The sequence below is a fragment of the Microchirus variegatus genome (assembly GCF_963457635.1).
Source record: "Microchirus variegatus genome assembly, chromosome: 4".
Classification (NCBI taxonomy): Eukaryota; Metazoa; Chordata; class Actinopteri; order Pleuronectiformes; family Soleidae; genus Microchirus; species Microchirus variegatus.
Genome location: NC_139805.1, coordinates 5,180,977 through 5,253,065, shown reverse-complemented (window position 1 = coordinate 5,253,065; position 72,089 = coordinate 5,180,977). Strand labels below are relative to the sequence as shown.

Sequence of the window (72,089 nt, the reverse complement as noted above, 5' to 3'; positions counted from 1 at the left end):
TTTACAAAAACGTCATACTCATACTATACTATGTCATCCAAAACTTGAAAAAATCTTTGACAAAAATGTTTTGGGCCAAAATTTGACAAAAAACTCATACTATACTATGTCATCCAAAATTTGACAAAACCATCATACTATACTATGTCGTTCAAAATTGACCCTAAATTTTTGGTCCAAAATTTTACAAAAACGTCATAATATACTATGTCATCCAAAATTTTAAAAAATCTTTTTAAAACACAACGCACACACACACACACACACACACACACACACACACACACACAGTTTCTGTTATAGTACAGTACAACAATCTTGATATTCTCAGATTGCACGGTGCACTGTCTGCAACGAATGAAATACTAATTTAGTGTGTGTACGTCTTGGTCTGTGACTGCCCACCTACCCTAACCCTAGTGCTCACCACACTATCTATGGGGAAATCTGAATCACCTTCGCTTCACCTTATCTTCCCTAAAAGGGAGACCGTGTGTCACCTTTGTCAGTTTTCTGCCACTAAGTACGGTTTGAGTTCAAATAAATGAAAATTCTCTGCATCACCCGTTTGTTGTCTTTACAGGTCCAGTCTGTAACATTTAGCAGTAGTTTCCTGGTTTGAGAACCTTACTCGCTGCTCGCGTTCTTGAGAAATGGAACAGAACTTGGACTGAGGCTGATGACGTTTTCACAAGTACGGGATTACGGGAGTACGCGAGTACGCACAAGTATGGATATTGAGAAACGGCCAATGACTGATCAGGTGACAGGTAGCCATTTTGCTGCTGCTGGTGAACTCTGGGAAGTCTTAGAGACCCATTCTGATTCAGCTCAACAGTTAGGCATATATGAGTTACATACTTGGAAAATGGATTTATAGCCACACATATAGCGTGCATATAGCATATATAGCGTGTGTGGCTTTTGGATCCACCGCCTGTAAGAATAATGACTGGGTTAAGACCCTTTTTCTCAGATCCATAGATATCTAGACACCCTGCATCTCCTTTTTTTTCATATACAGTTCATCCCTCTTCTTCCCCCGCTGGAGATGGCAGGATGATTTTCCTCTACCCAGGGTAATAATCCCTGCCCGGAGAAGACAAATAAGTCGGCTTTTCTGTTTGAGCATGACTTTGTTCTTTGTGTGCATTTGCACCAACGACAGTCGTGGCCACGGGCGTTGTTTTGGGGTCGTCTGTCCATCTCATTCTGATGAATGTGTAAAGGGAATTTTCCCCACAATCGCTACAAACATTTCACTTGGACTTGAAGATTAAGTGAATTTTCAAAGTTACAATAACCTCACAAAACATTTTTCATTAAAGCTCTATACAATGCTATTGTGTTGTCTGTCTGTCTGTCTGTATGTTTCATCTCAGGAACACCTGGCGAAAATGTCAATACAACTTGCACATATTCTCACTTGTATATGAGAGTAAACAGTAAAAAGTTGATGGTCAAAGTTTAAGGTCACTGTGAACACTGTGAAAAACTTGTTTTTGTACAGGTCTCATCTCAAAAGCCTTGATGAGTGAATAGATTTGGAGGTTAAAGATCAAAAGTTAATACTATATTCTGTGTTAAATCCCATTATTAAATGTGTGTTTTCTGTCAAATTCTGGAGAAAAGAAAGTCTAATTTACGATGAGGGATCCATGAAAACTTACAAATGAAACATGTTTCCTTCATTTCTGGTGGCACATTGTGATAATTATATGAGTTGATACAACACGTCTCTTATTTACAGCTCCTTAAAATCAGCACCTGCTTCAGAGTCACAAGATTGATGCTCGCCAGCAAAGGGAGTCCCAGTCGAGCCGAGATTGGAAACTAAACCTGGCACTGCGGCTTTGGCGGCATGTGGCACACGGCACACGGCAGAAACTCAGCTTCCTCCTCGGTGGCTGCTTTAATGACGACAGGAAACTCAATCTGGAGCATGAGCTAAAACACTGGGACGGACCCCAGCAGGTGTCCACTGGCAGCACATTCCCTATTGAGATATAACTCAGCTCCTCAATTGAGAAAAGTGCTGGAGCGCGTAGGTGAACAATGATCAAAACAGTGTTCCTGGTGTGCAGCACAGCTTTTCTTTGAAATTCTGTTAGAGACTCTGATCTAGAATATTATGACTAATTAAGTTCTGCTTTGATGTATATTTTTCTTCTAGGTTAGCGATAATTAATTCATTCTACCAATGCAGGTCAGTTGTGTACTTAGAAAAAGTGGTAAAGTTGTAGCAGCTATGTCACTTTTTCCGTATGTACGTTGTAATTTCACCTGTATGAAGCAGAACATCATTATAAAAATTAATTATCTCTGTCTTCCAGGCCAAATAAACTACTTTCATGAATAAAGAGGTGTTTTGTTTAGGTTGTCTATTGCTCAAAGTGAAATCTGTGCTTTGTAAAGTAAAACTCTGAATAACATTGTCGCATATTAATAGTATTTAAAATGTGCAAGGGATCCCACATTTTTAGAAATGACTATTGTGTATAGTGCTTTTATATTTATCCCTTTGTGTGGAAGTCCACATGTGGAACAGCAATTTATTTCATGATATTTTCACAGGGTTTGGGAGTTGTTTTTTTTTCTTGAACATGTGAGTTGACAATCCTTGCTCACCTTTTCCTCCTACCAGCGACATTAGACCCTTAAGTGATCACGAGCTGACAGTTTATGACCCGCTCAGCAGTGCAGACAAACCCTCTGCAGCGCCGCAGCAGGGCCAGAGGTGGTCTGCTGATTGATGGGTCTGGAGGGCATCGGAGCATCGCAGCTAAATATGATTAATGCCTCTTGTGTCTGCTGGATCACAAACTGCAGATGCGTGAAATTAACTTTAATTACTCCGTTTGTACAGTTCAGTTGTTTTTGTTTTGTTCTGCTCGGCTGGAACAGTGACTGAGCTGCTGCGTCGATGAGCTAAACTCACCGACTGTTGCAAAATGGCTCAAGGTGTATGTTTGAAACCTCATTTCTTCTTTTTTCAATTAATTATTTGACGTAACCTGCATGCTAAATGACACATTCATTGGTGTACACCTCTGATTATGTGTTTATGTCTTACAGTCAGATACAGAGATGTAATGTGGGGGGCGCTGTTGCGCAAGCTAGAATGTAGACGCGTCTCCTGCAAGCTCCGACAAGGCTGCTTTTTGAAACTAAACATAACTGTCAAAATAAGTAATTCCTATGTCTTAAAGTCACATATGCGTCCAACAACAAGTAGAAACAGTTATAAATACACAAAACCAGTCGGCGAAACAACAACGTAACACCACTCAACCAGACACGATGACGACCACTGAGGGTAGCTCGGCTCCCCCCGAGGCCTCGACTAGCAGCAATACGCTCACATCGAAGATGTTCTCTGACTCGCTCAACTAACCCAGGATTCAGTCTGGGGTAAGATCGGGGCGGCCATTCAGTCACTGCGGGAGGATATTAAGCTGGATATAGGGCCAATTCCAATTCCTATCTTAACCCTCAATCTTAACCCTCAAGCTCAACCCTTAATCTTAACTGGCCCTCAAAACCAAGTGTTGAGGGTTATTTTGTCACTTAGAAATGGGACACCCCTTAAATGCAGATACGTCTTCAGGCTGTAGGGGGCAGAATAACGCGAAAGCTGCGTCCAGTCTGTCAACTCCAAAAAAGAAGAAGAAGAAGAACACATTTACGTCACGATTATTTATTATGATCCGTTTTTCAGTCAAGTTATTAGGTTGTCAGTTAGTTATAAGATGATACTCATACAAATACCACAACCACGGACATATTCAGCTGACAGTTACCACACACCACGGCTTATTGAAATGAAAACCATAGCAAACGATCGCTTGTCCGCACCGGCCGGCTATTGACAAAAGATCGTAAAATAAAAATAAATGTTACGCAACAATGACGTCAGTAATCCATAATATGGGCCTAAATTAATTTTTATATCTCTATTAACAAAGGAAATACTTAATTTGTATCTTATGTGAAAACACGCAATGCATTCTGGGTAGCCCTTGCTCCCAAGGGTGGTCTCGGAAAATCCCAATATTGAGGGCCATTCCTTAAACTTGCCCCTCAACTTAATTTTTCTGAGAATCGGGACAGCACTTGCACTAGAGGGAGTGCGCATTTTTGAGATTGGGGGTTAAGATCGAGGGTTAAGCGAGGAATTGGAATTCATCCATAGCACTCGGTGAGGAGCGAGCTGTCGGCAGCGGTCAATAACCTGCAGGCCTCGTTAGCATCACATGATAACCGACTGAAGGAGCTGGAGAGTGCTGCCGACTACACTGGTGTACTCACTATAGAGCTCCACACTACTGTGTCCCAACTTCAAGTTGATGTGGGGGAGCTGTGGGCAAAATGTGAAGACTTGGAAGGCCATTCCAGGCAGAATAATTTGCAACTTATTGGTGTTGAGGGCTTGAGAATGGCCAGCCTACGGATCACTACGAGCAAAACCAAAACCCGGGGACCCCCTGCGTGTGTTTACCATGCACGCGTGCACTACACACAAATGCGGGATGAGATTCTGCATAAATCCGCTCGGGGCCCCATTATGTACAAAGGAAAGATGGTCCATATTTTTCCTGACTACACTACCACGGTTATGAAGGAAAGGGCAGCGTTTGGAGACGTGAAAAAGAGGCTGAGATCCACAGAGGGAGTCAAGTACTATAAATAGTTTGATTATTTTCCCGCAGCAGATGCTAAGTTCCTGTGATTTCCTGATGTGGAAGAAATTATTTATAAATAATCAAACTATTTATTATTTTTATTATTTTTTATTTAGGAAAGCAGTGGACTTGGACATTTATCTTTTTTCAAGTTATTGTTGCAATCCATGCACAACAATACTTTTCTCTGGTGTGTTCAAAATAACCCAAAACTAGGAGAAAACTCGATCACACAGCTTTGTCTTTCTGTAGTTTTACCAAACATGTCAGTTAAAAGTTCAAACCTGTCACATTTGTCACATTATATTGTATTGACTGCTGCATTATGTTTTTTGTTTTTTTACGTTAAATCTAAGGTAAACTTTGCAGACATATCGAGTGTTATCCATATTTTCCAAAAAGTAAGACTAACTTTTCTATATTCACACGCTAAAAAAATAATGAGTGAATAAGGAATATCTCACTGTTACAGTGTGCATACAATCTAAAACTAGGAATAGTGATACAGGATAGACCTGTAACAGTGCATGACTTCACACAGCTTAACTACCTTCAGTCTCCCTCTGCTCTGTGACAGTGTGGTGTGTGACGTGGGCTGGAGTTGTCTTTATATTGTATATATATCGATACGAATAACACAGGACTCATTTAAATTATACCTCTGTCTTGTTGTTGCTTTTCCCACTAACCACTGGCTGGTCAATTGCACGAACCAGAGAACACTTGCTTACAGCAGCTGCAGTCAGCAGCTTGTATATTTGAAAGATGGTGTTTTGCATCAGATCCATGTCCCAAATAGCTGACACTCACTTCACCTGATGTTGCACCACAAAGTCCCTTTAAAGCGGAACTAGACCGGAAGTTCCTATTATCGCTGTTTTTTTGGTGTGTATCTGCGTCATTACCTTGTTTAAGCAGCCCTGACGGTTCGAAACAAACAGTTCAGCCATTGTTGAGAACGTTGTGTTTTATTGTAATCTCGGGGCTCAACGAGATCACTGAAAATCCCGTAATAGTTACGTAAGCAGCGGTTCTCCTGAATAACCGATCGTCCTGCTCCGGGCGGTAGTCCGGGCACATCCGGTTTCGTACATTGAACCGCAGAAGAAGAATAACGTCCGTTGTGGAGGTGTTTCACGAGCTAAACAGTGTCTTCTGACTCTGGGTCTGACTCCGGGTCAAAGTCATAAAAGGGACTGCGGCGGGGAGTCGTGAAGAAGCTATTTTTAAACACTGTTAAAACAATGTTTTGATAATGAGGAGCAGTGCATCCGCCATTCCAGAGGGGGGAGCTGCGCTTCTGAGAACGGATGTGCTGGATAGTACTGGCCAATCACAAGACTCTGTCTTCTGGGGGTGAAAGTTCACTCTGAAATCTCGCAGCAGAAAAACACTGTCAGAAAAGAGGATTTCTATCGGCTAGTTTGCAGCAACTAGGAGGTTTTTGACCATAAAAACAAGTTAATATATGTAAGTAGACCTCCATAACTAACATATATGTGCAACAGGACCACTCTATGTGACCTGTAAGAGAGAGTCCTAGATTTCAGTAACAGTCCACAAATCCACAGATTAACCTTAATGGTTGACACTGCTGTCCTGAAACATGCACAAACATTAACAGAAATAGCTTCTTCTTCTTTTTTTCTCACTGGAAATAAGTTTTGTGGCTGCTGCCTTTTTTGTTGCATGGATCACTGTTTCTAGCATATCAAACTAGTAGTAAACAATGTTCACATCTGCCCACGATGCCCCTCTCCTGTCATTAATGGCCCATCGTGACATCCTGAATTATGTTTATGTAAAGTAAAGCAGTGGAGAGAGCATGAATCCTGGAGGATGACATTTATCACGGTGGCAAATTTGTGAGAATGCAGGGCTACGCAAAACCCCCGCAGGAAATGATTCTTACAGCGGTGATAAATAGTGACCAGTGTCAGCTTTATAGTCAGGTGTACTGGACAGGAAAGAAACTCCATTTTATGCCTGACATAACATGCATCATGGACATTAGATTTGACAACAGGACCAGCAATGCTCACAACTATAGTGATTTAGTATTATTACTCATCATCTAGAGACGATAGACTGTAAATTTAACGAGCGTATATATCTGAGGACCCCACGACGTCGACTGTGTAACCCCCTCAAGTCATTTTGAACCAACCCAAATTAATTTAAAGTGAGCACGCTGTGATGTCCTGGCAGTGATCCTGCTTTTGCAGTGTCCTCCGTAGTGGCTCGTCCTATACTGCCTAAATACTCCCTGCTATCCTGTTCTAAAGTTATTCATCCGAGGTCTCTCTTTTTTGTTCTCCTGCCCAGATTTCACCTTCCTCCTCTACACCCGCAAAAAATCTTCAAATTGCTCCCCTGCTGTCTGCCCACCAGAACAAATTAGAATTGTGTAAACTTCTTAACTGAAGTGATGAAGTTTTTTTGGGGTTTTTTTTCCAGAATGTGTCAGGAAAATATCTCCTCTCATCTACGCTTACCTTAAATTAATTTTCACTCAAACTGAGGTGGGGGGAAGATGGCAGGTGTTTAAAAAGTTGTCAGCGTTTTGTTTGCACCTCCTGAGTGTGTGACTATGAGCAAACGATGCCTCCATTAAGTTTGATATATGCAAGTCTGGGGCAGCCAGCATGAAACTAAGCAGTTTAATGTGGATTTAAAAGAGCATTTATCATGTTCACATCAGAGAGGCAATAATATATAAGGTGCAGGGCTTTTTACCATAACATCAAGACAAGATCACAGAGCAAAGAATGTGTTTTATATTACACAGAGATTTAGCCAGTTAAACACATAAGGCACAACAAGACATTAAGAAGTTGGCCTTTAGGTAAGGTTTTATATATTTACATTACATCTCTCTCTCTCTCTTTTTTTTTTTTTTTACTTTGTTTATTAAGCTTTTTTCACAATTAACAAAGACATACAGGAACACTCAGACCAGAATCCCCACCCCATGAAGTAGACGAATATCTCTCTCTATAGATAGATAGATAGATAGATAGATAGATAGATAGATAGATAGATAGATAGATAGATAGATAGATAGATAGATAGATAGATAGATAGATAGATAGATAGATAGATAGATAGATAGATAGATAGATAGATAGATAGATAGATAGATAGATAGATAATAATTAATACATGAATAAATCTAAGACAATGTATGTTAACCCTGTAAGACCCAAATTAAGAACAACCTAAATATATATATATATATATATATTTGACCTTTCAGATGTTATTGTATGAGGCCTTTGATGCAGAAATCAAAGAGTTTTTGGAAAAAAATGTTTATGTAAGTTTTTAGAGGAATATTGTATTTTTGCAACTTTGGGCTTAGGTGGGTAGCATAATTTCTGTCTTTGTACTCACTTTGTCTGAACAACAATTCACAACAATTCATTTGCAGGGATTGATTGGTTACTTAGGCCCATAAATTTATATAACATCACTGTCTGTGTTGTTGGGCCCTCGTTATGTCATCTTCAGATAAGCAGGTAAAAGTTCTGGAGTCGATTCCAGGAGTGACATTTGCATTTGCAGTGTGTAACTTTTGTGGATTGTTTTGTTGTAGTTCTGCTTGGTTCTTATGAGCAGAGATGATGCAATATTATTTGTTTACTGCATCATTCATCTAGAAATGGGCTCTGTCAGGCAAGCATTTGTGTGTTGTTGCAACACAGCAGCAGTGTTGGAACAGGAACCCTTTTGTCCTGTCCTGCTGCTGAATGACCAGGTTGTTTGAGCAGCAGAATTCAATTCTGAACATTTTCATGGGCACTTTTTTGCGCTTATAGTCCTATTCCAACGTGTTTGCAGCGCTGTCATTTTGCAAACACAATGTTGTTGTTGTCTGCCGTCTGTCTCGTCATAAAATGAATAATTTCCTGCGTGAAGTGCAGGAATCTCATCGCTCGAGAAACACAGAGCGAGTCGTGTGTAGCTGATGGCGTTGTATGAATTTAGAATGGTTTAATGTGACAGAAAATTAAAAATTACACTGAAGTTTTAATCATTAATCTAATATTTGTTGATATTAATTACTGAATTGTTAACCTTTTCTTTCATACAGTGTTTCCACACTAAGCAAATCTGTTGCGCTAAAGATTAATTATTCATTGTCTCCTTTCTATTTGCATCATTTTCAGTTAGCGATTATATTTAAGTTCGCCGTTCAACACTTGCTGGGCTCTTGAATTTATTGTTACAGTTTTCAAACGTTGTGCCCGGCTGTGAGAGAGAACGATGTCTCCACAGTAGGACAGTAGCTCGCTTTGGAAGAGAGAGAAAACCTTAAAGTGTTGAGGGAGAAAGAGAACATCTGGTTCCTTACTCTCCAGGCTCTCAATTAATCCAGAACACCCACATACACACAGAGAGATGCACACGCACAAAGGAGTTTGGGTTTTACCTACTAGGGAGTAATTAGAAGTTGGCCTGGTCCAGCTGGGAGCCTCTGCACCGCTCCACATCATATACACCCACTCGGCAGCAACACACAGCACAACAATGGTTGCTGAATGAGTCACCGAAAATTATTTAAAGGGGACTCAGTGGCATCCAAACTGTGGAAGCTGGGCATAAAAGGTCAGCTCATGATCCAAGACATTTTTTCCCCAGTCCTCAAATAAAAAAATGTCAAGCTCTCTCCTGGCCCCACTCATACCGAGCCAGACAGAGCTCAGGAGTGGAAACTGTGAAGACGGTGGACAGTGAGGAGAACTCTTTAGACGAGAGCTTTGTTTTTGGATGTCATTAAAGCGGAACTAGACCGGAAGTTCCTATTATCGCTGTTTTTTTGGGTGTGTATCTGCGTCATTACCTTGTTTATGAAGCCCTGACGGTTCGAAACAAACAGTTCAGCCATTGCTGAGAACGTTGTGTTTTATTGTAATCTCGGGGCTCAACGAGATCACTGAAAATCCCGTAATAGTTACGTAAGCAGCGGTTCTCCTGAACAACCGATCGTCCTGCTCCGGGCGGTAGTCCGGGCACATCCGGTTGCGTACATTGAACCGCAGAAGTAGAATAACGTCCGTTGTGGAGGTGTTTCACGAGCAACAGTGTCTTCTGACTCTGGGTCTGACTCCGGTTTAAAGTCATAAAGGGACTGCGGCGGGGAGTCGTGAAGAAGCTATTTTTAAACACTGTTAAAACAATGTTTTGATAATGAGTAGCAGTGCACCCACCGCTCCAGAGGGGGGAGCTGCGCTTCTGAGAGCTGACGTGATAGATTACGTCACTTCCAGATACCTGGCCAATCACAACACAGGTGGGAAGCTCTTGTTGGCTGGCCAATCACAACACAGTCTGTCTTCTCGGGGCGAGATTTATGGCTGAAATAGCTCGACTGACAAGCGCTTCGAAAAGGACAGATTTCAATCGGCTCGTTTACATCAACTAGGAGGATTTTGACCATAAAAACAACTTAATATATGTAAGTAGACCTCCATAACTCACATATATGTGCAACAGGACCACTCTATGTGACCTTTAATTGAATTGAATTGGATGACTTTATTCCTCACCCGGGGGGAAAACACACATTCACAGCTCAGTTAACAACTCAGTTAAGGTGACAAGAGGTGCAGAAATGTGCAAGGGCATAATAAGTAAAAAGAAAAAAAAACCGTAAAGATAAGAATAAAAATAGGATAAAATAAAATACAATATGGTAAAAATTACACTCTAAGTATAAGTAAAAAGAAATAAAAACGTAATATAAGAGAAAAAATAGAATAAAATAAAATCCATGAGATTAGCAACTCGCCATTGAAGAGATATAACGTGAATGTGTATCTGTTTATGTTTACACCTAATGAACTTACTGGAGATGTTTAATACAATTTTCATCTTAAATAAAGTTTCTGAAGCTGCATTTTTTTACAAATACAGTATACATAGTGTACTACACTTATATATGTGTAGTGTATACATAACCACAGGGATTTTCTACACATTTCTATATACTATTTGGGCTGAAAAAATTGATCGATTATTAATCGAGTTTTTTTTTTCCCATTACTTATACAAGTTTTCAGATTTTTCAGCTTACGAAAACGGAAACATTTTAGACCTTTGAGAATTTATATGTATGCTATATACTTTATACACATCTAGTAAAGTGAATTATAATTTAAATGATACCTACAAAGTACACATATACTTTTTTTAAACTTCAACAAAAGTTGCTGTCAGACAGAATCACTGTAAATCACACCTAAATATGCAGACAAAAGTATGTTAATTCATTATACCGTAAAATATAAATACTACCTCATATAATGATAACAATGAACAGTGAGCCAATTAAAGTGTGCCAATAAAATACATGAGACCTGCTTTTTTAATGATACATGGTCAAAGTTAAACCTGACTCACATCCTCCTCTTTACATAATTCATATTGCGTATTCCAGAATCAGCCTTTTGACTTTTATATATATATATATACGTATATATATATATATATATATATACGATTTATTTCATCACATTTCAAGCCAGAGGAAGCACTGAGTTCCAGACAACCCGGGCAATTAGGATGTCTTGGGTATAGCTCCATCGCATGGAAGAGTACATTCAGCTGAGGAAATTTTAGAGAAGTGTTCCTGCAGACATTGGATCAGCAGCTGACACATGCACCGGAGATCAAGGTAAAGGGGGGGGGGGGGTGCAAGCAGACGCTGTTTTAAAACATCAATATTCCTCAAACCAACTTAAAGTAACAGCTCAACAAAGTCTCGACAGCATATCCCACTGACAAAAACAAATCAGGGTTTAAGTCTTTTGCTAAATGTGTTGCTGTAAATCCCACAGCAAAAGTTTTCCACCTCAAACATATATATACGGTGAATGTGAATGAGAAAGTGCCAGGAAAAGGAACCTGCCAGTAAAATATCATTTAACACCAAAGAATGACTAATCCAGCATGAAATTCTCTGCGCTTCAACGTTCAAACGTTCATTTTCATGCATCATGTGGTCAACGATACCTTCTGAACTGGAACACAACTAAAATAAGGATTTTGCATGACATGTTATTTCTGCTGTTTTGTGTCATCAAGTGTCGTTCTAATGAGGGAGAGAGATGAGCAGCAGTGAGCCAGAGGTGCCAGCCAGATAGACAGGTTTACATTGGATTGTTTGGAAAGGGGTTTGTAATTAAAGGGGAAATAAGTAGTTTATAGTGCCATCTAGAGGAGAGGCTGAAATTTACAACAAAGACCTGCTGCTCTGCTCACCCTCTCCCTTCCCTGAGCGCTACGGTGTCCTCAGCTGGTCAAATGTCGTCCTCGTCGTCTTTCTCCGTGTCAGCAGATGAGGTTCGTGAGGTGAGGGAGAGGGCGAGCTACCGCGGCCGTAGCAGATGAAGCGGAGAGAGAGGAGGCGGGACTTCTGCTACAAGTAAAGAGACGCTTGATTTGTTCTCTCGTGTTTGTCCTTACAGGCTCCGGTAGAAACATGGCGTCTCGCTGCTAACAGTGGCTATGCAACCGCCGCCCGCGGTCATGTTATTTTACATGACTTTTTTAAACACTACGAAAATGAAACAAAAACTATTATACAGCGACTAGACAATGCAGGAGCACATAATATGTATAAAAAAGTGGATTTTGGGTTATATAAACCCATAAATACTACACATTGTACCTTTAAGTCTTCTGAGACTAACATTGACTTCGCTCCTGACCAATGGAGACATGAATTAGTATAAGGACTGAATGCAGATACTACACACGTTTTTGCCCTCTCTTCCACCGAGAGATGATGTGATGCTCTGAGAAATGCATTGTTCTTCAGAAAGAATGTTTCCTGCATTTTGAAGTACTGAAAGAAACGTGAAAGTTCAGAGATGGTGAGGAGAACAAGATGTACGCACATTACCTATAATCCTGCCATATTCACACCTGCTTCAATGGCTTCTCAATGTTCACAACTGAAAGATTCTTGCTGGCTATAAACAGGGACAGCAATGCAAAATAGATTTAGATCTACCATCCATTTAAGTAATCTTAAGAATACATATTTGTCTCGCTGTTTAACACCTTTTTCCAAGGACATGGCAGGTGTTGGTCTACTTTTGCATTCTTTGGCTAGTTTGTGTAGGTCATGTAAATCCAAACACCAACACATTAACAGTGGATCAAACTACTTCTGTGTAGCATGATGTAAAATCATTGATTTTATCTGTGGACTTTGGAGTGGGAGAGTAAGTCAAAGCAACAATCGTCTCCAGCTGATTTTATAATAACCTTATAATATAAGGTTTAAAGGAACTATATTATATTTCCTTTAAAGGGGAAGTAAGTAGTTTATAGTGACATCTAGAGGAGAGGCTGAAATTTACAACAAAGACCTGCTGCTCTGCTCACCCCCTCCCTTCCCTGAGCGCTACGGTGTCCTCAGTTGGTCAAATGTCGTCCTCGTCGTCTTTCTCCGTGTCAGCAGATGAGGTTCGTGAGGCGAGGGAGAGGGCGAGCTACCGCGGCCGTAGCAGACGAAGCGGAGAGAGAGGAGGCGGGACTTCTGCTACAAGTAAAGAGACGCTTGATTTGTTCTCTCGCGTTTGTCCTTACAGGCTCCGGTAGAAACATGGCGTCTCGCTGCTAACAGTGGCTATGCAACCGCGGCCCGCGACCAGGTTATTTTACATGACTTTTTGAAACACTACGAAAATGAAACAAAAACTATTATACAGCGACTAGACAATGCAGGAGCACATAATATGTATAAAAAAGTGGATTTTGGGTTATATAAACCCATAAATACTACACAGTGTCCCTTTAAAATCTACTCTAAATTTACATGCTTTGACACATAAATGTGAAATAATGTTCAGGCAGTTTTTAGATCTTTGTCAGAAACCTCATGACTTGTATTTGGATAGTGCACTAATGATCCGGCGACACCATGACAGCCTGGTAAACCTTTAATATTTTAGTCTAATACTTTTCAAGAATAATATTTGTATCCACTATTTTAACTTGTGTGTTGATGTAAGTCCAGTTGGCTGAGTGCAAAAATAAACTCAAAATAAATTGTATTAACACAGTTAGCAGGAGTCTGCTTGTGTGACCTTAAAAGTGGGGAAGGCATGATATCACAACCCTCGAGTATCTACCAATTATGTCACGCTGATACGTCATTTTAGACCTTTCAACCTACGTAGCTATGAACAAAACATTTGTGCTAGACATTTCAAAGACATTTGAAAATGCTCAACATACAACTCAGCTAAAATGCTAAATTTTTTCCTTATCCAATATCCAAGCCAGTGATTTTGACCAGTATCGGACAAACACTCAGTATTGAATCAGCTCATTCCTAAGTAAAAGTATCTGTCAAAATCAAGATTTCTTCAGTTCAAGACTCCCTGGAGCCGTATCTGCTCACATTACAGATTAGCAGGAAAAAAAAATCAAGACATTTACAGACACTCCCTAATATCGACTTTATCCTTTTGAGGTTTGTCTCTGTCATAATCTCAGCAGCAGCTGTACATTGTGCTGAGGGAACAGAGGCAGTGAAACTGTCTTTGTCTCCAGTCTTTGTATGTCCTCTGTCTCCTCCTCTTCCTGACACAAGACCAAAAAGAGGATGTTGGGTAAATAAATGCTTATGTGACACAAAAGATTTGCTGATACTGTAAATATGAAAGGTCAGCTGTGAGGGAGAAAGAAGAGATGGGGGATTGTTAGGAGGATTTCAGAGGCACCTGCCTGTCAAAGTGATTTCCCCTGACAGTGAATGTGATTCTTTTGGGGGACATCGAGAAAGACGCAGGAGAGACAGTGAGACAGTTCAGAGACATGTATGCCTGTAAACATACGAACAAACAGAAGCAAAAAACTGAAACTGATACACAAGTGTCAAACATCAAATGGGCTCATTCATCAAAAATACAGTGAAAGTGGACACTTGGACAAGTCGACAATATTCCCTCCTGCTTGTGTCTTTGTGAAGAAAGCAACAGATTATGATGAATGAAACATCAGTTCGAGGGAAGACAAGCCACAGAGAAATGAGCTTACAAACAGGTATTTTATATTGTTTTGATGGCCTGTCTATTAAAGCGGAACTAGACCGGAAGTTCCTATTAACGCTGTTTTTTAGTGTGTATCTGCGTCATTACCTTGTTTATGAAGCCCTGGCGGTTCGAAACAAACAGTTCAGCCATTGCTGAGAACGTTGTGTTTTATTGTAATCTCGGGGCTCAACGAGATCACTGAAAATCCCGTAATAGTTACGTAAACAGCGGTTCTCCTGAACAACCGATCGTCCTGCTCCGGGCACTAGTCCGGGCACATCCGGTTGCGTACATTGAACCGCAGAAGAAGAATAACGTCCGTTGTGGAGGTGTTTCACGAGCGACAGTGTCTTCTGACTCTGGGTCTGACTCCGGGTCAAAGTCATAAAAGGGACTGCGGCGGAGAGTCGTGACGAAGCTATTTTTACGAACATTTCACTGATGTGTTAGACGCCGCGAGCTTCTTCCATTATGGCCACATTTAATTGACTTGTGTACAATATTGGTAACTGACATAGTTCATCAAGTATTTGACACAAAAATATGTTTTTTTGACGGACAAAACGAGTGCACCCCTGGTGGACATCAACAACTCTTACTATGTAGTTGGCCAGGACAGACACTCCTAAGCTCCAATAGCCACCAAGCATCAGGCCTGGACCAACAGACTGAACAAATGATTTATACGTTAAATGCTCATTATGCCCATTGAACGCTAAACGCTTCCATGAAATGGGTGACCATTAACACGCAACAGTTTAGTCTCAGACCGAGCTTAACAAACTGGTAGCCAGGTATGTTTGACTCACTTCCTCCCACAGCAACATTAGAATAATTTAGATTTGTGTACATTGTTTCTGCGAGTAGTAGTTTTAAGTGTCCACTTCATTACAATGTTCACATTTATCATAAATAATTGAACATTAATTTTGAGTTCTGTTAAAAAGGGGGTGGAGGTGATGTCCAAAATCTTGGAGCATTTAAAATATACTTCAAAGTAACGCAATAGTTACTTTCCCAAGTAACTAGTTAGTTTCATAATTTGTAACCAGACATAGCTGAAGAATGTTGCAGCACTGAAGCAACGATAAAATAAAATGGCTGTGACTCATGAGCAAGTTTTACTGCTCTCACGACTTTTGACAGAAATCTGATGCCATGTAAAGGGGATATTTCCTTAACTTCAGCATACAGCCTCTGATTCTTTAGAGTTTCTGTTCGGATTTCTGTCTAAACCCATCCATTAGATGTTATCAACTATGGATCACTTAGGAAAAATCATTGACAAGGTGACCTTTTATGACCTTCAAGTGAAGAATAACTAACTTCTTAATGTTCTTTATGATTGCCTTTCTTGTGAATGTCCTGCGTCAGTATTCAAAATATTATACGAGTTGCTCCATGAATGTGCTCACTTCACTTCCTCACTAAAAGGACCAAAGTCAGTAATAGCTCTGTGCCTCTGGTTATCACTAGACTAACAATCAGATAGAAGATTCCTTTGCTTTATTCACGCAAAGGAAACTGGAACCCAAGGCCACAGGGACATTGTTATTCTGAAAATAAAAACCATTGAAGGTAAGGCTCTGAGTAATATAGTAGCTGTTTTATCATTATAACTTCTATGGAATGGAGGCTGAAGAATGGGTAAAATAATATGAAGGACAGAATCACAGCTGCCTGGTACGTTGCTGTAATTACACTGATCTTTGGATTCCCGGCTTATCTGACTGTCTGAAATATGGCAAATCCTAAAAGAGTCTCCATTAGAGCCTTTATATTATAGGAGGAAAATTAATGATTCACGATTCAATATCTTTGGCGCTAAAGAGGCTTTTGGAGATGTGTGACAGATATTATATTAGCGCTGAGTTATTACCACCCATTCAACGGCAGCGCTCGGGCCCTCAAACCATCAGGATTCACTGTCGGAGATAAAGTCAGAGAGGCATGTTATTGTCATTCCAAAAGCATCCATTTATGTTTCATTTAACATCTTCATAATATACAGTGCAGCCCAGTGATGGATGGAGAGATATGAAGAGCATAAATAATAAAAGGGAAACTCATCTCACACTCACACACACACACACACACACACACATTCTTGTACTTGCTGCATACTGAGGACCAGCATTTCCACTTTATAAATCAACACAATTACAAATATCTACTTCATGAATGACATCCATAAAGAACTACTGGTTGCAGCACCATAAAATGTCTGCAGGTGGAGCCCACTATACTACGTCGTCCAAAATTTGAAAAAAAATTTGACCCAACATTTTTGGTCCAAAATATGACTTAAACGTCATGTAGTCCAAAATTTGAAAAAAAAAATTGACCCAAAATGTTTGGTCCAAAATTTTACAAAAATGTCATACTATACTGTCGTCCAAAATTAGAAAAAAAAATTTGACCCAAAATTTTTGGTCCAAAATTTTACAAAAACGTCATATTATACTATGTCGTCCAAAATTTGAAAGAAAAATGTGACCCAAAATTTTTTGTCCAAAATTTGACAAAAACGTCAAACTATACTGTCATCCAAAATTTGAAGAAAAAAATTTGACCCAAATTTTTTTGTCCAAAATTTGACAAAAACGTCATACTATACTTTGTCGTCCAAAATTAGAAAAAAAAATTTCATCCAAAATTTTTGTCCAAAATTTGAGAAAAACATCATACTATACTATGTCGTCCAAAATTAGAAAAAAAAAATTGACCCAAAATTTTTTTGTCCAAAATTTGACAAAAACGTCAAACTAAACTATGTCGTCCAAAATTTGAAGAAAAAAATTTGACCCAAAATTTTTGTCCAAAATTTGACAAAAACATCATACTATACTATGTCGTCCAAAATTAGAAAAAAAAATTGACACAAAATTTTTTTGTCCAAAATTTGACAAAAGCGTCAAACTATACTATGTCGTCCAAAATTTGAAGAAAAAAATTTGACCCAAAATTTTTGGTCCAAAATTTGACAAAAACGTCATACTATACTATGTCGTCCAAAATTAGAAAAAAAAATTTGACCCAAAATTTTTGGTCCAAAATATGACTTAAACGTCATGTAGTCCAAAATTTGAAAAAAAAATTGACCCAAAATGTTTGGTCCAAAATTTGACAAAAATGTCATACTATACTGTCGTCCAAAATTAGAAAAAAAATTTGACCCAAAATTTTTGGTCAAATTTTACAAAAACGTCATATTATACTATGTCGTCCAAAATTTGAAAGAAAAATGTGACCCAAAATTTTTTGTCCAAAATTTGACAAAAACGTCAAACTATACTGTCGTCCAAAATTTGAAGAAAAAAATTTGACCCAAAATTTTTGTCCAAAATTTGACAAAAACGTCATACTATACTTTGTCGTCCAAAATTAGAAAAAAAAATTTCACCCAAAATTTTTGTCCAAAATTTGACAAAAACATCATACTATACTGTCGTCCAAAATTAGAAAAAAAAAATTGACCCAAAATTTTTTTGTCCAAAATTTGACAAAAACGTCAAACTAAACTATGTCGTCCAAAATTTGAAGAAAAAAATTTGACCCAAAATTTTTGTCCAAAATTTGACAAAAACATCATACTATACTATGTCGTCCAAAATTAGAAAAAAAAAATTGACCCAAAATTTTTTGTCCAAAATTTGACAAAAACGTCAAACTATACTATGTCGTCCAAAATTTGAAAAAAAAAATTGACCCAAAATTTTTGGTCCAAAATTTGACAAAAAAGTCAAACATACTATGACATCTATTTTTTTTTTGACAAACTGAGTATAGCATGTTATAGCAACCTAAGGAAGTGATTTCAATGTCCTCAAAATGTCCTCACTCCGTAAAAATTACCTCACTTTGTTGGTTAAAAACCCTCACTGGTCCTCAGTATGCCGCAAGTACAAGAACACACACACACACTGCATGATGATTGTATCCACAGTACAACCACACACAGATTTAATAATACAAGGTGTTTACCAGCTGCTCTTAACCCAGGGAGAATTCCTGTAGGTAGGTGGACTAAATGTGTTGACATGCAGTTAAATCCACCAGAGGGTTCATTGCAGAACTGAGAAGACAAGCGCAGAACAGACAGGCCTTTAGTTCATGACAACCGTGGGTAACCTTCACACAGAACAGGAGAACAGGGCCTCGGCCTAATCTTGACAGGGCTATGTTTAGATGTACAATGCAGCTTTGGTGTCATGTAGGGATGTTTTCTTTTCTTTTTTTTTCCCAGCGTCTTTGTTGTTATAATGAACGAGGTAGTGTTTTGGCAGCACTTGGCTCACAATTCCCTTTACACCCTTTTTAAAGGTGTTAATTTAACTGCTGTAAAGCTTAACTGCACGGTGGTAGCTGATAAAGTGAGTCTGGGTTTAGGCGAATCATCGAAAGGTGCACACTGCAGCAAAAAAAAATGGGGTCAAAGAAAAAAGACTTGACTGCACAAATGCACCATTTGTTACATGCAGATGCTAAATGTTTTTCCTTCACGAGAACATGAGTCTGATAATTTTGTAGAATATAGGTATGACACACTGTGGGTGGTTGAAACCAGCAGGACATCTGCACACCAAGTTTGGATTTTTCATTAGTTTTACTTTAGTTTGAATTGTTTTTTAGAGTGGGTTTGGTAGTTTTTTGTTGTTTTTTTGTAAATGCTTAGTTTTAGTTTAGTTTTTATTAGTTTTAGGGTGAATTCCAATTCCTTGCTTAACCCTCAATCTCAAAAATGCGCGCTCCCTCTAGTGCAAGTGCTGTCCTGATTCTCAGAAAAATTAAGTTGAGGGCCAAGTTTAAGGGCTGTATCGCCCTCAATATTGAGATTTTCCGGGACCACCCTTGGGAGCAAGGGCTACCCAGAATGCATTGCGTGTTTTCACATAAGAAAGATGGCGTCGAAAGCATTTATGCCCATATTAAGGATTACTAACGTCATTGTTGCGTAACATTTATTTTTATTTTACTATCTTTTGTCAATAGCCGGCCGGTGCACACACGCGATCGTTTGCTATTGTTTACTTTTCAATAAGCCGTGGTGTGTGGAAACTGTCAGCTGAATATGTCCGTGGTTGTGATATTTGTATGAGTATCATCTTATAACTAACTGACAACCTAATAACTTGACTGAAATAAAATAATAAATAAATAATCCTGACGTAAATGTGTTCTTATTCTTCTTTTTTGGAGTTGACAGACTGGACGCAGCTTTCACGTTATTCTGCCCCCTACAGTCTGAAGACGTATCTGCATTTAAGAGGTGTCCCATTTCTAAGTGACAAAATAACCCTCAACTCTTGGTTTAACAACAATACAATGGAGTAACAGAATGGACGTGTTAAGTTTTGCAGAGTGAGTGAGCCATTCTAAAAGGCTAAAAAAAGAGTAGATTGAAGAGTGATATTTACTCTGCTTCTTGTAGAAGACTTCCCTCCAAAAATCTTTGCTACTTCCTGAGGATCATGTGACCTGAGGAATAGTCAGTGGGTGTATTTAAAGGGTTATCCATCAGAGTAACAGGGGGGACGTCAACACCGGGACATATAACATATTATGAAGTTTTAAAGCATTAAAAATTAATTCATATAAAAAGAGAACATTTATTCTGGAAATTGACAAATAAGATTATACAACAATCATGAACAAAAAAAAAATCTTACTTATAATTGTAAGTACTTGAGCAAACTGAAATGAATGGGGACACATCACTTTGGCCTGTTTGCAATAAAATCTGATTAATCAATTCATCCTTTTTATATATTGCTATGTTTTATGGTGGAAAGGCTCTTACCATTTAAAATGTGATTTTCGAAATAAATATTAGCATAATTTTAAACAAAATATACCATATCATGTCATGAGGACTGAAATGGCACCGAATTCTGGGAATGTCATTTGAGCACTCAACCAACTTTTACTCATTTGCAAAACGTGAACAGTGTTGGCACCTCTCCAGGATCCGTGGTCATTCATGATTCAGAGTAATTTGCATTGAATCACTAACAAAGTGAAGTAAAGCAGAAGTGAAGCAGGGATTTTCCTGTCCAACATCTTAAACTGCTGCAAATGAAGTGGTTGACCGGTGATCTGTAGGGGAAATCAATAACACTTGGTGTCTGTGTAACCAACATGTCTCCACTCAAAACATCTGTCCATTCTTCGGTTAATTGTTCGCTCAATCCTTCTTAACACTTTGCGGGGATTTAAGAAGGGAAATCCCCAACACTTAATAGTTTCCATTAAGTGTAATCAGGCTTATGGCAGAGGACACAAATTATTTATGACTTTAAGCCATTCGCAGGAGTGAATTCATGATTACTTTTAAGGTGGGCAGGAACAGTGTGACCACCTCTAAAGAAAAATGACTATGACTGATTGGGGTTGAGCGGACATAAGGTGGTGTACCATGATGGTCTATTAAACATGAGATTACTGAACAGTGATAGCTGCTAAATGAATGTGTCTGTGTGTTTCAAAGTGACTGAAGAGAATACAACATGTTTAGCCTTGTTAGTGTGCCTTTAAGAGGATCTGAGGGTTTTTTTTTGTCTCTGCAGATGATGATAGTTTGTTCCAGCCTGCATCGTAGAGGTTAACTCCACTCACAATCTATTTTTCTTCCTGCTGTAGCTGAGTAATTTGTGTATGACGTATTTGTTATGGTGTTCTGTTTTGATGTATCATGTGTGTAAAGTTAATAGGGCTCGGGCACGTGACGTCATTGCTTGGTGTGGCCGCCATGTTGGAGGCTTACTTTACTTCCTGTACTTCACTACTAGTACTTGGACCACTGCGCACTGTAGACGTACTCTTCTCGTTACTTACCATCTCAACCATGTTAAACCCCCTTTCAAAATAAAACACAATACGCAGGTCATATAGCCATCACATCAACATTACGTCGTGACCGGTGCTGCCAGGTCAACAGTCAATTAATCAGAGGGTCTCTGAGAGTCATAATGTACGACGAGAGACAAGGGAAGGCCTTTCAGAAAGCAAGTGGTGGGTTGTCATGTTTACCTGTTTGGTTACAAGAGCGTTTCATATGGAGGTAGTGGAGTCTCTGTCAACATCGAGCTTCATAAACACACTAAGGAGATTCACGGTCAACAGGGGTCCAGCAAAGTTGTTGCATGTAAAGAACTTGGGTTAACACCAGAAAATGCATCACTTAAGTCCTACCTCAAAGACGAAGGCTGTACCTGGGACTTCAACCTTCCACACTCATCCCACATGGGGGGAGTTTGGGAAAGAATGATAGGCGTTGCTGGTTGTATCCTCGATGGCTTGCTGCTCAAGGTGCATTCCCCCAGTCTGACATGTGAAGTTCTTGTGACACTGATAGCAGAGGTCGGCGCCATAATGAATGCACGGCCAATAGTTCCTGTGTCGTCAGATCCCGACATGCCTAATGTGCTCACCCCTGCTATGCCTTTAACTCAAAAGGTTGACTCGGTGACTGCTCCAGTTGGAGACCTTGATCTTAAGGATCTCTACCGGAGTCAGTGGAAGCAGGTCCAGGGACTCGCTGACTCATTCTGGAAGCGATGGCTTCAAGAGTACCAAGCGACACTCTAGCCAAGGAGGAAATGGCGAAGAGATCAACCCAACCTGCAAGTTGGAGATGTTGTGCTCTTAAAAGACAGCCAAACCAAACGTAATGGGTGGCCTACAGGATTCATAGTTAACACCTTTCCAGGCCCAGACAACAGAGTCCAAAAAGTGGAGGTCCGGTTCGTTAAAGATGGTTCCCCTAAAGGGGAAATAAGTAGTTTATAGTGCCATCTAGAGGAGAGGCTGAAATTTACAACAAAGACCTGCTGCTCTGCTCACCCCCTCCCTTCCCTGAGCGCTACGGTATCCGCAGCTGGTCAAATGTCGTCCTCGTCGTCTTTCTCCGTGTCAGCAGATGAGGTTCGTGAGGCGAGGGAGAGGGCGAGCTACCACGGCCGTAGCAGACGAAGCGGAGAGAGAGGAGGCGGGACTTCCGCTACAAGTAAAGAGACGCTTGATTTGTTCTCTCGCGTTTGTCCTTACAGGCTCCGGTAGAAACATGGCGTCTCGCTGCTAACAGTGGCTATGCAACCGCGGCCCGCGGTTATGTTATTTAACATGACTTTTTGAAACACTACGAAAATGAAACAAAAACTATTATACAGTGACTAGACAATGCAGGAGCACATAATATGTATAAAAAAGTGGATTTTGGGTTATATAAACCCATAAATACTACATATTGTACCTTTAAAGATGCATAGTGGTGCGGCATTTATTTTTATTGTTTGTATTACAGTTTCACAGATCTTCTTCAGTAAACATCAAAACCCTATACTTGAAGACTCTCTTGTGTTTATTCAGAAACTGTTTAGCTATCTGCCAAGCTTGAAGTCAGCTGCATTCTCGCAAGGGCAGAACAGTTAGATATAAAGGAAAGACAATCTGGACAGCAGAGGCTGCTTCAGTCCCCGGTCCCCTGTTGTTAAATGTTGACTCAAAAACATAAGTCTTAAGAGTTAGAGTCTCCGGATTCGCCAGCACACAATGTCATAGTCTAGTCTGACAGCAACAAACAAACCCAAGGTAGTTCAATCACAGCAACACAAAAGAGATGTTTTTCCTTAGTGGTGCAGCACCAGGAGAGTTGGCTCCAGAGGACAGAAATGTCAGAGTGCATAGATGTCCTTTACTAAACTCTATTTGAACTCTTTTACCAGAACTCTATGACCAGCTGGCATATAAAAAAAAAACAAATAACAGTTTAATATAGTCCTCAGTTGTTTTATATGTCCTTTTTCTTTCCTTAACCTTATGTGTTACTACAAGAATCCCAACAGGAAGCTTCAATCAATATTTGTGAACTTTGAATAGATAGATAGATAGATAGATAGATAGATAGATAGATAGATAGATAGATAGATAGATAGATAGATAGATAGATAGATAGATAGATAGATAGATAGATAGATAGATAGATAGATAGATAGATAGATAGATAGATAGATAGATAGATAGATAGATAGATAGATACTTTATTCACAAATTCACAGTCTCACAGAGAAATTCACAGATGTATTACAGATGTAGTCTCATGTTATGATCTGACACCGACTACCGCAGCTCTTGTCTTTATAAAATTATATATTTTAACTATGCCGGTTTAAGTGTGTCAGAAGTGATCTTAACATCCAGAGTGTGTGGCGAACATCGCCCACAGAGAGATAAGTAAAGGAAATGAATATTCAGCTCTCGTCTGATCCTTAATCATCTTCCCATTATTAAAACCATCCAAGTGACACCACATGAATCACACAGTTACAAGTATGTTTATTTAGTTCATGTTAATGTTGAGAGTGAACATGTTCATGAAAATGAACCAATAAAGAGGTTCACTGAAGTTGGTGAATAAGCACTGATAAAAATTTTAATGTGCTACATGTATGATGTGTATTATATTATAAGATTTAAAATGGCATCACAGATTAAGAAAACATATAACATTGAAATACTGGACTTACTGATTGATGAAGAAATGTTCATTTGCTATATACCGCCCGTTGTAAGAGAAACAATTATTATTTGGTAATCAGACTTTTTACAGATCCATTTTAATCTGAATGTGTCGATCACTCAGATATAACTTTGAACTCTGCGTCACTCGAACGATGACAACAAAAATGACGTGAATCCGGAGAGACAGAAGTCAATTTGATTTTTTTTTTCAAATTAATAAATGTGTGTGTAGAGGTCGGGAAATAAAGAGCCTCTCATTAGTATATGTATTACACACGCACCCCTTATTTTTTTATTTTTCTTCTTTCTCTTTATTTTCATTTATTTCAGTTAGATTCCAAGTTACTCCCATACAGGTCATTTGCTTGTAATTCCACTTTGTGACCATAGGTGGCACTGTGATACCAGGTTCAGTGAGAAAACTCCTAACTCAAGCCCATCCTCCTCCCAAAAGATGCAGAATAAAATGGCGCTTGAGGAAGTCGCACACTGCTAAAAACGTGTTGTTTCTCATTGTTACACAGGTATGTAAAACATGGAAAAGCAACTTAATAATTGGTCAGTACACTGCTTAGACATTGTAAAAACAGTCAGTCTTGTTAATGAGGTTTTAAAAGTGTTCGAAAACCGAGTTTGAACTTAATTTATGTCTGTTATGTAGCAAGCTAGCATTTTAGCTATTGATTTCACTGCAGACAATGTGAAGTGCAGGTAATGGGTTTGGATGCATTGGACTTGAGACATGATTCTAATAAGTTTATGGTGGTTTATGGCGCTGTAGTTGTTGTAATAGTCGCCACCACATAATATTGGTTCATGCAAATGGAGATATTGTGTCAGGAGTGAATGAAATAGCCTACAGGTAGACATGTTATTAAAGTTATGTAATTTTTGAATGTGGTTAGAATCATTTGATGATTTTCGTGTATTAACTAGGTAGCCACAGTATACTGTCATTTCTTTTGTTATTATTTATATGTGTTGTTTATAGATTCAAGCATTTTTCTGATAATATGATGCAGAATAAAATGGCGCTTGAGGAAGTCGCACACTGCTAAAAACGTGTTGTTTCTCATTGTTCCACAGTCTTTATAACTGTGCAACAACAATAGCTACCGGCCCGAGTACCCCTAGGCTTGAGGCCGGTAACATGTGGCCTGTAACTATCGAAATTCATGTGGAGACTAGACTAGAGAATGTCAATATGGACACACACACAGAGATCGGATCGGATCACAATAATGTGAACAGTTGGTCAGGAAGATCAGATCAGATTGTGATCGGATATGCTCAACAGGTGATGAGCCTCTGCTCAATTGGCCAGTTCAGGAAATGGTTTTTGAAACTAACAAAACTTGACACTGCCGACGTCTGTCATCCTGGTTTGGTTCATTCCGTCTGACTCTATCCAGTATTAAGAGCAAGCTGCTCCCTGTAGGGAAAAGGTCTACAGGCATAACAGCCTTCAATAAACATCTGTTTTGTTTAGCTCCTAAATATGCAACTTATGTCTTACTCACAGCATGTGGTGGAGCTCACACTGGGCTGATCCGAGAAAGTGAGAGGCAAAGAGAGAGAGAGAGAGAGAGAGAGAGAGAGAGAGAGAGAGAGAGAGAGAGAGAGAGAGAGAGAGAGAGAAAGCAAGAACGTGTCGGAAAGGATGTGGTGAAATAAGAATTCCTTAGTTGTCGTCCCCAGTTTAGCAGGAGACATTTAGCAGTCATTTAGCAGACGCTTTCATCCAAAGCGACTTACAATCGAGCACAACCAGCCAGGGGTGGAGTTGAACTTGTGACCATGGTGTCTCTGCACATGGGAGTAGCAGTCTTAACCACTGAGCAACTCCATCCCTGAATAACTCTCCAGACATGACCTGGAGCACCAGCACCGCCATCTGTTTCTGACATGATAATGTGTCAGTCCTAATAGGCCGTTCATGCAAAACCAAAGCATTGCTTTGAGTTTAGTAGCTCACTGGCAGGGCTTTCTCGAGGCTTGGACACTGGGCAGGGTGCATTAGAAAACACGCTGGTACAGTAAAAGACCTAGATAACATGCTATTGATTTAAAGGGGAAGTAAGTAGTTTATAGTGACATCTAGAGGAGAGGCTGAAATTTACAACGAAGACCTGCTGCTCTGCTCACCCCCTCCCTTCCCTGAGCGCTACGGTATCCTCAGCTGGTCAAATGTCGTCCTCGTCGTCTTTCTCCGTGTCAGCAGATGAGGTTCGTGAGGCGAGGGAGAGGGCGAGCTACCGCGGCCGTAGCAGACGAAGCGGAGAGAGAGGAGGCGGGACTTCTGCTACAAGTAAAGAGACGCTTGTTTTGTTCTCTCGCGTTTGTCCTTACAGGCTCCGGTAGAAACATGGCGTCTCGCTGCTAACAGTGGCTATGCAACCGCGGCCCGCGACCATGTTATTTTACATGACTTTTTGAAACACTACGAAAATGAAACAAAAACTATTATACAGCGACTAGACAATGCAGGAGCACATAATATGTATAAAAAAGTGGATTTTGGGTTATATAAACCCATAAATAATACACATTGTCCCTTTAACATATGACCTATAATCCACAGTTCAGTTCAAGAAAACTGCAAAAAAGCAACCATTCAAACTAGAAACTGATTTACGATGTCTTGCAGAGTAGGATGATACAAGTCATGGTGAGGACACAAGAAGCAAAAATTGTCATGTGCCACAAACATTTTGTACACATTTTACCGTGATATTCCAACATGGGCAGTTTGCACAACAAACAGGAAACACACAGGCTCTAAATAGATTGTCAAACTAATTTTAAGTTCAGAGGCCACATACAGCACAATTTGATCTCAAGACCAGTCAAATAATAACATAATCAACAACCATTGCCCTTAAGTATTATAACCATATTATGAACAGTGATGGGAGTAACGGCATTAAAAATAAACCGTGGTACTAATGAAAGCAAGCGTAGTCACGCACACACACACACCAACACAAGTGAGTAAACGATCGACAACAGGAATCCTAATCCTAAAGAAACCATCTTGAACTGGAAGTATAGCCATTACTTTTCCGTAAAATTAAAATGGAATTAAATGAAAGGAAATCATTTATACATGCACATTATGCCCTGGACAAAAAGTGCTTCTCCATGCTGGTGTCAAGCAATTCCGACCTAATGAAACATCTTTGAACGCCACACGCTTCCATGAAATGAGTGGAATGCCCTTCTCACAGAATCTATCCCATGTACAAACCCCCACACATTCTTATGCTTATCAAAGCGCTGATTATTGAGTAATTAAATTTTGCACACATTGCATTGAGTCATGTGAGTATGTGTATGTGTATGTGTATGGTTATTAATAGGGGTGTGAGTGTGGTTATTAGAGATGGGGATAGTTGGACTGTTACCTATCTATGTGCTTGTGTTTGAATGCTTGTGATTGTGTGTGTGATGAAAATAAGAGAGAGTACGTGCCGTTGGGCAAAGCTCCGTCGTGCATCTTCATGACCTGGTGCTCTCGTTCCCCTGTTTCTGTTTTTGTTTGTTTTGTCTACTTTTAAAATACAATGGCCAGCACATCTTGTTTTTATTCTGTCATATCTTTTAATATTGTTGTTCTTTCATCTGTTCTTACCTGCCCAGGGACTACAGGTAGAAATTATAGCAGAATTGCTATAACCTGGCTCAATACATGTATGTTCTGTTTTACGAGATGAATGTTTTTTTGTGCATTGCCCCTGTTTTGAATAAATAAACTCCTACTCCTATTAAAAGTGAAGGAGAGGAAGACAGTGCCACGCAATAGAAACGGAAGTTTGTTTTTTCAGCCTCACAAGTTTTGTCTTAACAAACTGGTAGCCAAGTATGTTAGACTCACTTCGTCCCACAGCAACATTAGAATAGTTTAGATTATTCTAAATAATAATAATAATATTATTGTCTATCTAAACTAAATAATAGTTTAGATAGACAATAAATTACTCACAGAGACAGTGTACACAAATTTTGTGTACACTGTCTCTGTGAGTAATTTATTGTTTTAGGTGTCCATTTCATTATAATATTCAAATGTATCATAAGTAATTGAACATTGATTTTAATTTCTGTTAAAGAGGGGGTGGATTGTGACTCGGTAACTAATTCAGTTTTTTGGTGAAATAACTAGTAACTCTAACTAATTGCTTTTTAAAGTAACATTTCCAAAACTGATTATGAATACTCTACAATATCTTAAGTGCAATTTCAACAATAATATGCCCAAGATTTTAGAGGTAAAATCTGTAACTGAAAAATATAATATTTTAAATTTCACAAATCCATCATGGAGGCCAGATTGGACCCACTGGTGTTGCCGGTTCTGGCCTGCTGTCTCAGGTAGGTTCAACACCACCTGAAATAAAGTGAATGAGAGATTAAATTAATATGTAATGAGTTTTGCAAGGAGTGTTTATATTCTGGTGATAAATACACGCTTTTGAAACCATTTGATTAGCAGCATTCACACATGAATGCACACACATTACATAAATCCCAGTGCTCTGCCAGTTGATGACAGTCTGGACATTACCAAGTAAGATAAGTGATAAGATAAGATAAGATAGTCCTTTACTCGTCCCGCAGTGGGGAAATTCACAGTGTTACAGCAGCAAGACAGTAAAGATAAGGACAATAAATAATAAGCATGCATAAAGATATTAACACTAAGACGATTATATACACAATTAAATAGAGTAGAATGTAGTGTACATAATAAACAATTTCCAGAATACAGTATGGACTAGATATTTACATTAGGCAGAGAGAAGTATTAGGATTAGTGATGAGTGCTCTCTTTGTGTTTGTACCAAGTCAACCCTACCAAGAATAACTGAAGATTGAATATGGTGTTGTTAAATTAATTCACAGTTAAATGAAGAAGAAATTAAGTTAAACGAGAGGGGCTGTGCAGTCAGTAGCTTTAATTCTTAAATATGAAGGTGGGGGTGAGTGTTTTTAATGGTTTTCAACAGTTAATATTAATGTTGTTCTTTTTGTTTGTGGTGTTTATCAGTAAAAATGTCACTGAAAGTTTTCTTTCTCTAAGACTGAACATGTGTGTTTTTATGGCCGAACCTTGCTGTCTCAGATGTCCCAAAAAAATAAATAAATGTTTGAGACAGTGATTGAGCATGGTTTCTTCCCTGGTGTATGATGATTTTAGAGCCTCACACACAAACACAGTGTTTTGTTTTTTTTCATCGAGAGTCAGTGGATGTTTTAGATCAGAGATGGCATTGGCTACATTTCATCAAAATCGTTTAAAAGTCCACTTCCTTTCCTACTAACGGGGAACCCCAGGGGGCTGCTGAGACACTGTGTGTGTGTTCCAGGTATTACTGATGTTACACAGTCACATTATGGGGACTTGTCTTCCTTATGGGGACGGAAATAAAAGTCAGCAGAAACATGTTGTACGACTATGATGAGGTTGGGCCAGTAGGAGTTATATGATTAAGGTTAGAGTAATTCTTCAGGAAATGAATGTAATGTCCTCTGAAGTGATATAAACCAGACTCGGTGTGCATGTGTGTGTGGCAATCTTCACAATCTCTGCTCTCTTTTAACTTAAAAAAAAATAACTGCCAATTTTGAAAAGCACTTGTATGTTTTTTTTTTGTTTTTTTTTAACATTGTACTAAAACTGAAGCGTGAGCTTCCATGTGTTGTAATGTTGAACACGTGACACCCTTCAGATTGGTGGAGCACTTGACTGAAGTCCATTTCTCATCTGTGTGTGTGTGGACAAACTGCTTTAAAGTTCCATCTGTGAGGCACTGACACACTCAAAGTCTCTGTGTTGCATCACCCTGACATGTAGCTCCAAACCTCCTTTTTAAGTGGAAAAACGGAGTGTAACATTAATACCTCTGTCCTATTGTGCCACCTTCTGGTCACAGGCCAGCACAACAACAATATGTTTACACAGTCTCCAGAAAGAAATCTGTTTGCTTGTGGCCAATGTTTCTCCATTTTCTAAGCCAATACCTGACAGTTTTAAAGTTTACTTTTAAGACGAGCAAGATCATTGACATGGGGAGACAAGTTTTTAATGGTTCAAAGCACATTATTACACTTTTAGTACACAATAATATATGTCAGACAATTATAAACCCATGTATTGCCACTGGATTATTTTTTGCTGTTTTATTAGGTGTGAATGTGTCTTTGTGGTATCATTCTATATTCCAGTCCAGTAAGAATATGGCTACTGGTTAACTGTTAACTTTGGAATAAAAAAGTAGTTTTATGGTTAAAGAAACAAAAAAAAAGAGTGAAAAAAGAATTATTATTTTAATAATTTAGGACATAAGGGATATTGAATTTCAAATGTGTTATATGGTAATCTATATTATAATGTAGAATTGCTTTTGTATTATCTCTGTAATATCAGATTATTAACACTGTTTCTACTGAGCTGAAAATTACATTAGATATAAGAAGGTATTACAATAACCTCACCTCCCTATTCAAAAGTTATGACCATATTGTTAGTGGACTATAGTGTAAATGTTGATTGTTCAGCCAAATATCCCCTTCTTCTTTGCTGTTGAAGAGAAAAAAAAACAAACATGTTTATCTTCATAATCATTTGGCTCATGTACAGAATGACTTTAGCTCCCTGTTGTCTTACCTTTCTCACTGACAGTATAAACTGCTTCCATGCCACCTTCAATGTGATCATGGACGTGACAGTGGACCAGCCACGTACCAGCATACTGAGGACGCATTTTCACTGTCTGAGAGAGAAACAGATGAGAACACGACGTCATTCACTGCTCATACTGTTAAAACATATAAACAGAGGCAATAAAAATGTGCAATTTCGAATGTCTTATATATCCTTTTTTACAGCACAACATACAGGCTATTTGATGTAATGATTTTTTTATTTACTATATAAACACACCTGAGCAAAAAGTACTTAAAGGGGAAATAAGTAGTTTATAGTGCCATCTAGAGGAGAGGCTGAAATTTACAACAAAGACCTGCTGCTCTGCTCACCCCCTCCCTTCCCTGAGCGCTACGGTATCCTCAGCTGGTCAAATGTCGTCCTCGTCGTCTTTCTCCGTGTCAGCAGATGAGGTTCGTGAGGTGAGGGAGAGGGCGAGCTACCGCGGCCGTAGCAGACGAAGCGGAGAGAGAGGAGGCGGGACTTCACGCTACAAGTAAAGAGACGCTTGTTTTGTTCTCTCGCGTTTGTCCTTACAGGCTCCGGTAGAAACATGGCGTCTCGCTGCTAACAGTGGCTATGCAACCGCGGTCCGCGGTCATGTTATTTAACATGACTTTTTGAAACATTACGAAAATGAAACAAAAACTATTATACAGCGACTAGACAATGCAGGAGCACATAATATGTATAAAAAAGTGGATTTTGGGTTATATAAACCCATAAATACTACATATTGTACCTTTAAATGTTTTTAAATCGGATCGAATTTGTGAAATTTAGAAACACATCACAGTTCAAAGTTTCGCTTGGCTCGTGTTTATGAACAAAAAGAAAAGAAAGACAGTACATTTTGTGACTTCTGCACAATCATCGCTACTCCCGTTGAAATAAATCAGAACACAGGATTTGCCACATCAATTTACCAAAGATGGACCACATGAGCACTAAAAGGGTTAACTGGAAAACCAAAATGGACCACAAGCTCTAAAGGAGATTTTAAGGTTTTTACCTGGAAAGTGGCTGGAAACAAGTCATACACATCAGTACTGTGAGCACCTCCTCCCAGCTGTAAAGAGGGTAAAAACATATTTTTCAATGAGTTTCATATTATTCATCACTTTTGTAAGCTGTGACTGCATTGGCATTGTCATGTATTTACCTTATATTCCACAGTGTGTCCATGCCAGTGGACAGTGTGTATGTCCACATCATTGCCCATTGCAATCAGGTACCAGTACACCTTATCACCCACCTCCATGTTCAAACCATTGACATTGCCGTACATGTGACCGTTAATAGCTGCAAGAATGTTGGAAATAAGATTTTTCTAAGGATTTTTGTGTCAAGAAAAACGTCTTATGCTTTCCATAGTATGTGTATGTTTATCTCACCATGCATCTTGTTGCTCTCTATGAAGTTTTCATTATCCTTTAAGTTTGCGCGGGGGTTCCTGATGTGGGTCCTGATGTTTTCATCCAAATACCTGCATTTAAAAACAAGGTTTTAGCTCTGTATTCTGTATAATATATCGGTTTTTGTTCTACTGCAACAGTGTTATAAACAGAACTGCTGTGGAAACAATTTTGACGAATGAAATAGCAGTGTTTTTTTGGTAAACAAGTCAGAATGCAATTTTAAATTGTGCTTTTGCTTCAAAAAGATCAGTTTTACAATCAGACTTTTTTAACTTACCAACTTTCATTCTCATCAAAGACAAGGAACAACAGTGCAAACTCCTCTACTTCCTTCTTCATTCCCAAAGTCCTGGAAACAAGTTATTAAAAGTGCATTTTAGTGTTTTATTACAGTTCACATAGCTTAAGTGACATGCTACAAATCATGCACTGGTCAGGTCAGAAATAATATGCGGGGTCACACAGTGTTTGCCTTTAGAAAGTCTCACCTGCCCCAGCTACGGCGACAAATCACCAGCGGCCCGATCAGCCCGCTGTACAGGTCCTAGAGAACAGAACAAAGACATGTTGATGTGTTGATGCTTCTCTGTGAGTGTGCACGTGTGTGTGTGCGTGTGTGTGTGCGTGTGTCTTACAGTACCTTGACAACATCTACAGTGGAGTAGTACGCCGTCACTGTGCAATCTTCCTGCTCTGCGGTCGGGCCTGTGTTCTTTGTGACGTACCAATAGTAGGTGTGAGTTTCATCTGTGGAAAATAATCATATACTTTGAATGTTTGACAAAAAGTAGAGCCAGAACCAGAAAAGAAATGTTTATTTGTAATCCACTTGCATTGTTACTTGGTTTTGTCTGTGTGTACCTGGTTTGGTGGCGTAGACATCGGGGGTCTCTGTTTTGACTCCACTGGCATGGATAGAATAAGGTCTGGATGCCATGTTCTTGAAAACCACCTTGACTTTGTCTCCTACGTCAGCATGAATCATTGGACCTGAGAGAGAAACGAAGGTTTTCTAGCCATTACACCAACCACACTGTATCATTTGTTATATATATATATAACGGTGCCTGTGTAAGTCTTCTGTGTCTTTATTGCCCACCCATAATCCCAAGGTGTTCCAAATCGGCCGTTCTCTCCACTTGCTTCGTGAACTTGTTGTTGGTGAACTGTCGGTACACCACCTTCTTGTAACGGGAGCCTATCAATCCACCATCCTGGTCAAGGAAGGCAGCGGCAGGACTGCAAAGAGACATGTTTACAAGTTGCTTTATATAAAAAAAAAAAGAGAAGAAAAAGAAAGTACAATACGAGTACATGTGCAGGCGTGATATACTTCTCGTGGCCACGGTACACCTCGTTGTCCCAGGTGCGGTTGGGAGCATAGTCCCAGTCTGTTTCCATGGCAGCGATGTAATATGTTTTCGAGTGGAGCATGGTCTCGCTCTGTCGCTGAAGGAAACTGCACTTGTCTACTGTGTAGTTGGCTCTCATCCCACCACGATAATTGCTCACTGTAGGAGACACTACTTCAAAATGTCCTGAAACAAAACACAAACGGCAAACGTGCGTTCAAACCATGCAGTTTGTCCCGAATTAAAGAGGCAGTATGTAAGATATGCAACTGGGACATAGTGGAAAAGGGCCATAGAGTAAGTCCTGTATTGTGGCACAACTGGCTGCTGATTGTTTGCTGGTAGGTTTTTTTTTTTTTTACGTGCAGGTGGGTATAAATCACAATCAGATTCTTCCTTAGTGTCCGAAATGATATCAGCGATTTATTGTCTTTCAATGTCTGCGTATTTTCCATTTCCTTTAAACAAAGGACATATTTCTATTTCCATCAAACAAATCAAAATGAAATCTAAACCCAACCCTTTCAATCGGCAACACCTGGGAGTGACAGGTGACTCAAATAACCCAGCAGGCCGGTGTCAGCCTCAGGCAGAATAAGAAATTAAATAGAACCCCATAGTGGTTCGAGGAAAGTCTTACAAATAAAATAAGACTCCTACAACTGCATTTACAGGTAGTAAATACATTGTTTTTTTGTTTTTTTTTATTCTTATAGCCAACGTTTGAGTTGGTGCTTTTTCACTTAAGACATTCTGATCCAATCGGCTGCTGCTGCAGCAGTTTGTACGAAGTCTTTGACAGGCCCACACAGATTCCTCATTAAATGCTTGAAGTTAATATCTGCAGTTATTTTACAGTTGTGACTCATATCCTGCTGAGGCCTATTTTTTTTCTTCTCGCTGGACAGAGAATAACATTTAACTGTATATGTGTGTGTGCTTTTGTTTGTTATATTTTTGAAAATGAGGTTTTAGAGTTAACATGTGGTTGTGGACTATAATTAGGCACAGAAATGACTACTTCCACTACATTAAAGATTTCAAGATTTAACTATGTAGATGGTGGTGGTTTAAAACACTAATGTAGTTGCCTAAAAATAATATTATATCATTATAATGGTGCTGGTGGATGCTCATATGCATGTGTAACATGTGTACCCATGCTGTCCGGCTCCATAGTCACAGTGTGAGAGATGTGAGGGAAAACGCTGATGGAGTCACGTCTATTCTGGCGATAGATGAAGCGGTTTCCCTGAAAGTGAAGGCTGTTGATGTCTTTCTCAGACCCAAGTCCCGACAGGTGCCACGATACTTTATTCCCCTTGCACATCGTCAGGCCCGGGAGGTTCCTGTACACGTATCCATTGATTGCTAGAAAATAAACACAGTTATTATAATATATAATACAGATATTGACACATTTGAAGACTCTTTATAGGTTCAATAGTTCAGTGATCACTATGCTCCTACAAACCATGCATTTTGTTGCTCTCCACGAAGCCCTCATCCTCCTTGTTAACAGTAGTGGGAGCTGTGGTGAAGGTCCGGATGTTGTGATCCAGATACCAGCTCAAGTTCTCGTCAAACACTGTGGCCATGAGGTGGAACTCTTTATCGTAGTTTTTCTAAATGAGGAGGCGAGTGATGGTTTTCATGTAAACAGCTTCTTATTCACGCATCATAAAGACACAGAGCAACTAACACAACAGGGTCTCGAACCATCGTATCACCATTTCCACCAATTTCTCAGGGAAATACTGCTCTATATATGCTGCAAAAGGGGTTTTGAAAGTGATTTACGTGTCTTCTTCTTTGATTTTTTTTTTTTTGTATCTGATTTGGAGATTTCGGCTTGCTCCTCTGTTCTCACCTGTTCTCCTTTCTTCAGTGTTCCCCCTCGACAGACGAGGAGCGGTCCCACCAGACCAGAGTTGGTGTCTTTCACAGGATCCACTCCAGAGTAGTAGAGGTAGGTGAGACAGTCGGCCTCCCCCTGCACTGGACCAGCACCCACTGGAACCATCCATTCATAGGTGTGCACTGTCCCAGGTCTGACCAGAGCAGCTGGGGTAGGAGTCACTACTCCTTAAAAAAAAAACATAATAACACAAATTGTTAATGCAACAAGGCTTTCATTAATTCATGCTGACTAAGACTGGAACTGAAGGACATGAACTAACTTGGTTCTCTCTTTAGCTCTCGCAGTTTTTTTGCTGTATGAGACTCTGAAGAGAAAAGTGGTTGAATGAGATGTGTGATGCATTACGCTTTGTTGCATATAAATGTGCTTATAAATGTGCATATAAAATGTGTGTATTTACCTTCCAGTTCATTGTGATACAGAGTCCCATCCTGCTCGATACTGTATTGCACCCCATGCGGTTCTATAGAGTAAGACCGACTGGCTTTGTTCTTAAACACCACTTTGATAGTGTCTTTCTCTTCAGCTCGCATCACGGGACCTGAAAAACAGAGTGATACAAAAAAACACGTGTTTTTTTCATGGATGTTTTGTTTTCTTCAGTTAGACAGATATCATGATGCTACCAATAATATCACGATACAACGATTCTGTGATATTATTGGTATCGTGGACCGTGTATCATATCATGAGGTACACTGTGATTCCCGTCCCTAGTAAATGTACAGGACCACTAAAGAAATCCAAATGATGTGCCACCAACACAACAGCCTGAATTACCCAGAATTCCGAGGTGCTGCTCCTCTGGACTGCGAAGCATCTTCGTCAGGAAGGTGTTATCGGTGTATTCCACGTAGCGGACTTTCTTGTAGCTGCTTCCAATACGGTTTGGACCTTTGGTTACAAACTTGTCCGCCTCACTGCGTACACACACACAGAGACACACACATACATACAGTGTTACTGTGAAACGCGTGTGTGTAGGTGCGCGTGCATGCATGTGTGTGTGATACACGATGTCCATGACATAATCCGTGCAATACATCACTATTGCACAGGTAATAAAAATGACCAAAAAAAAGGATGGGAACATGATTTTCCTGATGAATAAAATAGTCCTTACTGCTAATACTGAGACCCTTGAACCCTTTAATTTGAAGGTAAAATATTGTTTTATTCTCAATTAAAATGTACTATATTTGTAATATAATAAAAGCATCACTGTGATACTTATGTTAACATGTTTGAAATAGGCAAAGAAAGGCTTGGCCGTATACAGGCACTCAGTTCTGTGAAGTGTGTGTTCAGTAACCAACCCATCAGTGGGCAGAGTAGGAGCATAATCCCACACTTCTTCCTCAGCAGCGATGAAGAACTCTCTGAGTTCACCGTATGGCCGGGCCTTATGGACGTTGGGGAAACACTTCTTGATCTCAAATAAAGCCTGCATTCCACCTTAATGAAACAAAAATGTTTAAAAAACTTTTTTAGCTTAACACACTTGACACGTCTCCCCTTCTGAGTTCCATCAGTGCAAAACCTCACCCATTAAATGATCGTTGACAGAGCACTCCATAAGCCAGTTACCGGGATTATCAGCAACCATTTCAGCCGTTGTGCTGGAGGCTGGGAAAAGACTGATTGTGTCTGTGTGGTGGTTCTGAGTTGTCAGGATTTGGCCGTGGAAATGAACTGAATGTATATCCACCTGTTGAAGATATATTACTATTATTTACTTTCACATTACATTACATGGGTCCTAATCTAGGATCACAGTTGGTGTTGTGGTTAGCACCTTTGCCTTTGCAGCAAGAAAACCCGGCTTCGTGACCTGGTCAGAACAAGGGACTTTCTGCATGGAGTTTGCATGTTCTCCCCGTGTGTGACGTGATGCACATTTGGGGATTAGGCGAAATTGGACACTCAAATTTAACCGTAGGTGTGGGAGTAAATGGCTGTTTGTCTCTGTGTGGCCCTGTGATGGACTGGCGAGCTTGCCCACGGTGTGACCCCGCTTGTCACCCTATGTCAGCTGGGATTGGCACGCCCCCCCCCCCCGTGGAGCAAGCCTCATGTGGATGATAAAGTGGTAGAAGATGGATGGATGGGTTCCTAATCTTTTAGGTAAGAGATGATGTAAACTCATGTAAAACCAGATCAGATTTGTATTCCAAGAAAATATCATCATATGTGGAGGTTGTTGTGGAGGGACAACAATTATCTTTTCTTTTAGGCACACAGTTGCTGCAAAATGGCTGATGAGTCTAGACGAGTAGTTTGAATACTTGACTCATTTACTGTCTTCCAATTCATCCTCCATGTGAGGGTTGTGTGGGGCTAGTGCTAATCCCAATTGACATAATAAGACTAAAGGCTGGGCACACCACTAACAGGTCACCAGTCCCTCTCAGAGTCAACACATAGACACTAACCATTCACTATACAGTCAATTTAGAGTGTTGTAATAAGCGGCTGCAAGTTTTTGGTCTGTGGGAGGAAACCGTTGAAAACCCACGTGCACGTGAGGAGCAAACATGCAAACTCCACACATAAATGTGCTTGGTGGACAAAGCTGTCCAAATACATATTACATTTAGAATAATGCACATTTATAAGGAGTAAAAGTGTCAATAATAATTACCTCATTCCCTAAACCAATCATATGCCAGTGGATTTTGTTGCCTTGGCACATGCTCAGTCCAGGTAGATTACCATACAGAAAACCATTTATACCTGCAATACACATAGAGAGTTATGCCACATGTACTGCATATGGATTTTTTTTTTATTATTATTATTATTATTATTATTATTATCATTATTTTGTGGAATTGCTGTGGTTTCCTCACTATGCATCTTGTTGCTTTCAATGAAATCGTCATCTTCCTTCAAATTCGAGGCAGGATTTTTGATTTTTGTCCGGATGTTTTCATCCAGGTACCAGCTGAAGTTCTCATCTGACACCATGAACAGCAGAGCATACACGTAGTGGTCTGCCGATATCCAGGTGTCCAGAGTTCCTATAAAAGAGGGGGGATCTGTCTCCAGTATTTGTGCACAAAGATGTGGTGGTGAAAAGTGTACTAATGTATGCTCAGGTGCCAATTTTAGTGGCATAAACCTGACATTGGGTGATGGTCGAACACATTTGTTAAACACTGTACTTTACCTGTTAAGGCTGCTTTATACTTATTATAAATAAACTGGGAAATAGTGTAACCATTAGTCCACTGACTACAATTATTGCTATTCTATTAATAACAAAGTTACATACAGATAATATGAAATGATTCTATTCTGAATTGTAGATGCTCGAAGGTTGCAGTACCTCTTTTACACACAATGAGGGGTCCTATAAGTCCTGAGCTGATGTCTCTGGGAGTCATAAGATGGGAGTGGTAGAACCTGGTCATGCAGTTGCTGTCCGTTGATGTTGGGCTGTGCTCTTGAGGAAGTGTCCACTCATATGTCACTGTTCTGCCTGGAGCCACTGAGTCATCGCGCTTCAATTCTGGACCAGTACCGTCTGGATACAAAGCTCCTAATGGGACGGACACAAAAAGCAGAAAGAAACAGTGTTGTCATGTCTTTTTCTCCACTACATTTCCTCACACTACCTTTGTTACCCGTTACAAATACAATTAAAAGAGAATTGGTAATAGTCTGTATTTATATAGAGGCTCAATGAGCTGCTCGACACTACAGTTTTGACATTTCCCCATTCACACGCTGCAACATGAGGTTAAGGGTGAATTCCAATTCCTTGCTTAACCCTCAATCTTAACCCTCAATCTCAAAAATGCGCTCTCCCTCTAGTGCAAGTGCTGTCCCGATTCTCAGAAAAATTAAGTTGAGGGGCAAGGTTTAAGGGCTGTATCGCCCTCAATATTGAGATTTTCCGAGACCACCCTTGGGAGCAAGGGCTACCCAGAATGCAGTGCGTGTTTTGACAAACAAAGATGGCCTCGAAAGCAGCGAAACGAGTACGCTACAAATTAATCTTTGTTAATAGAGATATAAAAATTATTACCATTGTATTATCTTGGTTTAGGTCCATATTATGGATTACTGACGTCATTGTTGCTTAACATTTATTTTTTATTTTACGATCAATAGCCGGCCGGTGAGGAGAAGCGATCGTTTGCTATCGTTTACTTTTCAATAAGTCGTGGTGTGTGGTAACTGTCAGCTGAATATTTGTATGAGTATCATCTTATAACTAACTGACAACCTAATAACTTGACTGACAAACGGATCGTAATAAATAATCGTGACGTAAATGTGTTCTTCTTCTTCTTCTTTTTTGGAGTTGACAGACTGGACACAGCTTTCCCGTTATTCTGCCCCCTACAGTCTGAAGACGTATCTGCATTTAAGGGGTGTCCCATTTCTAAGTGTCAAAATATCCCTCAACACTTGGTTTTGAGGGCCAGTTAAGATTAAGGGTTGAGCTTGAGGGTTAAGATAGGAATTGGAACTAAGTGTCTTGCTCAAGGACAAATATAGACTAGCAGAGTGAGGAACTGAACCCACAACCTTCCAGTTGAAAGACAACTCCCCCTGCCACTGAGCTACCATGCAAAGTATGAAATAAAAAGTACAAAATACATTTTATATTATATATACTTTTGATACTTAAGTACAGTAAATGTCATAGTCTTAAACACTTTTACATAAGTTATATTATTTATTTAAAAAAAAAAAAAAATAAAAAGTCACTTCATCTTCTACCAAAGTAATTTTTTGGTAAGATACTTGTTCTTTTACTCGAGTATTCGCTTTAGGCACTTTATACAAGACTGACAAAAACACATGTGACTACAGCACTGATTCCTTACCCTCATTGCCTTTGGTGTAGTTCAGTCCATGAGGATGGATGCTGTAAGGCCTGGACGCACTGTTCCTCAGGTGGATGATCAGTGTGTCTCCCTCCTCAGCCATCAGCATGGGGCCCATGTAACCCAGCCAGTCCGGCTTTGGCACCTCTGTCCTATAGGTGGCGTCACTGTACTGCTTGTACGAAGCCTTCTTGTAGGTTGAGCCAATCCGCTGTGGGCCTTGCTTTAAAAAAACTGAGGCTTCTCTACAGAGTTATCCAGACAGACATACAGAGGAATCAGTGACAGGTGTAAGGCTTGTTGAAAAATAAATGAGTTCAAAAATCCTTTTCAGACATGATCAGTCAACTGATAAGTCAATCTGATTTCATGTGTATAGCTCAGACTCATAAATACCAATTTGCCTCATATTGCTTAAGATGGCGTAATATAGTCCTTATCCTAACAAAATAACCCTCATTAGCAGTTAAAGCAGTTATAAAATATCAGGAAAATGTGTTGCTATACCACAACAAATTTGTGGCAAGTGTTAAAAAATTGGATTGCTGAGGTACACACACACACCCTGACCTACACACTGGGACCAAAGTCCACCAATGTCTTTGTTTGTCAGTGTTTGTACGGAACATGAATGTAAATGACATTCTGTACACAAACACAGCCGATTTAGGAGGCAGGGATGCAGACCTGGAGATGTCCAAATCAAATCAGTAGTTTCGTGATGACGACTGTGTAATGTGATCATACAGGTGTAGGTGTGTATTTAAAGTAATGGTGAGGTTTTTATTATGGTAAAAATGACAAGCATTCATCTGGCACTTATGAAACATTAAATAGTGCTTGTCTTACACACAGTGCCTAAAGGAGGCAATTTGCATTTGTGTCCCAAGTTGTTTAACATGGAATTCTGTTTGGCTGACAGTCTGTTCCGCACCCTAGACAACTAATAAGTCGGTTGTGCTTGATTACTCTAGCGACAAAGGTAAAACCTAACCACATCAATTCAGTCAGTGTACTTACGTATGTACTCTTTTAATAATGCAACTTAATTACATTCAAGTAATTATATGTACTTACTCATCTTGGTCCAGGGTGCGGTTATGAATGATGTTCATCCCACTTGGGGCATAGTTCCACGACACTTCCTCTATTCTGAAGAAGTACTCTTTCCTTGCCGCAGAGGCGCACACAGCTGCACAACTCAACAGCAACACTTTCCACATTGTCACACACACACACACACACACACACACACGCTGTAGATCGTACAACTGCTGAGGATAAAGATGACAGACAGTGCAGTGAGCTGACAGCAGATCAGTGATAGAGACTTTCGACCCTCTGTGTGTTTTTATATACCTGGTGCTGAGTGACTGTTTCGGGAAAAGCCAAGCGGGACAAAGAGGTCACTGACCTTCAGAGAGGGATTGAGCCATGCACCTTACCAGACGACTGACCCTATATGTGATCGTTAGGCTAAACTTGCACAAGAGCAGGAACTTTTACTTTGTGACATTTAATTAAAAGACAGCAAGCCTGAGACTATAGTGCTGGTCATCGTTTGCTGGTAAACCAATCAACTCAGCTTATTATCAGAGCATTCCCCACTTGCAAAGCGGTGGGTCCAGATGGGTTTGGGCCAGAGTTTAACAAAGCCTTTCATGGGGTCCTTGCACCCTCTCTGTTGAGAATGAGACACGTTTAAAAGCAAAGAGTTTTTTTGTTTTTTTTACTAAAGAAAGAGCGATTTCATTCCCCTAACAGACCAATTCCTGCTGACTTCCTGACAAAAGTGCCTTTTAGAGTGATGAGGGCGTGTTTCATCCATTTAGGGCTTAAATGGATGAAAAACCAGAGGAATCTCTTCAAATTTAACTTTACAGAATCTACAGAAAAACTGAAAACAAATATTTAGTGTTGTGGAACGCTGCCCCTATCTATGATCGGTCAAGTAAATGCAATCAAAATAGTGAGCCTACCCAGGTTTCTATACCTTTTCCAGAACATTGGTCGTTTTTCAGTTAAATATATCATATTGGAGAAAAACACATTGATATTGTGTAGTGAAATAAAGTTTATACGATTTACAGAATGTGTGCAAGAATTATTTAAACACATTTAGGCATGTGCATAAGTTTAGGCACCAAAAAAAGAAACATTTTGTGCATCCTCCTTTTGCAGAAATAACAGTCTCTTAACGCTTCCTATGGCTTCCAATATACGTATTATTGAGAAACCCTGCACTAATATTAACCAAACAGTTTTCACAAAGATGTGTTTGTGGGTGAACATAAAAATGGGTATAAGCGTGGCAGCTTATTTCCATCTTCTCAAAAAATCTGAAAATCGCACCTCTGCACTGTTATTATCTGGGATTGTAATGTAATGTAATGTAATATAACTGTTTTAGTAATTAATTAACTCAACGGAAGACTGGTTTATCAGTATTTTAAGGCGTGCAGATCATGCATACTAATATCAAAGACTAAAAAGGGACTTTTAAATTGGCTGATTTCCAAGGGTCAGAGGCAACATTTACTCAAGTTTGGGTCCTGATATGGACCAGGTAACACTGTAAATCTGGAAAACACAGGGGGTTTTTATCAGCCGCCTGATTACAACACACCAAGCTAATATTGCCTTTCTGTCTGTGAAAGCAAATGGACAACAGCAGATAGTTATTTTGCTACGATTACGATGGGACTGGGATTAAAAGCATGTATACACGTAAGCACGCACCACAGAGTCATTCAAACGGCTGTCTATGTTAGTGCAGCTCAGTGTAATCATTTACAGACGGTTTAAATATAAATAGCTTTTGTTTTCATCTTTCAAAGTGTGTATGAATAGACATAACATTTTTTGTTGATTCAAGGAAACAAACAAACAAACATCCATTACATAAATGTCACTAAAACCTTTTAATGTCACTAAAACTAGAAATCTGAAAGACAAAATACTGTAAAAATGAATACAAACACTCTCACTTACGTTTCAAAGCCACGACAGTGACATCACAGTGTATAAAAGTTGAAACTACAAAATGACACTGAACAGAAGTGGCACTTTGATGTGCTTTGTGATGACAGTCAAACAAAATAGGTTTTTCTTTTAAATAAAAATATGAACATGCTCATTGATGCTTGAGAGAACATTAAACTGCCCACAACTATATGAGAGGAGGAGACTGCCAACATCCTGAAGACAAAGTCATTTCCATTGTTACCAAAAGTGTTTAGCAACAAATTAAATAATTTAGCAGAGGCTGTGCACAACAGTGCTTCCACTTTGTCCTGTCACAACGCTTCATTTTGAACATCTTTTTGCATTTTAGACTGTATTGAATCTCTCAGGGCTAACTAAGAAAGGCAATGTAACTTTTGCCATCGATATGAGAAGTTTTAATTGAAAACGTTGCCATAAAAATTCCAAGTTCGTCCCCCTTAGCGACAACTGACCATAAGAAAAAGAAGCTGGCTTATATTTAAAGGTAGGGTTGGAGATCAGAAAAACTGTTGGAGGAGGTTTTAAATTCAAAATTCCAAGCCCGTTTTTTTCCACACCTCCCTCTGAAGCTACGCCTCCGGAGCACAGGAACGTGCAAAGCTTGGTTTGTTTCACACGGATTCACGAGAACCGCGCGGCATTTGAAACTTCTGGTACATTTCGGTGACGCTAACTTTTTTGGATGCTTCAAATGACAATGTGATGCCGAAAAACAAAAAAAAATACTCTGATACTCTATTAAAAGATTACAAAGACATAAAGTGAACCCATATGTCCAGTAGAAACAGCGCCACCATGGTCTCATTTTCAGCACTTTCAAGTTTTGACACAGTTTTGTGCAGCACCGATGTTCACTCTGGTATAAGAACGCTCTGCATCAGCCTTTTTCTTGTCAGTAGCTTCCCCCCCCCCCCCAAAAAACCTGTTTTTGGCACCTTTTCTGCCATAATGTTGCTGCAACTGTCTCATGTCTTGTTGAATGTTTAGCAAGTTAGCATAAGCTCCGACATTGTCTTCTGAGCATGTGTGATTAGTGCACGAAGAGGGGTACGTGCATAGAGAGGAGGGGTGGGCAGATGGTTTGATTGATTGATGCATCACGATCCAATTAATGTGTTCAGGCTGTTCAACATGCTTGGATGGAGTTTTTACGGGTCCACAGGTGACTGACATTTTTCTTTTCTGTTGACAATGCATTACTTAATTGGTTACGATAGGGGTGTGAAGAGCATTTTAAGCAAGCACAGTTTAAAAAATGCTCCAGAAAATAATCTTCCACCCTACCTTTAAGGGGAAGTTCTGACACTGTGCATAAGTCAATTAGGGCAAACCGAACGGTTAAGCTGACAAAGTTGTCAGTTATATCTATTTTATGATCGTACATGTGCAATTGTGTATAAATCATGTGTTGTACTCACACACACCGTTCTGGGTAATGAGGCTTAATTGGATGCGAGCACACACCGTATGCCAGTGCAAGTGTTCACATGTTTATGCATTGAGACTATACTCCTGCTTATAGCAGCAGGGCCGACACACAGCGTTCACTAAGCCGTTGCCCAACTGCAGGAGACAAATGATGAACTCCATCACAGCCAAACCCAGTAAAACACACAGCAGAGTCACGTTCCACTCGATGATGCGATGTGGCTGACGACACCGTAACCAGGTCTCTGGCTGCAGCAGATACCTGCAGCGGAGGAAGAGAGGGGGCGTGGTGAGTGGACAAGGGGAGTGAATAAGAGAGGGAGAGAGACAGGGGATTGTGCTGCACGACACTCGTGTGCTCGATCTACATATCATGAGTCACTCTCTATATCGGGACATTTGAAAGTGTATTTTCAATCTTTCTGTCACTTGTTTTCAATAATGTTAAAAAACACATAAAGAAAAATAAAAGTTCTCAGCAAAAACAATCCTCACATTTGAGAACGTGGACCCACAAAAAGAAAAAAAAAAAACATTTAGCACATTGACACATAAACTGAGTCATTGCCCTAATTGAATATTGGCTTTTGGATTTGAAACAATTCAATCGATCTGTGACTACGCACTGAAGGCATTCTGCTGAAAAGCTGTGGGGTAGGATGAGGTGAGTAACAAAATACACATACAGATGTCTCTGTGGTGAATAAATGACTAAGATAAACACAGGACTTTCACCCTAGTGGCTTTTTTATTTTTTTCAGGAATTAATCTTGGGTAATTGTTTTTCAGTAGCCTCCCTTTTTGTTAACTTATTAGGTTTTCTAATTTAGAGTGAGTTTTTATAGCACTGTGTGTAAAACCTAAATATTTAAGTGATCAAAAATAGGCATTTTCAAGAGCTCACATAATGCCATGTTTAATGAAGACATGGTTTAGGTTTTTTCATCGGATACTTTTTCACATCTCTCGTGTCGTGTCTGACTCTCCGCCAGGAAAATACAGTTAGATGGATCTCACTTGTGTAGCAGAATTTGCTTCTCGGAAAGTATCTAAGTTTATGACAGAAAGTCTCTAGATTTGTTGCTAGTTGCTTCTTTTTTGTTTTGTTTTTTAAGTCATCAAATAATACGGAGCCCCCGAAGTGACATGAGAAAAAAAATAAAGACACAAAAAAAAAAATATTTTGAAATCTCGAGTATCAAAGTCGAGATCTTGAGTTTCCCCCCCCCAAAAATGAAAAAAAAAAAAAAAAACATTTGAATTTTTTTTTCTTAATTTTTCAGAAAAAAAAAATCATAATTTTTGGAAACTCATATGTTCATATTTTCTCGAGTTTCCAAAAAAATATGGAATTTTTTTTTTTTTTGGAAACTCTAAATCTTTTTGATTTTTTTTTTGTTCATAATTTCTTAGAAACTCGAGATTTCGAGTTTCTGCCAGCCGCTCAAATTTTCAATTGCACCATGTTCAGGGCTTCTTTGGTTCAGCACTGTGGACAGTGGTGAAAGTGTTAAACAGTTTAACAGGATACTTGTTTCAACTTGACTAGTGTGTTTATCTGTTTGTGTGTTTACAGATACGTGTGTTGCAATAATCCCACAAACATAATTCATTTTCAGCAAACGTAACAGCCACTGCCTACTACAAACGAAACACGCTTTCAACTTTCAATATTATAATTTTGTGGTGCATTCTGTTTCTGTTATGTAATGTGCCCAACGTCTACTGGTGCAACTTAGAGTCCTGTCATACGTACTACAGCGTTTTTAGTCACTTTTTTGGGGGGGAGGGGGTGTTCCGTGTGGATGGGTGACTTTTTGAAAACGGCAAAGAAAAAGCTTATTTTCATTTTGTGGCGTTTCCTTGTGGATGTGGTCTCAGTCATGATATTTCATTAGAAATGTCAAAGATCATCATTGACTTTACATGAACACCATAGCTAACCACACAGACAGTACAGCATCTTACCTGCCCCCTTGGTCTGCAAAGGGATATGACCATCCATGAGTAGTGGCGCACTGGGGACCTTGCACCAGAGCGAAACCCGACATGACAAAACAGTAGCCAGACCCCACCAGGCCGACCACAGCTGCCCACACGGACCCACACATCTTAAGAGAGAACACACAGACACACAGAGAATACACATGATTTTTTTGGGAAGCCTCTGTGGATTTGTGTGACGATCTGCACCAAGAAGCAGCTGCACACACAGGCACAGACGCACACTGCAACTAATAATAGAGTCACTGTTGATTTGTCATGGCTGAATAAGCAAGAGCATTCCAAGTAGAAAACAGAACAAAAAATGCAGTGGTTAAAACTTGACAAACAACTTGAAAATCAAAACAAAAAGTGAGCCGACACTAAAAAAGGAAGACTTTGTGTTAAGGACTTGACTCACATTCTCTGAAACAAAACAAATAATCCATTACCTACCGCTTTATCGCGGGTGGTGCTGTGCCTATCTCAGCTGACATAGGACGATAGGCACATTATACCTCAATAAACAGCTTACCATCAAACTCTCATTCCAACAGCAGCTACATTTTCCAAGAGTGATGAAAACAACAGCTGGCACCAGCATCTGGAGACACAGAAAAATACCTCATCTCATTACAGTTATTAAGGTTTAGTCTTTTGATGGATTGCAAATTATGCAGTTAGAAAATAAAGACAAAAATGATATTCCAGGGATATTTTTGTAATTGTATTGACTATGTACTGTACGACAGATAAGACGGGTAGTTATTAACGGTGCAATAATATTAACGGTGACAGTCTTGGCTACGGTACTGCAAATAATAACTAACTATCATCACTGACTCACTTCTCCTAATTGACAGTTAAAACTACTACTCTGTGCGTCTCGGTAAAGCAGTGTTTAGATCACGCCACTGCACACACAGGAACTGATAGTAATTAGTTATAGTTACAAATTACTTCTCCCAAAAAGTAATTGAGTTAGTAACTCAGTTACCACATTGTAAAAGTAATTAGTTACTCAGCAAAGTAACTGACATCATTTTTTAATGTTCTATACGCTATTACATTCTATAACATCGTATATAACATCAAAAAACAACTGAATGAAGAATAAAAACACTATATATAGTATTTTAGAACATTTGGTATTTGTTTAAACTTGTTTGAATAGATTTCAACCGGCATAGAAATAAAAATATATAAAAAATTAAATTAAATTCACAGTTTGCATTCAAGGGAACAATTAAGACACACAACACGGACACAGTTTTCATCACGGATTCCCGACCACACCTACTGACAACCTCTGCACATACAGTACATGTACATAGATGCGTGCACACACACAGATGTAGACACACACATCAGTTCATGATAGAACCAATATAAAGTAATACAGCCGTTATAAACTAGATCACCTTCTCTATATGTGGTTGTTAACAAATGCTAATGGTACTGCACTTATTCAAACATATGTCAGTGATTTTAATGTTATTTTGCTATCATTATTGCCTTGTCACATCTCTCGTGTCGTTTCTGACTCTCTGCCAGGAAAATACAGTTAGATGGATCTCACTTGTGCAGCAGAATTTGCTTCTCGGAAAGTATCTAAGTTTATGACAGAAAGTCTCTAGATTTGTTGCTAGTTGCTTCTTTTTTGTTTTTTTTGAAGTCATCAAATATTACGGAGCCCCCGAAGTGACATGAGAAAAAAAATAAAGACACAAAATTGTTTTTATTTTGAAATCTCGAGTATCAAAGTCGAGATCTTGAGTTTCCCAAAAAAAAAAAAAAATTGGAATTTTTTTTTCTTAATTTTTCAGAAAAAAAATCATTATTTTTGGAAACTCATATGTTCATATTTTCTTGAGTTTCCAAAAAATATGGGAAAAAAATTTTTTTGGGAAACTAAATATTTTTGATTTTTTTTTTGTTCATCATTTTTTAGAAACTCGAGATTTCGAGTTTCTGCCAGCCGCTCAAATTTCAATTGCACCATGTTCAGGGCTTCTTTGGTTCAGCAATGTGGACAGTGGTGAAAGTGTTAAACAGTTTAACAGGATACTTGTTTCAACTTGACTAGTGTGTTTATCTGTTTGTGGGTTTACAGATACGCGTGTTGCAATAATCCCATAAACATAATACACATTTTCAACAAACGTAACAGCCACTGCCTACTACAAACGAAACACGCTTTCAACTTTCAACATTATAATTTTGTGGTGCATTCTGTTTCTGTTATGTGCCCAACGTCTACTGGTGCAACTTAGAGTCCTGTCATACGTACTACAGCGTTTTTAGTCACTTTTTTTGGGGGGGGAGGCGGTGTTCCGTGTGGATGGGTGACTTTTTGAAAACAGCAAAGAAAAAGCTTATTTTCATTTTGTGGTTATGCTACTAACTTCTAGTGTCTCTCTCTCTCTCACTTCCCTTGTCTGTCTATCTATTATTCTCTACAGCACGTTGGTCCTCTGTGGTTCTTTTATAGTGCTTTACAAATACATTTGGATTGGACAGGATTATCATTGAAATGTTTCACTGTGGTTTCAGGTGTCGCCACAAGTGGCAGACTGTGACTCTGCTGCAGTGGGCAATACATCCACAAAGCCAGGACATGGAAAAGCAGATCACATTGTATAATGAAATACAAGGAGTCAGTGATGGGCAAACCAGAGCGACTCAGACATAGTCTGTGTATACCAGCGGCTTGGACACAGTGTAGCTGTGCAGGAAGGAGAGAGGGAAATGGTGACAAAGATAGTGTTTGTGTCAGATGGCCATTTGCACAGAAGCCATTTTTACATGTTTTGGGTGTTATTCATCACATTAACTATATTCATGTTCATGTAGTACAGTACAGTGTAACACCCTGAAACTGGAACTCAACCATTATACCAGTAATTCTAGCTGCTGTGCAAAAGGCCCATTCTACCAGTTTCCGGTTCTATCCCTTCCCTTTTTTCCTCTCATCCCATTTCCTGTGCTGCTGTCTCAGTCAGAAGGTCGAGGACTTTTAATCACATCCTAACAGAGGGAGGGGAAGTTCCCAAGGTTCTGTGGACACACATGCACGCAGAGAGAGAGCGATATGTAGTAAGCTTAGCGACTGACAATGCAGAGGAAGAGTTAGGGAGAGGAAGGAAATGAGCTAAACATAGATTTCTCAGAGGGTTCCAGTTAGCTTTTTTGACTCTCTAGCATTGTCATCGCACAAAGAACAGAAAAGAGCGGAGGGAAAAATTGACAGTGAGGCAAAAGTTATCTTAGGGAGGGTTTAAAAAATGACATCATGCATGATACATAATGCATGCGCTTAATTCAATAAAAGTTTTTTTTTATCCAAAAGTAATTTGTGAAGTATATGTATACATATATTTAAATTATAGTTCATGTCTTAACCATTTAGTTTATACATTATTTCTATGTAAAATACAGTGCAGACACGGTATGCAGGCTGTAGAGACAGACTATAGTTTTGTTCAATAAATATTAATTCATTTTCAGCAAGTTTGTGTCATTTGTAAAAAAAAAAATGCAATTTTTATCCAATATTGGTGAATGAAAAAACACTCATTTCAAAAGGCTGACTGATGGACTATAGACAAACCCATATGGGTCAAACTAATAAAAAATATTAAGAATCAAATCAATCTCGCATAGCAAGTGGCAGATGCAACATAAATATAAAGAATACAGAAAAATGAACTACTGTGTGTCCCTATAATACTGAGTGTGGTCTTTATTTACTTTCATGATCCAGGACTGGCTCTCTGGTCATATTTATTTCTTAATCCCCTTGTTTTTAAAGCAACAACAATCTGACGGCATCACCCAGAGAATGTAATAAGAAAAAGATTTGCTCTTGCATTGTTTTTTCATGGTCTAGTTTATATTCCACTTATAGTACTTATACGTTCTTCACAGCCTGCACTTAGTCCTCATCAGTATGGATGACATCATTGTCACTCTGAGAATGGTGAGCACAGAAATGAGATGTTCAGGTTGAATGAAGGGGCTGCAGTTCCATAACTACATTTGGCTGCTTCTGCCACTTTTTTTCCCCCTTGAGTTCTTGTTGACAATGATTTGAGTTATTCTCCCTGTTTCTGGGTGAGGCCCAGAACTTTTTGAAGTACCCATACATGGCTGGAATTGATGTCAAAATGTTGCCTGTAGTTCATATTAAATAGTCTGTCAGTTCATGCTCCATAATCCTGCTTCCAAAATGGTCACAGCACAAATGTGAGCTGACTCCTCTGAAAATGTTTCTGCTGACAGTTTATAAAACAACATTGTATCATAGGTCGCACCAACTTGTTCAAACACTGAACATATTCTAGAGTGAACTTTCGACAAGGATAATGTTGTGTACGTAAAACAGAAAAGAAACACAATCTCTCCTCTGTTCCTCCTTAAAACCAAAGTAAAAAAACAGCCTCTTTCTGCACACTTGGAGTAAACCATCAGATCAGCTGCATGCAGAGCAGCCAGATTAACTCGGGGTTCACACAACACTCCATTGTTCTGACACACAATCGCAAACACACTCTGTCTTAATGGTGTTGAAGGGCAAACATGTATGTGTAGCTCTAACAAAAAAAAGCATGTTTCACAGGATGTCATGAATGGGCATTAAAAACTCAAAACACAAAAATTATTATTATCATTCTTTTTTTTTTTTTTTTTCAGTCACACACTTCAAACAAACAAAACCAGAGCTCACACACTGTCACTAACAGTGTCTGTCTCTGTACGATAAGGGCGGGAGAGAGTTGGACAAGTTTGACACAACGCGTGACGTCAAAGAACCTCTTTCACTTTGAGACACAAATGAGCAACATACAGCAAATAAAACAGGGTTATATTAGATGAAACGTTTCACTGCAGCTATTATTGGGACCATGAGGTTAACGGTTTTCAGAAAATAATTCAACGCTGGTTTCTTACTCACCAGAAGTCCTCCGCCACCCAGTCCCCCAAAGTACCAGATATAGCTGGCCAGGCGGTCTTGCTGGATGTAGGTGACTTCTCCCATCGGAAAGAGCAACAGCAGGTTGGCGAGGATACAGCAGAGGGCCAGAGGCAGCAGGGCCAGACCCAGAGAGCGGGCGAAACCCACCGAACAACACATCGCTTGCCCACCAACGAGTCACACGCGCGGCCGCAAGGAGGAGAAGCGAGAAGTGGGAAGAGGCTGAGGGGACGGGAGACCCGCGAAAAACAGGGAAGGGTCGGAGCAGCTGTGGAGGCAGGAAACAAAAATGTGTGTGTGTGTGCGTGTGCGTGTGTGTGTGTTTCCCACAGCCTCTTTGCCAGCAAGGCCTCACACAGCACTCTAAAGAATTAATTTCCCATAGAATTACTGAGTCATAACACCAGGTTTACAAGTCTAAATACCAAATCGGCACATTCTTTCCTAATCCCTTTTTTCCTACAAGGTGTTCACACAATTTGTGCAGTGTGTCCAGTCTGTCTGTATGTCTGTGCTTGTGCTGTTGTTCAGTGTCAACAAAAACAAAAAGGTTCAAGGTGACAGTTAAATAATCAGTGGCTTCATTGATGACAGAAGCTGAATTTGATGTTGGGCCCACCACCTTGGAGTAGCCAGTGAATGACTATCTCTTGACTATTATCGATACGAATGTTACACTATAAATTGCATTAATTATAGTTTTGTTACACTAGGCCAGGGGTCTGCAACCTTTAGAATGAAAAGAGCCATTTTGTCCCCTCTCCACCCAAATAAAATTATTCTGGAGCCGCAAAAAACCTATTTCATCCTTAAAATGAAGATAAAATAACATGTAAAGTTGTTGTTTTTACGCATGTACTATATTCAAAGAACTACAGTTTGTCGCACGTTGATACCAAACCTCTAAAGTGTAGAAAAATGACTTTGAGATGAAATTTAATGTACAATTCTATGTAGTTTATGTATGAGAAAATATGCCTGGCCTAAGTATATGGATCTAAGCATGGACAGGCCTCCAATTGTGAATTTCTTCATGTATGCATTACTTTAATGGCTTTCAGGGGAGGTTTTCCAATTGGATGTGATGGACAAAATATCCAAAACACTATTATTTACGCCTTTAACTTGACAATAAATGTCTTCAAAGCGAGAAGGAGCCACTACCGGGGGGCTGAAGAGCCACATGAGGCTCTAGAGCCGCAGGTTGCAGACCCCTGCACTAGGCCAAGCACTGTTGTTTTCTAAGTGAAGCACTAAGTTTGGCGATACTGAACTTGAATTAAACATTCTTTTTTTTGTTTGTTTGTTTAAACAGATGTGCAAATGTGCACTAAATGAGCCAATCTTCAACTCCAAAATGAAACCAAATAACTTAAGATAACAATATTTAGAGATCTAAATATATCTACAGACATCTAGATTTCTTTCATTATGTTAAAAACGTATACGCTGTGAATGTTTTCTCGTCTCAGCCTACGATTCTCACCATTTATGTTGTTGTTGGATTGTAAAATTGTGTGAAACAAGCGATATGAGAATTAAAACCAAAAGTTTTAAATATGTGATATTTAGACCACATTATGTACAAAAATATACAAATGATTTATTAAAAGATCCCAACAGAGAGTCAGAAATATTTTACTCATCCATGGAGGGAGATCCTCTAGCTATGAATCGAAAAACAACAGATTCGCATTAACTATAAAACAAAAAACTATAAGAGGAGAATAAGATTTATATATCTGCCTCACGGTCTGTTAAGCAGTGTATAAACAAAAATGTACAAATAATACATTGAATAAAATAAAAAGTATTAATACATTATTAACTACAATGAACTTACAAATATGCAAAATTCTTGCATATGTGGCTTATGTCCATGATTTAATTTTACAGGTGCGATTTGTGAGAAATGTACTGCATTAAATCAAAAAATTACAATCACCTGTCATCGAAGAGAAAGGGAATATGTTAAATTTAAATACTGGCTTCAACAACTGTTTGTTTTTTTTTTTACCTTTTTTTGTTTCAGTGGAAACACTGGACAACTTGTGATTCAACAAAATGCAGATTGTAGTTTGTTATTTCACGTATCTCTCTATTCTCTTCTTCACACAGATCTGTCACTGAAAGCAGGACATTAAACACATATTCTGAGTCCATCACACACGTTTGTTGTGCACTGTAATACTTAAAGTTAATTTCAAGGCAACTTAACTTACTGCAATCAATTTTTGAGTTTACAGCCCAACAAAAGATCTCACATTATTTTGTGAGACAAACTTGTAAGGTAGAGTTGTGGCAACTCAAAATGTTCAAACAGTTTGGCTAACTCATCTTGTTCGGATAATTTTAACATTTTATTAAAAAGAAATTAACTTGAAAAAAAATTAAATCAAATTAACTTTGAGTTGGCAGAACTCTAACTTACAAGTTTGTCTCACAAAATAATATTAGTTTAAGAAACTTGAGATCTTTTGTTGGGCTGTAAACTCAAAAATTGTTTGTCGTAAGTTGCCTTGAAATGTTGAGTTTTCTCAACTTTTTCTCTTTTACAGTGTGTGAGACTGTGCACACAAACAGCTGAGGTTTATACCAAGCATGAGTATGTAATCCTCATTGGCCCAGAGTGGAGCTGCAATTTACGTCATCTGGAATGAAAATCATCCAGATACACTGCAGTTACCTGGGAAATGACCAGAGGCGATTCTAGGGTCTGAAGGGGCCCTAAGCAAAAATTCCCAGGGGGCCCTTTCAATCAGTGTTCATCACCATTATGTTACAAATAATCTGACACAAACGAAAAATGTATGAGTTAAAAAAAAAAATTTTTCAAAATGAATGAAATGACATGGAAAAACCTTGTTATTAAAAAGTATGTGAACATATAAATGTAAAGAACAATAAAATACTGTAAATATCTTTTAAAAAACATATTTAAACTGAGTAAAAAAGATATGCATTACACTGTAAATAATCCTCTTCATTTTCCAACTTGCAGAACGACAACTTCACACAGGTTAAAGTGAGGTGGGGCCCCTTTAGGGAGGTTTCCTACTGAGATGTCATTGCAAATCACCAATTGTTGTTTAGGCTCCGAGTGTCGGGGGGCCCCCTATCGGCTCGGGGCCCCAAGCAGTTGCCTGCCTTGCCTGTTCACAAGCTGCGCCTCTGGAAATGACCTCTGATAATATGTAACAAGGTGTGCTGAAAGCACAGTGAACAGTTTATGTTTGGGTGATTAATTTAAACGTCCTTTGTGGTGATGCCTGGAGCTGTGAACAAATAAATAAGTGAATCAAAGTTGCAATACAATCTCACTCAAAAAGAAATCTAAAATCATGATAAAAAAGAGAAGGTGATGATACACTAGTGATGGGATCAGCAGTTCATTTGAGTGTACTGAATCACCAGAATGCGTTCATTAAAATTATTCGTTCAAAAGATTCATTCACCAAATCGCTCAGTGCTTAGCAGGAGCCCAGTGCCCTGCTACGTGACTCACGTCTTCCCTGAGTGCAGTACGTTCGCGGGTCAGTGGCTTTTTGTTAAAAACAAACAAAGTATGTTTTTTTGACAGTTTATGACAACGCATTAACAACAAAATCATTAAAGGTTTACTTCACTGGATTGAAGAGTGGCCAAAAGAGTTTTGCGTGACTTTGCACTTATTTACAACAGATGAATTATTTTTGGTGACACCCTGAAACACTTAAGTATCATTATTAGAACTATTACTGTTGTTACTATTATCATTAATTAATCAGTGGCTAAGAAGAATGAGGAATCGAACAAAAAAAGGTGCAACCGGTAACAGACGCATCGTAATCTTCACGGTTCACACACCAAGAACAAAATGTTTTCTCTATCACTTCTTTGTGAATATGTTTAGTGTAAAATGTTCCCTGGACTAAACCTTTATCTGCCTCGATACTTTACTGCCATCGAGTGTATCGGTGTACAACTGCGCTCTGGTTTCACGCAGGTCTTTGGATTTTATTTGATTTATTGGTTTACAAATACGCATCTTTCAGCTGTGTGCCAATTCTGCGATGGCTCATTTTAACTGTGCCAAAAAGTGCTTGTGAAGCTGTTTGTGAAGGGATGCGCGACACCTTTGATGTGTTATATGACCAACTGCTTTTTGAGCACAGCCCTCGACTGAAGAATTCAGTCATCGAAGCACTGAAACTGTTCACTTCAATTCAATTAAACCATAAAACTTGTTACGTGTACATGTTTGTGACCCAGTTTCTATCCCCTTGACAAATAAAGTTCGACTAAAGTGCTGAGAACATGGGAAATAATCCTTCCCACGAGGGCTGCATGATTCTGTTTTTCAATTTTGATTCTGTTGCACATGGTTATTTCTTAAAATAAAATGTTCTGGATACGACTGACACAGCCAATGCAGTGTATTATATTCAAATGAAATGAACGTAATTAGCGCACCTCAGAGGAAGAAGGAAGTACACCAGTATTGTTTGACTAAACACACATAATAGTTCATCATTAATCTGGATCCGACAGCCAGCTGAACGGAAGAGTTTTAAATTCTGCTCAAGATTCATTTGTGTGTGTTGTAGTTGTTGTTTGATTGTGTATATTCTTTTTGGTCAAAGTGTCAACCTAGTAGGACTGAGATGACTGTTCAGTGTTTGGAATGTTGAATGAAGTGTTAACGTCCTCTCAAAATGTTACATTGCTTTTGTGTCAAACGGGCACGAGACAAGCCAACAGCGCCATAAATCAAGGTAGGAGTGCTCTCTCTAGTTATGCCAAATTAAACAAATGTAACAAATGAAACAATCCAAATCGTGCAGACGGGTGTGAAGATTACAGCCTTTGAATATCTGTGTGTATACAGACAGTGGGCAAGTGGACATCAGCAGTTCAGTTTGAATTTCAGCGGCTAACGTCCGAAAAAAGGAGCCGTAACCACACATCTGCTTCATGAAAAGTAAAAAAACTGATAATGATTATAAATGAGTCCACTTGTCTGTACAATACATCTGTTTTCTGTTTGATTACAATAGTTTTGATCATTTTCATAGTTAGAAAATCCCTGAATTTGCACATTTCCTTTCAAACACAGGAGAAACGCGAGGTGTGGCGGTCTAATTTCATCTCACACCAAGATCACCTCACCTTGGACTGTTCTGTCCCTCACACGCTTCTCACGCTTAATTATCGTTAATGAATGTCTGTGACAACCTACGCAGGGCACTTTAGGCAGAAGTATAAATTAGGCTTTATGAGCTCTGAAAGGCGAGGACCTGACAGATTGGAGGACCTGCAGTATCTATTAGAGCTATACTGCTCTGCTTTGTTAAGTGGCTGCATTTGGCTAGAAAAAAAAAGAGTGTGTGTGATGTGAGTTTTGTTGAAGTTGTAATAAAATTACCAAGGTAACAGTAAACTTGCACAGGACTTAAGTGATGATTACTCCTGGATACGCTTACCCCAGATTTCCACTGGACGCGTTACAGCCGCGGGTACGTCAGCAGCGCGGTTCTGCCTCGTCCTCTGCCCGGCGTCAATCCCCACCGGGGCGCGTTACGGCAGCGGCGCGGTGCCTTGGGAGCCAGCGGTATTCACGGAAGATCACGCGATAATCTCGAACGGACACGAGTTCGCGAGAACCCGTGACAGACTGTGTGTATAAAGTAAACAACAACAACAACACAGCTTCTTTTCATTCTCCGACGAGGAAGAACTGTTGATCTGGTGTCATAAATGATTTTATGTTTCTCCACTTCAACAATCAGTCTCTCGTCGTACATTATGACTCTCCGAGACGCTCTGATTAATTGACTGTTGACCTGGTAGCACCGGTCACGACGTAATGTTGATGTGAAATTGTGATAAGCTATATGGCCTGCGTATTGTGCTTTATTTTGAAAGGGGGGCGGAAATGTTTTGCTTTGAGTCTGTGTCGCACTTCCTGTCTGGTGCGATCTGCTCTGTTGAAATTCCCGCGGTTCAGCAGCGGCAACGGCAAAAATAGAACTGCTACCTAGCCATAGCGCTGCAGTGCGGCGAGCCGCTTCTGGGACGCTGCTGAGACGTGCCGCAGCGTGTCTGGTGGAAATGCTCTCATTGTTAGAAAGTAGAAAAAATAATCTGCATAGACTTTTCTGAAGTGTATTAGACCTCATAAAGCAGTTTGTTTTTTACACATAATGTACAACTAGGGTCAGGAGATTTCAGAGGGTTCATGAGGAGGGACAGAGGTCTCTCTGTCTCTTCAAGTAAAAAAGTGAACACAAGCACTGCCCAATTATTAATACTGAATACATTTCACACCTATTCAATCGACCAATTTCTGACTCCCCCAACTGACCTGACAGAGTGAAAAACCTTTGTCTCCGTCTCTCGGTGTCCCAAGTTTATTGACAGTCTTTGTCCAAATCTTGCCATCTGGATCTTAATCTTAAAGGTGCATTATGTAATAAATCTAAAGCAACTGGCCATAAAATCTTCCTAATATGTCACAGAGGACCAGGAATAATGTTCATATAACAAACTGAACTCACCAACAAAAATAGTACAACAAAAATATTTGCATTAAAAAAAATCTTTTTTCGCACTGCAAAGTTTGTTTATGTTTTGAAATTATGTTTTGGCATGACGCGCCATCTACCGCCGTCTACCAATCATTGCAGTGCCAAAAAAAGTACACTTAAACTGGACGTTATCGCTACAAACACTGCAATGGGCCCTTTGCACAGCAGCCATTTTCACGTTTAACCAGGGACATGCCCATGGCAAGGTCAGACACTCAGGGCCAATTCCAATTCCTATCTTAACCCTCAATCTTAACCCTCAAGCTCAACCCTTAATCTTAACTGGTCCTCAAAACCAAGTGTTGAGGGTTATTTTGTCACTTAGACATGGGACACCCCTTAAATGCAGATACGTCTTCAGACTGTGGGGGGCAGAATAACGCGAAAGCTGCGCCAGTTTGTCAACTCCAAAAAAGAAGAAGAAGAACACATGTACGTCAGGATTATTTATTACGATCCGTTTGTCAGTCAAGTTATTAGGTTGTCAGTTAGTTATAAGATGATACTCATACAAATATTCAGCTGACAGTTACCACACACCACGGCTTATTGAAGGGTTAACGGTAGCGAACGATCGCGTGTGCGCACCGGCCGGCTATTGACAAACGATCGTAAAATAAAAATAAATGTTACCCAACAATGACGTCAGTAATCCATAATATGGGCCTAAACTAAGATAATACAATGGTTTTCATAATTTTTATATCTCTATTAACAAAGAAAATACTTAATTTGTATCGCACTCGCTTCGCTGCTTTTCGACGCCATCTTTCTCATGTGAAAACACACAATGCATTCTGGGTAGCCCTTGCTCCCAAGGGTGGTCTCAGAAAATCTCAATATTGAGGGCGATACAGCCCTTAAACTCGCCCCTCAACTCAATTTTTCTGAGAATCGGGACAGCACTTGCACTAGAGGGAGCGCACATTTTTGAGATTGAGGGTTAAGCAAGGAATTGGAATTCACCCTAAAGCTCATAAAAAAAACACTGTTATTGTCACCAAATACAGTTAAAACACAAACAAATCAAACAAACCGGTGTAGAAAACACTCACAACCAACGTTCATACAAAACCAAGACAGTAGCATCTACAGTGATGCTTACACTAGTGATGGGATCAGCAGTTCATTTGAGTGTACTGAATCACCAGAATGCTTTCATTAAAATGATTCGTTCAAAAGATTCATTCACCAAAACGTTCAGTGCTTAGCAGGAGCCCAGTGCCCTGCTACGTGACTCACGTCTTCCCTGAGTGCAGTACGTTCGCGTGTCAGTGGCTTTTTGTTAAAAACAAACAAAGTATGTTTTTTTGACAGTTTATGACAACGCATTAACAACAAAATCATTAAAGGTTTACTTCACTGGATTGAAGAGTGGCCAAAAGAGTTTTGCGTGACTTTGCACTTATTTACAACAGATTAATTATTTTTGGTGACACCCTGACACACTTAAGTATCATTATTAGAACTATTACTGTTGTTACATCATCAAATAATCAGTGGCTAAGAAGAATGAGGAATCGAACAAACAAAAGGTGCAACCGGTAACAGACACATCGTAATCTTCACGGTTCACACACCAAGAACAACATGTTTTCTCTATCACTACTTTGTGAATATGTATAGTGTAAAATGTTCCCTGGACTAAACCTTTATCTGCCTCGATACTTTACTGCCATCAAGTGTATCAGTGTACAACTGCGCTCTGGTTTCAAGCAGGTCTTTGAATTTTATTTAATTTATTGGTTTACAAATACGCATCTTTCAGCTGTGTGCCAATTCTGCGATGGCTCATTTTAACTCTTTGTGCCAAAAAGTGTTTGTGAAGCTGTTAATGTATGTTACTTACATACATTAACTTGTTTTCATGGTCAAAAACCTCCTAGTTGCTGTAAACGAGCCGATAGAAATCCCCTTTTCTGACGCTGTTGCCCAGCAGTGATATTTCAGATACAACACTCACCCCGGTTTCCCAACTGTCTTGTGATTGGCCAATACCCGGAAGTGACATATTCAGCACACCTGCTCTCAGAAGCGCAGCTCCCCCCTCTGGAACGGTGGATGCACTGCTACTCATTATCAAAACATTGTTTTAACAATGTTTAAAAATAGATTCTTCACGACTCCCCGCCGCAGTCCCTTATATGACTTTGACCCGGAGTCAGAAGACACTGTCGCTCGTGAAACACTTCCACAATGGACGTTATTCTTCTTCTGCTGTTCAATGTACGCAACCGGATGTACCCAGACTAGTGCCCGGAGCAGGAGGATATGCTGTTCCGGAGAACTGCTGTTCACGTAACCGGACCGGGTTTTTTCAGAGATCTCGCTGAGCCCGAGATTACAATAAAACACAGCGTTCTCAGCAGTGGCTGAACTGTTTGTTGAGAACCTTCAGGGCTTCGTAAACAAGGTAAGGACGCAGATACACACTTGTGTCGGGAAGGTTGTAGGATTGATTCCGGACAGTGTCAACATTATTTACCTTATTAGTGTATAAAGCATTAATAAGCTTGCGATGCATAAAATATTACCATAAATAAATAGGGTAAATAAATTGGGTGTGTGGTGGTAATTTGCCCCGCATGCCATGATGTCTCATGCCATGAGGTTTTGTCAGAAGTTGGCAGCACTGCTATATAACACTGTAAAAGGGGATCTGATATATCCATCCCCAGTCAACAGCTAATGTTACCATAAATTATTATACATCTAGATCTTTACTGAGAGAACAGAATTGTGTGTCTTTTGTGATAAAACGTTCTGCTCGTTGCTGACGGAGTTACGTTCTGGCAACCTCGACTCTGGAAGGCAGTGTTTTGATTTTGAGGGTAGTAACAGTTTTTGGCCGCATTGTTACAGATGGCGCATTTGATGTTTGAAAGAAGATTACAAAGTAATTATATGTTATTGTGGTCATAAATGACACAGGTGTTCTGTGTCAAGGTGTGATGGTAGTGTTGCCAGTCATAAAACTTTGTTTTGAAATTGATGCATGAAGTAGTAGCATGTTGTAAAACGTGAATTAAAGTATAAGTACTGTTTAATGTCTGGTGTTTTCCGCCATTGTCACGGCTGTGATGAGTAAACTATGTGCAGAGTCGTCAGTCGATAAGTGCGATGTGGTTGAAACTGTGCTGGGTGTGCCATGGAACACGTTTCTAGGTTAGACGAACAAAATGCCATTGTGACCATTCACTCTCTTTCAACATAATGTTATTATGCAAAACAATCCAGTATAATATGAAAAATGGTCACATGGTCACCCGTACCTGTTTTACATGTCTTCACCGCACCTGACCTGGCTTGCACTTACAGTAATTGCTGCTCATCTCTCAGTAATGATGACTGTACTAAAACATCCCACTGAGGTCTCAACATGCATCTTTGAATACACTAAGCGTATTTTATGTATAGCTATAACTTGGGATGTCCCAACCAGCTTTTTTTGGCCTACAGTCCCAATCCCAATGTAACCCTTTACTGGGCAAAATACTGTATTTTGTAATTAGCTACAGATAATCAGTGGAGGCCTGCGATGCTGCAAACCAGTGCATTTCCGAAAGGCAAAAAGTATGTTCATACGGCTCTGTCTTCTCCTGCATCTACACTGCAGTAATATCTCAGAAACTAATGATGGTAAAGTTGATGAGATCAATCAGGTGTGTTGGAGCAGGAAAACATCTAAAACATGCAGGACAGGGGTCTTTTTTCTTGTATGTTCTTATATATATATACTCTTTTTGGAGTTTGTTTTACCACAGAAAGACAAGGAACAATTTATGGTAGCTTGGTTGTCTAAAAAAACAAAAACTGAAAAATAGTAAACCACATGATTGTTTCTTGATTAAGATGTCAAATTATAGCTATATACCTGCATTCCTGAACAGAAAGATGCGTTTTAGAGGTCTTAATGCTATGCTTGATTCATTTCTGATTTCCTCAGAGAAGAAGCCCAGTGAGTGACTGTATTCAACATATTTGTTAAACATTGTACTTTCATGTAGTCCAAATGTCAGGAATCTCCAGTATGAAGCCACATACCAGTGTGGAATATGTGTGCAGCCCCCTTCCTTCCACAGCTGTTGCATGCCGCCTCTGACAAATACTAATTCAAACCTCATTGTAAACCAGTGGCCACATACACAGCAGTCTGAACTTATAAACAACAGAACTCCAATCTTCTCCCTTAATTTTACATGAATCTTTTCACAAAACATATTATTAAAAACCTGATAATGTTATGCTTAGGGTTACCTTTTATTTACATGGACAGTGCATCTACAAAGGTCCAAAACATTTTGTCACAGGTATCTGGAACTAAAAATTCAGCTATTTCACATATTTGTTTGTATGTGAATTACTGTAAAAGTACATGATTGTAGTTGATTATCTTCCGTTTAGTGTTAACTTTATTGCTCTGCTTCTGGATAGAGGTCGAGGAAGTGCAGGGGGAAATATTATTGCCTGAGATATAATAGCGGTGGCTGCTCCAGGTTAACACCCTACAGATAGGGGGTGAACAGGTGGACACTCAGGTGATCTGGAAGAGTCTGAGTGTTTATTTCTCTCAACATAACACAACACAACACATATTTACCCCACTTCATAGTGGCTAACTCTCTCTCTCTCTCTACATTTGACAACCCTGGGGCCTCATGTACAAAGGTTGCGTACGCACAAAAACGTGGCGTACGTCATTTTCCACGCTCACGTTCAGATGTATGTGCGGTGCCCACGCCAACTTTATGGCTGGCGTACGCCCGTTTCTACAGCTATTGTTCCTTTGGCGACACTTAGTGGTGATGCTGTGAAACTGTTAATAATGTGAAAACAAATGGTCATCAGAGTGATGCGCACATCAGAGACACACTTATGAACAATTAAAACGTTGCAAATGGTGCAATCCGACGTGAGCGAGTATTTAGTAAACGCAAGGATTTACTTGCAAACGATAATAATTGGCTCATAAGCCGATTGCGGAGTGAGCCAGTCAACCCTGAGCCGAGCCATGTCAGCTGTGTTGGACGGAATCATCCCAATGTCATCCAGGTACATCACACTCCCATACAATGCTGTTAAACAGGCCAACATTAAAGCGCAATTTTCAGCGAGAGCCGGTTTCCCTCATGTAATCGGAGCTATTGACTGCACACACATTGCTATTAAAGCGCCGTCACAGAATTTGTTTACGTTAATAGGAAACATTTTCAGTCCATCAATGTTCAAATCATATGCGATGCGCAAATGCAGCCAACATCGTGTAAGGTAGTCTGGTTCCACATGACTCATTCATTATTACTAACAGCAGGGTGGGAACAGGCTGGAGGCTGGAACAGTGTGTGATGGGTGGCTTCTGGGTGAGTAAATAGTTTATAATAGTTTATTTTAATTGTCCCTTATGTAAACCAGCGCAATGCACATATGTGCGCATTCACATATCATGTTTTTTGGTTTTCTTTATTTTCTGCTGGTGAAATTAGAGCTACAGAGCTTTCTAACAAGCCCCTGATCGTCTCCCTGTGTTCAGTATTCATGTCAGTGAAAGCGGGCGTAAAGTTGGAAATGTCAGCCGTGGCGCACTTCTGCATTCATTAATAGTGAGAAAAAAATAAAACAATTAAACATGAGTCAAAGTGTTTAATATCCTGCCATCTTTACGCACGAGCGATGTGTGAGCAGCTGATTGTATGATCTGTTGCGGTCACTTTGCTTCGGCGGTGAGCAGAAACCCTCTGCTTCACCTCCACCTTGAGATCTGACCATTTCTTTATAATCTCTCTCTCTCTCTCTGTGTCTGTGTGTGTGTGTGTGTGTGTGTGTGTGTGTGTGTGTGTGTGTGTGTGTGTGTGTGTGTGTGTGTGTGTGTGTGTGTGTGTGTGAGGTGAATCGCAGGGCCTATTAAAATTTATTTGCATACGTAAATAGGGCGTGGACAGGGAGGAGTTTGGCACCTCTGCATGTGCGCTCAATTCCACGTTGATTTGGGATGTACAAAGGGAACGTGCTTGGATCCATGCGTACGCACACTTTGATACATCTGAATTTATTTGTGCGTACGACAGTTTCTGGGTTTTGGCGTACGCCAAGATTTAGTAGGAAATCCACGCAAGTCTTTGTACATGAGGCCCCAGGTCTACACAATCTCATCAACCTAACAAGCATACAAGTCAAAATCATGTATGTGAGGTCACAAACCCAAGCCCAAGTTTATCTGTGAGCCAAATTTGACGGACAGAGATGGGAGTAAGTGGGAAGTAATATTTTCACAACAATTGATTAATCGCTGAAAAATTAATCTGATAATTGACTGATTTTCCTATGGGTTGACGTTAAAGAACAGGTCAATTGTGGTTTTAAAACGTCTTTGTGGAAGTTTATTGAGGTTTAATTTGTATGATGAATGTACTGTACTGTACTGTACTGTACTAGACATACTGTACAATATTATTAATCACAGTTATTTAACGTACTCTGTAATTACTTGGCTATTGTTTATTCGATGATTTTGCCAGCCAAAAAGAACAAACATATCACCAACTAACTACAGGTTTCTGATTTATAAGACAATTATATCAATTATCTGCTGTGTGTGTGTGTGTGTGTGTGTGTGTGTGTGTGTGTGTGTGTGTGTGTGTGTGTGTGTGTGTGTGTGTGTGTGTGTGTGTGTGTGCGTGTGCGTGCGTGTGGGTTTTTATTTAGTTATTCCAAATCAGTTACCTTTAATACATTTTCAGAGAGGGTTTTTATTAGGTTTTTTGAGACGTTTTAGTTTAGTTTTTATTAGTTTAGTTTTTTTCTAATATGGAGTATTGGCTATTCGGCTACAATTTTAGTTAATTTAGTAAATGTTTTGAGTTTAGATGTTTTTTTTTAGTCCACAGGAGAGCTGCCACCATCATAAAGGACAACACCCACCCACAACATAGACTGTTCACACTCCTGAACTCAGGACAGGTACAGGAGTGCGAAATGCAGGACGACCCGTTTAAAGAACTCTTTCTACCCCACTGCCATCAGAATCTTCAAGGCTCTACAGTAGGGGGGCAGCTGCCGCCCCTTGTTTCCCTGTAGCTCCGCCCCTGATTCACAGGGAAAAAAGAGGAGAAATGCTCCCCCTCGCTCACTTTCTCTCATACTCACTGGTGTGCAGTACGTTTGCGCCGCGGGTCATAGAGTGAGTGACAGCGCGAACGAGATTCATGTCCTCAGCCAGAGTCCCCCAGTTCTCTGTGTGTCAGTTCGTTCGCGAATCATGACTGAGTCAGTGACTGACAGTGCGAACGAATCACAGCAGCACGGCAGACACAGTTCTTCTTACGAGTCACTCCCTCGCCGCTCGGCGCACGTTGGCTGGCGTCGTTTGCCGAAGATGACGGCGTCGGCGAACGACTTCACGAGTGATTCACAGAACGCGGCAGTTCCATTCCCGGCCGCCACGATCGCTGCTGAGCACAACTGAACTAAGAAAGGAACGAATCAGTTCATGAAGTGATCCCAGTCAATTCGTTCACTCAAATGAGTGAATTCTGAGTTCTTTCGAACAAATTATTCATGACCGTCACAACACTACTTGGAGTATACATGAATGAGGAAAAAATCGATGCACTGGTCATGTTATGTCTGACTCCGTCTCTCTATAAGCTGGTGCATAATCAAATCAATTTCCTGTTGACCTTTACGTCACAGACAAATAAACAGTGAGATGGATGGTACTGTGGTTCTGTATGTGACGTACCGGTTGTTAATCATGATACAAATTAGCTGGAGCATGGCTCTTCTGGTTGCTGTGTTGTCTGAAGAAAGACACTGCCGCTGTATGATTTCGGACAACATTACTGCAGTTTATATGTCGTCTCCTTCTACTTCCGGGTCCAAGCCCTAAGAGAGGAACTGTTGGTGCCTGCACAGAACACCAAGTCCGACTCCAGTCCAACTCCAGTCCAACTAAGCATATACATGCAGGAGTAATTGTACTATAAATCACAATATCCGACACATTAAGTTAGTCCGACTAAGACTAGCTCGAGTTAAGTTAGACTAACAAGTTTACATGACATGATGAAAACAAAATGTTTGTCTTAGTCTTCGACTAAAATCAGACTTCTACCATGCATGTAAACGCACACTGACTAATGTCCTTTTCTCTTGATGGTGGTGCAGGTGGTCATTTCTCTTTAGAGCATGTTGCCTGTGTTTAGTGAAGCATCTATATCATATTATCTTTCCATTATCCGATGGACCGAAATTAATTATTGTATTAAGTATTGTATTGGCTTATTCTTACTCCCTATACGTTAGGGTTAGGGTTAGTCCTAACCCAGACACACACAAAAGACAGCAGCAGAGCAGGGATGGGACATGTGGGGATAAACTTTGTTTGGGTGCAATAAAAGTTGAAACTCCTTTCTAAAATAAACACAGCAAGACTGGCACACTTTTGTGATAAGAGAGGAAGAGAGAGAGAGCAGTTGAGCACATTGGGACGTGAGAGGATGAACAATAAATTATGGGGCGGTAACAAGTATACAGTCATTAAAGTAAACAGAGCACAACTGGCACACACTGGTCCTAAGAAACACACCCATTCACACGCACACACACACACACACACACACACAGAAGCACACCTCTCTATACGGATGTGCTGTGCTCACTGATGGCTGAAGCTCTTGTCCAGTGAGGTCACATGGTCAAGGATCACCAAGGTAACACAGAGCATCTGTTATTGCCAGACACACGCACACACACACATGCATGCACACAGACACACAATATTCCAGGAAAGTTGTGCAAAACATACAGTATTCCATGATCCTTTTTTTTTTTTTTTTTTGCCAACTTTGAATTTTCCATCAAGGATGGGAACAAGGGACACCAATAATGAAAAAATAATATGAATGTCAAATGAAGAAAAAAAAGCCAGAACCCTGACCATTACTTAAAAAGGCAAAAGACAACTGTCATGTCCATAGCTGTTCCTGTTTGGACCAAGAGTAGAAATTTGCCAAATAGTTTGAGCTGGGATTATTTCACGTCATAATAAACAGCACTAAACCGGGTAGATGCTATATGATACATCAGGGGTCACCAACCTTTTTGAGATGAGAGCTACCTTAAGGGTAAAAAATAATATGGAGGGCTACCACATTAACATTTTTTTTTTGTTTACCATTTAAATGATTAATATTATGCATTCAACTGCATACACATTCATTCCAGTGCTTACTCCTAACGATTATCAGTTTTTATAAACAATATCAAAGATATTTTACTGAGCCATCATATGGCTACATGCAAGTGAAGTGAAGTGAGCCCGCGGGCACCGTATTGGCTGCCTGCGGGCTACCAGGTGCCCGCGGGCACCACGTTGGTGACCCCTGTGATACATGATAACAGGGGCACTGGCATCCAGATGTGATACTCTCAATGGGGTGGCTGTCAATCTGTGGGGTGAGTGGGTCGACCTTCCATCCAGAAGGATTTTTGCCAATCTGTCGATGTGTGTGTGGGCAAGACACTTCATCATTAAACCTGGCGACTGTGCTGAGTGTGTAAACTACGTGTGATATAAGAAGTGCTGTATATACTGTCGATGCAATGACCATTCATAGAACACACTCTGGGGGGAAATTAAAACAAACTGCCGCTTTCATTTTTATGAATTTCATTCACAAGGCCTGACTTTGAGAGGGAAGTTCTTCCACAGACGTACAATCTGAGCACACAACACAATGGGATCATTCACTCTCTGGACAAGTTACTGAAGTACAGATACAGTAAGAGTCTATAGTCACCAGTGTGTCACCTTGTATTCTGTGCTTGTGGGGAGATCGTCCGGGTTCATGACACCTCCTTTTGAGCTGATGACATCAACGACGGGTTTTCCCCTCTGACCCAGATCCTGTCGACACAGCAGTCCGTCACTTTAACAGTCTATCTTTTTACTAATTGTGGTTGTTTTTTTTTTTTTAATAAGCTTAAAAGTGAATACTTTCTGGTTTCTTTGCTTCTCTCTGACAGCAATCTGAATAGTCTGTGTTCCTGGACAAAACTAAACATTCAAGTCCTCATTTTGAGAACTAGGACACAGTGACTAACACTAACTGCTTGATAATGGCAAAGTATTGCAGATGCATGAAGTGTGAAGTCATGCAGATGACACATCAACTCCTGTTCAGTGTTATCAAATGAATAGGACGGTCCATGTGAATGTGTGAGTTTGCACAAGGATCAATGACACCAAGGTCTCTCTGCTATTGTTTTCACTGTGTCAGAGGACACTGTGTGTGTGTGCGTGTGTGTGTGTGTGTGTGTGTGTGTGTGTGTGTGTGTGTGTGTGTGTGTGTGTGTGTGTGTGTGTGTGTGTGTGTGTGTGTGTGTGTGTGTGTGTGTGTGTGTGTGTAGGTGGATGGGTGTGAGATCTAATGGGATTGTTAGTTATTCTATTACTACATTACTAATGACAAAGGAAAAACACAGGCAGAGAGATGACACACATTGTTTGACTGACTTAATTACAGTGGACACGCACGGCAATTACCATGGTTCCACACTGACATGTCATCTTCTGTCGTTCTTCACGTCACATATTTACTCCTACCCTATTTTTTTTTTGTCCTACTCCACCTAGTCCATAAATATTACAAATAGTTACAGAGACGAAGCACTTTCAGATATAAAACTCACAACCGAGTATAAACGTAAGTTAAGTTAGTTAGGAGTATAATTAAAGGAGAGTAAAAAAAGAGCGATATCATAAAGTGCAGAAGTACACAGGCCAACAAGATCCTTAATCTGATCCTCTCAAAAATATGAAACTATAACTTTTTTCTTTCATGATGGTCTATAAAATGCCTTTGAATGTGTTTAAAGAAGGCAGTGTCTGTAGTGAAATGATGTTTTGCAGGAGAAAGCAGTTTAACCGAATTCCGAGTTAATTCCGCTAAAGTATTTTCTAGTTCAGAGTATCCAAAAATAAAACGGTGACAGCGTTTGCGTCAGTGTTTGAGTTCGACCTGTTGACAGTGTTGTAAACAAATGAGTTGATTTTGAAACACGTATGGATGTGTTTTGTTAGTGAGAAAGAGTTTTGCGGTTGTTAATTCAGTGCTTTGAAAATGTGCACCTTCAGCATTTAGTGCAGCAAACAGAAGGCTGGCAAACAGTATGTTGTTTTTTAAATATACATTGTTATCACGGCCATGGAATTTCATTTAACTTTCATTTAGCATCTTGGCTGCTTTTTTCCATTATGTGTAAGCCTTTAGTATATACAGAGGCCATAAGAACATGCAATATAGAGTGTCTTCCTTTTTTTTCAGCACAACATAGGGAATCTGATGAAGAAAAAAAATATTTGCAAAGTAAATCACTTTATTATGACGGTGTATTAGGGTCAACCTAAACACATTTCTTTTTAATCCTTTGAGAATAGTCTTAATATTATGAGAATAATATCAGATGATCAGCTTCAACCTGTGTCAAGATGAGCAGCATTCTGTGAAGTTATATTTTGGTTTGGGATTCACAAATAAGGAAATGCTTCACATTTGACACATTGCCACCACATTACATACATACATCATCGAGCAAGAAACTGAGGCTGTTTGGAATAAGTTCAAATAGGGTTTGTTGTTTCTCAGGAAACAATTCGATTGATAATAACGTTTTTGGATCCAGGAGAGAGGCACTACAGCTGCCCTCCAGTCTATTCTGTTGCTATTTAGAAATAATAGAAATAACAAATTAAAAAGTAATCTATCACTTTATTCTCTTTTTATCCATTCTTGTTACGTTTAATGTAGTAGCATATATATCAATAAAGTTAAAAAACAAAAATGTTTATACTGTGATACTGGTTGATGTTAAAAGACTGAGTGAGAGTTTGTGGTTTCTAGCGGAAACTTGTTGCTGTTATTTGGTTGACGATGATTTGTGTGAAATTTGCAGGTCTGTAGCACAGAAAGTGTGCCGAATTTTAAGTGAAATTATGAAATTGATTATGTGCATCTCCTGAATTTCACAGTCACACACGCCCCAAAGTAAACACCTAACACTGAAAGATGAACAATACATTTTCCGCTTCCATCTAATAAAGAAGTCCTTCTCATTGCGGCAGGTGCAGATAAGCCGCGAGGGCCCTGCTCTATCGACCAGCTCTCTGTGACTTCCTCTTCTGTCTCCATGTACACAAACCTCATAGTAAAACATTAACCGATGTGTCTTCACTGGTTTGTCTGTGTGCACAATCCTTCATTTATGCCCCTGTGCCTGTTTGCTTGCACACGATATGTTCGTCAATGTGTGTGTGCGTGTGTGTGTGTGTGCGTGCGTGCGTGCGTGTGTGTGTGTGTGACATAGGATGGCTGGTTGCTGTAAAAGAGAAGCAGCGAAATGGGGAGGGGGTATATAAAGGAGGAAAACTTGATCATTCGATATAATACAGAGGGCAGACAAGATATTTAACCTTAAATTCCAAGTTTAGATTTAAGATTATTTAAAACATATATATATATATATTTAAAAAAAGATCGGTTTGAAAGCCCATAAGATACTTTTAAGTCCCAAAGTGTGTCTTTAAGTGGAAGGTGTTTTGAAAATCGGTATCAGAGATGTGCTCGGGTAGTTTTGCCAAGTGTCTGGGGATCAGTTTGATGCCTCTCGCGATTCTTTGCATTCTGTTCAATATCCTGCTCTTTTTCCCGGGCGGTGAGCCTACGGAGGGAGAACACATCACCAAGGAGGTCTTCTACTCTGGAGGCATCCTGGGATCTGGAGTGCTGGTGAGTGCATTCTCTGCTGTTATTTAAAGGTCAAAATACTTTCGACTTATATTTACTGAACAAGCGAGACCGAGCTACATCATAATAACGTTTTACAGTTTTAATTTTAGTCGAATTAATGATAAACAAATGAAACAGGATAATCATTTTTGGATTGAACTATGATGCAGCGCTAACCCATCACAAAATGTGATTAGATTTATATACATGTATACCAATATACCAATATATATATACTATGTGTATATATATATATATATGTATATGTATATGTATATACATACATGTGTATATATATATATATATATATATATAAATCTAATTAGTCTTGTAAGATGATTAAAAGCATGTTCCTTTTTGATAAATGTGATCACTCAGATGCATTCACATGCAGATGTTTTTCTTTTGTGTTTGCTACATAATGTTGGAATATACTGTCATAATTCTTGTTATAGCAATAGAAACTGTATTCATATTTCTCAACATTTGGGGCAAATCGTGTATCCAATAAACACCCGCTCAGTTGTATCTCACTATATGGTCATGCCTTCTGCATACATATGTGCGTGCGTGCGTCAACAGATGATCTTCCCAGCTCTGGTCTTCCTGGGTCTGAAGAACAACGACTGCTGCGGTTGCTGTGGCAATGAAAGCTGTGGGCGGAGATTTGCGGTGAGGTGATGTTTCCCTGCGCAACCTCTCGACACATTTAAATCATTATGCACAGCCGTTGCTTTCAAACGTTTGGGGCCGGGATTCAAATTTGAGTCTCAAAAAAAGGAAAAGACTAGAATAGTGGGTTCAATGTCCTGATAACACTGTTGTGTGTCTGATACTGCCATCACAAACTCGAATATAAAT

At 39.5% G+C, this 72,089-nt stretch overlaps 2 protein-coding genes across 2 annotated transcripts; both read right to left on the bottom strand.

Moving 5' to 3' along the window:
• Positions 1–30,804: 30,804 nt before the first annotated feature.
• On the bottom strand, positions 30,805–41,708 carry cp (ceruloplasmin; the record flags this gene model as incomplete). Its single annotated transcript, XM_083887744.1, has 24 exons — positions 30,805–30,830; positions 30,918–31,023; positions 31,969–32,025; positions 32,119–32,258; positions 32,351–32,442; positions 32,652–32,723; positions 32,863–32,918; positions 33,015–33,121; positions 33,236–33,364; positions 33,474–33,613; positions 33,708–33,912; positions 34,885–35,097; positions 35,201–35,351; positions 35,597–35,811; positions 35,907–35,951; positions 36,048–36,188; positions 36,428–36,567; positions 36,964–37,102; positions 37,193–37,355; positions 38,289–38,380; positions 38,497–38,667; positions 38,976–39,188; positions 40,486–40,730; positions 41,563–41,708. 24 exons carry the CDS (start codon positions 41,706–41,708, stop codon positions 30,805–30,807), a joined length of 3,204 nt encoding a protein of 1,067 aa, XP_083743870.1.
• A 3,274-nt stretch (positions 41,709–44,982) lies between these two features.
• Positions 44,983–52,036, bottom strand: tm4sf18 (transmembrane 4 L six family member 18; the record flags this gene model as incomplete). The annotated part of the gene is made up of 4 exons (XM_083888100.1): positions 44,983–45,181; positions 46,888–47,030; positions 47,438–47,506; positions 51,857–52,036. 4 exons carry the CDS (start codon positions 52,034–52,036, stop codon positions 44,983–44,985), a joined length of 591 nt encoding a protein of 196 aa, XP_083744226.1.
• Positions 52,037–72,089: the final 20,053 nt, after the last annotated feature.